This window comes from Gossypium hirsutum, chromosome D10 (genome assembly GCF_007990345.1).
Source record: "Gossypium hirsutum isolate 1008001.06 chromosome D10, Gossypium_hirsutum_v2.1, whole genome shotgun sequence".
NCBI classification, from domain to species: Eukaryota; Viridiplantae; Streptophyta; class Magnoliopsida; order Malvales; family Malvaceae; genus Gossypium; species Gossypium hirsutum.
The window spans coordinates 17361185-17433273 of NC_053446.1; the positions used below are offsets into that span (position 1 = coordinate 17361185).

At 33.5% G+C, this 72089-nt stretch overlaps 2 protein-coding genes and 1 non-coding gene across 4 annotated transcripts; 2 read left to right on the plus strand and 1 right to left on the minus strand.

Annotated features, from left to right (window-relative positions):
* Positions 1–1530: 1530 nt before the first annotated feature.
* On the minus strand, positions 1531–14100 carry LOC107914426 (callose synthase 5). Its single transcript, XM_016843339.2, has 43 exons — positions 14006–14100; positions 13510–13758; positions 13301–13401; positions 11694–11815; positions 11509–11605; positions 11299–11409; positions 10581–10709; positions 10379–10471; positions 10143–10234; positions 9923–10049; positions 9699–9836; positions 9533–9609; positions 9347–9419; positions 9146–9271; positions 8958–9072; positions 8459–8793; positions 8259–8311; positions 8104–8164; positions 7945–8026; positions 7812–7861; positions 7631–7717; positions 7435–7557; positions 7244–7338; positions 7061–7145; positions 6824–6984; positions 6616–6739; positions 6427–6521; positions 6208–6325; positions 5948–6099; positions 5710–5819; positions 5492–5614; positions 5345–5413; positions 5069–5258; positions 4866–4977; positions 4667–4786; positions 4463–4578; positions 4289–4372; positions 3935–4047; positions 3605–3834; positions 2559–3371; positions 2389–2439; positions 2101–2286; positions 1531–2016 (listed from the first exon to the last, which is right to left on the minus strand). Exons 2-43 carry the CDS (start codon positions 13706–13708, stop codon positions 1786–1788), a joined length of 5769 nt encoding a protein of 1922 aa, XP_016698828.1. The 5' UTR covers positions 13709–13758; positions 14006–14100; the 3' UTR covers positions 1531–1785.
* Positions 14101–24304: 10204 nt separating this feature from the next.
* Positions 24305–27883, plus strand: LOC107914425 (40S ribosomal protein S6-1-like). Of its 2 annotated transcripts, none has more exons than XM_016843337.2 (7): positions 24305–24883; positions 24981–25034; positions 25161–25274; positions 25354–25467; positions 25922–25979; positions 26062–26170; positions 27534–27883. In XM_016843337.2, exons 4-7 carry the CDS (start codon positions 25376–25378, stop codon positions 27545–27547), a joined length of 273 nt encoding a protein of 90 aa, XP_016698826.1. In that variant the 5' UTR covers positions 24305–24883; positions 24981–25034; positions 25161–25274; positions 25354–25375; the 3' UTR covers positions 27548–27883. The 2 variants fall into 2 exon arrangements, with proteins under 2 accessions (XP_016698826.1, XP_016698827.1); XM_016843338.2 differs by having other exon boundaries at positions 24309–24883; positions 25925–25979.
* A 36172-nt stretch (positions 27884–64055) lies between these two features.
* Positions 64056–64162, plus strand: LOC121222852 (small nucleolar RNA R71). Its single transcript, XR_005920222.1, has one exon. It is a non-coding gene; the product is annotated as a small nucleolar RNA R71 (small nucleolar RNA).
* The last annotated feature ends 7927 nt before the right edge of the window (positions 64163–72089 follow it).

Consider the following 72089-nt stretch of genomic DNA (forward strand, 5'->3'; position numbering starts at 1 on the left):
TTTTCCCGCAGCAACAGAGGGATGATGGACAACCAAATCTGGACCAGAAAGCTCCAAAACTCCACGGGCCTGACCAGCAGGTATGGTTCCAATGCCCAAACTACTATCACGCTTCTTTGTATTATGCAAATTTCCCTTCAGACTTGTGCTGGGCTTACTGGGCTTCGCATTTGTTCCATCGTTCCTTTTAGAAATTGGGCCACAATTTCCCATCTGATTCACCTCCTTTAAGTTATCTTTATTATTAATGTTTCTTTCACCAACTATTCGACCATTGTTAGGAATAGAAGAAATTTTCTCCATAGAATTACCATGTGAAATTTCCTTCCCTTTATGGCGCCTATTATCCGGCAAAAATCCCTCAAAATCCTCTTTGTACATGTCTTTATTATTAAGAGCTCTAAAGCGGGATCCTTCTTTCCCAATCTGTTGGTCATTTGAGGGATTTTGAGCATTATCTCTGATTTTCAGCCTTGATTTCTTCTCAACGATCATCCAAGGCCCGAAATTCCCGTGCTCCTTCTCCGCGTCATCCTTGGTCGTGTTTTGAAACTCTGATGCCATTTCCGACGGGGTATTCTCCCTTTCACTGGGGGTTTTAGAAATCTTAAAGGGACAAGAGTTTTCCACATGTCCATATCTCCCACAATGAAAACAGATTGTAGATAAAGATTCATACTCAACATTCTGCTTACGACCATTGATCAGAATATGGGACACCAACGGCTTTTCCAAGTCAACATAAACAGCCAATCTAGCGAATCTTCCCCTAGTCCTACTATCCGTGTTCATATCCAATTTAACCACTTTTCCAACCATTTCCCCTATCTCAGTGCTGATTTTATGATTATATAAATATCCAGGTAAACTGGGAAATCTAATACATGCCATCACAACGCTAGGATAAGCTTGCGTAGGATCAAAGGCTAGCGACCAAGGCTGAACCGTCAAATATTGATCAAAGATGATCCAAGGTCCTTCAGCAAGAGCCCTTTCACAGTCTAACTTATTCTGGAATTTAACCAAGAAATAACCATTTTCTATATCCATCATATGTAGAGGTGCTGAAGGTCTCCACAGGTTGAACAATTTATTCTACAAAACCGAAAAGCCAATGTTACGACCAAGAAGTTTTAAAATCACTGTGTTTTCCATACCTTGAATAAGGATTTTGTGAATCCTATCCAAGAAGGAAATGGAAGGTACGCCATCCACAAAGGTTTTTTGAATGTCCCCATCCAAAATACCCAGATCAGCTTTTCCTTCCAAATCAATGAGAGTCTCCTTTGACGATTGGCCTACAAGCATATCCCTCCACAGAGATAGATTTTTCTGGAGATGAATCGATCAACATATTATTGTTTGTATCAACATCTTCATTTCTGAAACGAACTTTCTTAGGGATCAACTCCTCAATAATGGATTTTTCAGATTCAGTATTTTTACAAAGAGAATTCATTTTTCATCTTTAATATATTTTAAACAATATATATGTGAAGAAGGAATATTTAAAGAGCTACTAGCATTGAATGACGCAATTGCTTTTAAAAAAGCATTGAAATTTATTAACTAAACAGCTGCTACATCAAAATACCCCACGCGGTGCGTAAGAGAATAAGAATAACAAATAAATACCATTCACTCATTCCATTAATTGATTTAACATGCCTTCTTCCCCCCCCCCCCTACAAAATTAGAAACCACTAAATTATTTCCTCCCATTCCTACACCCCTAGTGGCATCTGAGGAATACGTGGTTCGGTTTTTATTCTTTTTTCAATTTATTTAGGCTTGCTTCTTGCTGCCAGCCAGAATACGTTGGATTTGGAGGCCTCGGCTGAAAGCTTGGTTGAATAGCAGCCTGGTCTGGAATTCTGAGACGAAGGGGAACCATGCCAATATAGCTATTGGTGCAAACAGTAACACACCCATCATGTATTCATACCCTCTTGCTAGTGCCTTCACTGACCCCCACATTCCTATTCCCTTCACCAGTGCTCGGCATGCTTGTGATATCTGACCAATAATCATTTCAACACAAATAAATTAAACCCAATCATCAATAATCCGTTGACAAATAATTAAGGCCATGACATGTACCTGCAGAAGAGCCCACCCTGTCGGCATAAAGGCCAGTATGCTCTGAAAGATATCTCCAACTGTGAGATTAAGGAAATAAAACAACATTGCAATGGTGACAATACACCCAATAAACAGTAGTAGCTTAAGAAGTCTGAACATCAGCTGGAAATCCGCACTGAACTTCATTCTCCCCATCGACACTATCTGCAAATTTAAACAAGTGGGTATCGGTTTCTTTTAGAGCCAAGCCAACCAAGAGATGATTCTCACTTTTTATATATTATATGGACGGCGTTTGAGTCTCACCTTCAAAATAATCAACACCGCACCAATGACCAGCCAGGAAAGACCATAAACCTAAAACCAAGAACAAAAAGCAACATTATGAACATATTCTTGTTATTTGCAAAGATTAATCAAAAGAAGACCGAACATTTGAAAATGGCTTTTCATTAGAAACTGATACTAATACTCACCACAATGCTCAGCCGAATACCTTGTCTGCTACTGGTGGTCATGTTTAGATGATACACAATTCCATACTGGTAAATGAAGAAGCGTATTGAAAGTATAATCTCAAAGAGACGTCCTATAAATCCAGTGTGGCGCAGGTGCTCCTGTTCTTCCTCCCACCAAGATTCCCAGCTCTTAACGGAGGGAACTCCAATACCACCTCTGCAACTTATCCACTTTGACCAGTCTTCCCAATCTTCTACTATCTTTTGCCATTCAAATCCCGATGGATTCAGAAGGAAAGGAGCAAACAGCCAGGATAAAACTAAGAACCACATTGAAAATGAGAGGAGTGCGTAAGAGATACCATCATCTGCTGCAGAACCATACAGCCTGTAACATATAAGCAATACCATTAGCTCCAGCCCTTTTACAAAGTGGCTCCTTGAGTACAAGCGGTAGTTCTCTGCGAATTTCTCATGCCGCACCACAAAACCACGCCCTGTTGCTCTGTATTTAGCCCCACCATGCAAAATAGTGCGCCCAAAGTAATGGACTCTTGTTCCAAGGGAGAAAGTGAAGAACACGGATGCCAACTGAAGCTGCATGATTATGATGTCACCTAATGCAGTTCTAAATCCTCTCTCCAATCCAATCTCCATGACCATGGGTAGTACTGTTAAGATACCTAACTGAACTATAGACTGTGAAGCCATGGCTGCCCTTAGAGAATTATTTCCCCTAGCTGAAGCATACTTCAGTATTGCCTCCTCTAAACCACTCAATGACAAATAAAGTCTTCCATACAGGAAAAAGTAGACTGTAAAGACAACCAACTGCACAATAACAAGGAGGGATTCACATTAGCTCAACATAAAAGATTCAAAATAAACAACTAACTCCCCATTACTAACTTTCTAATTGATCTTAATCTCTCATTGTTGGGACTCTCCATGGGTTGGCATATTTACAAAGTTATGATGATTCAAATGACTAGCAATAGCAATCTACTATCCTGTTATTTAATTAGATTAATCATGAGTTGAAACTTGCAAGGATAAAGAATTACCATTGAGCTGAAATAAAATCCAACGGTGGTAAAGTAGCAGGACAACATGCGGAAAAAGTCAAAACGATGGCCTAATCTGTAGATGTCTCTGCTGAGTGTCTGCTCCCCGTTACCACAAGCCACTTTCGCTTCAAAAAGTGAGATTTGGTTTAACCCAACATCCCTACCTTTCCCAACCTGAATATATTCATGATGAGTAATGTTCCCTCGTCTCAGGGTTGAGTTAAAACCTGTTAAAAGTACAATAAATACTAGAGAGGAAAAAAGATATTTATATATAAATATAAATTCATTGAAGACACAGTAGTTTAACTGCTTTAAGATCATTACCAGCAAAGATGTCCTCGCTCAAGTTGATGCCACGAGAACCCTTGCTGATGCCTCCACGGGTTATGTGGAAGATTCTATCGAACACATCTGGATGACCATAATGGAAACGAACCCTAAAACCCAACAATAAATATCATCATATACCGGAACCAACATTGACATCACTTGCATTAAATGTGCAAGAAACTCAATATGGCTGATATTTATGTGCTAACTCAGATACAAGTATTACCTCTTATATATACTGCCATTCGTTTACAATAAAGTATTGTCTCATCGATATGGCTTGAAAAAATTTAATAGTTGATACAGTTAAAGGAATAGAAAGTAGAGTTTAAGAGGTGGAAAACATACTTGAGTGGTCTTGCAAGAACTCTTTGACCAATGGTGACAAAGCTTGTTTCTTGATTTGACATGAACCAAGCCAAAGAAGAAACACTGCAACATGGATATTCCAAAACATACAATTAAAACCGACAGATATTCGATAAATAATTAACAGCTATAAACAAACAAGTTCATTCAGACCTTCCCGTAAAGATGTGCTCACGAACTCCTAAAATCGTAGGTGGCCTTACTCCATGATCCTCATTAAATTCTTCCAAAAGATTACGCATTTTGAATGCTTCTTCCAAGTAATTGTCCTGGAAAATATTGCCACGAAATGTCATTGGATCTACTTAAAAAATGGGTACTACTTGAATGATTAAACAACTTTATATATGGCCTTACCTGATTCATATCAATGGTTTGAAGAGCTTCTCCCCGAGTGAAAACTAAAGCATGATTCTGATTTTCAGGTTTTCCTTCTCCTAACTTCGCATTTCCAGGCAACTTTATTCGATAGATTTCCTTCAAAGAAGATAAAAGAAGTAGTCAGCACCATACTGACACAGGTTGCTCTAATTTTTCAGTTTATAGGGACCACTACCTGGTCAAGATTATCAACACCTTTAACCAGTACAGAATAGTAAACTTTCTGAGCTTTTCCACCATCCCTTTCTTCAATTTCGTCAATGTATGCCACACGAAGAGAGGGATTACTGTATAAGAAAAAAGGAGTTAGAAAGGGAGAGGTCAAGATGTCAGAAAAAAAAAAGGACGTAAAGACATATTATCAGCCAAGGTACTCACTTAACCATCAAATTAAGGATGTCAGTTGCACGACGGTCTCCATTCCTTTTTTGATTTCCATAGTTTTGACAGGTAGCAACATAAGTAAATTTTAAGTCAGCCACTGCCTCCAACTGAGCATATAGGGATCTCTGGCTTTTCTTATCTTCATCTGATGGTGTTAAGATCGCTTTGTATCCTTCTAATATTTCTGCTCAGCCAACAAGAGAATAGTTCAAAGCTCAGACATCATATGTAACTCCACAAACTCTTTGCTCAGAAATATGATGCGCGTACCTTTTTCATCAGCCATGTCAAGGAAAGCCTGAACTTTCAAAGCTCGTCTGTAATACATCATCCCTCTAACTGCAGTTCCAACAATAAATTAGTCAAGGAAGAAAATAGTTCCTGAATATTAAAGGGAGAAACTAAAGCGTCGAGTACCTGTCCTGCACAGAGTTTGTCCTCTAAAGGAGACCCAATGACGAAGCTGCAAGATTTTTTCATCATTTTCCCAAATTTCATTCTCCTTACAATTGAGTCTCTCAATAAAGTTGTTCCACTCATCTAAACAAAGCCAATGACAGCAATGGAGTTGAAGTTATATAAAGGAAAAAAGAACCTCAAGAGATTATAGTATTGAAATTTACAATATTACAAACCTGGAAATATTTTCTGCAGATAGAAAATGATAGATACACCATCCTCGTTTTCCATCTCAAGTTCACTTTTGGAATAAACAGTCTCTTCACTATAGTACGGAGTCAGGACACTGACAACGGCAAGAAGGTGAATTCAATTATTAAGAAAAAAAGGCTAAGACACAGAAGTATACAATCACGTTTCAGAATTGCAATTCATATGGCAAGCAACCAGAACATATATTCAATGACTACATACCTGAATGAAAGCATGTTACGAACTCGAGGAGCACGTGGCATATCCATAAACAATGAGTTTGCAAAGAATGAAATCCTTCGACGCGCCTCAAGATTTGATGGTATATCAGTGCCAGATTCTTTGACTGTGAGAAGGATATGAAGGCGTCGTATCTAGAAGATGGGACCATGTTGTTAGAAGATGTAAAAGATTCCAATTAAATATATGTTCTTTGAACTATCATTTGTGCTTCGACTAATACAGGTGACTTTATGTTGTACCTGTTCTACCCAATGAGCAGTTAGCTCAGGAGGGAACGCTATAGCAGGTTTTTCATCAGTACCAGCAAAAAGTTGCCTTCCCGATTCCTTGTTACTGTGTCCTAGCTCTACTAATTCGCTGTACAATATGACAAGAAAAAAGGGAATTAAGCTTTTGTAGAAAAAGGCAGTCGATGTAGAACATTTTCTTCCATATAGTGGAAAACAGAGTTCACTAACCGTATCTCATTCACCATCATATCACGGGTAACTACTTCTAACATATCTTGCAGCAAGAAAACCACAGCATCCTTTTTGGAGGGATCACCATCTTTCTGCAATACAATGAAAATAAAAGTATCAACTACAAATGTATAAAAAGCAACATGAAGAGATAATTATATTGATTGTTTTTTATATCAAACTGACCAAGATCCCAACAAGCTCCACAAATTTCTTGCAAAGAACAGGTAAAGGAGCCATTCTGAAATTTGCAAGAAGAGTATCCTTCGAGATGTTATTCTCGATTTCTTTGATGATAATTCTAATGGTCCTGTTACATTATAAGTATGTACAATCAGAAATACTAGCATCCAGGCTAAAAACGCTTAAACAAATATCAACAACAAATACCAACCTTTTCTCGTTCTCTCCAACCACCAAAGTTTTTAGGACAAATTTGAAAGACTCATAGCATTCAATCACAGCACATTTCATGTATTCATCAGCACAGATGCGCTTCCAAAGGTCCGCGTCCTTGGAGCGGAATTGAACTGCCATATCCAATGCTATTGGGATCTATAGAAGAAGACAGATCGAATCAACATAAACTGAAGCAACTAAATCAAATAGGAGTCTGAGGGACTTTTCAAACCTTGCTTGCCAGCAAAAACGGTGGCCACTGAACCATTTTCAAGCTAGGATCCGATGTATAAGGAACTAGTAAAAGGTCCATCTCCCTGTTTTAAAGAAATACCCAGTTTAAGTTTAACTGTATGCCATGCAGAGTAAAACATAAACATTAAACGAGTAAAACATGAATGAAAGGAAACCTTACCTGTTACTAATTAGGTCTTCTTCACGAAAGCTACAAATGACTTCATTCCATAACTGAGCGAATTTTGCAGCTTCACTTCTTTTATTTGCAGTTACCTGTGCATGAATATGATTTACAATCATTAGAGTATATGTTATTCTGATCACCTGCATAACTCTACAACAATATAATGATTTAGGCAAGAGGTTAACCTCAGCAAATCGCTTTGATAAAGAGAATCCTCTACGCCGCGATTTTTCAGTAGGCACCAAGCATGCATTAAATGCACCAGGCAAGGACTGGAACCGTGATCTTAGCATGCCCAAAGTTCTTATCTGATGAAAAGAAGAGTGTAAGAAATAAAGAAAATGTACAAAATTAAAATAAAAAGAATCCCAAAAGGATTACCTCTCCAAGGCGATCAAAAGCACCACTGAAACCACCGGATATGGTTGAGAAAATAGAATACCAAATCTGAGTGTCCATAAAATAAACCTGCAAGATAGTAAAAAAATTATATGACATGTTCAGCAGATATGGTATAATAAGTTGATCAAAAGAACAGAAAAGGAACTAAATGGTAACGCACCAATACAACCGGTGCCCAAAGTGACACAATAGCTCCTAAGTTGTTTTGAGCTGTAATGACAAGATAGCCATTAAATAAAGCGGAAAACATAGAACTTTCTTGTAACAAATAGAGGAAGAAAAGAAACAAGTACCATTAGGGAAAATTTCATGCCATGCATATCTAACACGACGAATGCTCATTATGTCTTTTGTCGGCTGCACCAATGGTTTTATCTGGAGGAAAAGTGCGTAAGGGGTTAAAACAGAACTCAATGACTGAACTGTCTATTTTGAATTGCAACCAAGATCACCTGGACAAAGTAGCTGAATGCAAACTTGCCACACAAAAGTAATACCCAAAAGAGAGTATACCTGAAATAGGATGATCAAATGTCAACCAACTGAAAAATGGAATGCATAACTGGAGAGGCATAGGGCAGGCGTATGTGTTTATTTTCATACTTACTTTATAAGCGCAAACTGACTTTCATGCATTCCCCTCCCAACATAAACTCGCGGCTGCACACAGGGAAAGTCAGTCAAGAGATGACACAAACCAGTTGATGATGGTATAGCTTCATGATAATTCTAGTGGACTCTTATGTTTTGCTTCTCATATGATATACGAATGTAACAGTGAATATGGAAATGGAACATATTCAGTACCTGCGACCACCATAACAGTAACCTAATAATGTGCCAATCTGAGTTTTCAATCCAACGCCGGAACATTGGAAAAATGAACAGAAAAGCTGCCAGTAGATTTGGAAGCAAGTATAGCCCCACAGCCATGATATATAGAGGATTAATCCCCTTTACTTGATTAAGAAACGATAGCATATCCTTAACGTTCTGAGGGACAAAGGAGAATTCACGCACGTAGAAGAGAGGAAGAACGATGACCCAAGCAATACTGACTATTATCTTCAGAACGTTTCTCAATACGTCAGTGAACTTCCACCTATGATATCCAGGGAAGTTGAGAGAAAGGTCCAAAATACCTGAAACAAGTACGCCAAGGTTATAAAATAATTAGAAACTTTGTTAAAACATAGTGCTTAAAATACTTTCATGATTCCATGTTTTTTAGTTTATATAATAACACCAAATACATTCTATTGACTGTTAAGAAGCCAAAGGCAGAAAGCAAGTAAGAAAACCATACTCTGAACTAAACGCAGAATGGCTGCTGTGATGAAAATACTGGATATATCATACAATAAATCCTTTTTAAAGATTTCTGTTATCGGAGCTCCACTCCATGCAATAATGATCAATACCTGCACACAAAATATTGGAATATTAATATGTACAGGCCACCAAAACGAAGAGCGAAAGGTCACATTTTAATACCTGCAAACCTAGAATATAAAAAGTCCATAGTCGATCAAAACTTCGAAAGAGGTGCCAAAAAGTTCTAATCTCTACAAAATTTGATTTGCCCGTGCTTCCACATTTTCTTGCACCACTCTTCTTTCCCTGGCATATTAGTTGCAATTAAGTATAGAGTCACTAGCTTATTCAAGAAAAGTGATGACAAAGACTAAGGAATACCGTGTCATGGGTTGATTTGAAAAAGTCACCATCATCACGCATAGGCCATCCAAGAGAGAAGCAATCAGCAGACCTGAAAAAGATACAGCATAACTTAATTACAACTACAAAAAAAAAAAAAAAAGAAGAAGAAGAAGAAGAAACACCCAGAAACCAATTAAAATTTTATATTAAAACCGTACTAACCAGAAATACTCGTTCAGATCATCATAATTACACCAGTCTGCATGAGAAGCCGTTCCATTTTTGTTCTTTTCGGCTTCCTGCAATATTTGAACTCCCTTATTTGTATCTATCTAGAATACAATGTCTAAAGTCTAAGATCAATTGGTAAATTTGTTATCAAGCATACCTTTGCAACGACACAGTAAATGGGTGTTATAACCTTCCGCAAGAATGCCTCATCATCTCCACCGTAAGAAGGCTTGATATTTTCCCCCGTCACTATGCTAACATTTCCAGCCAACAGGCCATGGAGTTCATATGCCATCTGAGAAAATCGTGGGATATAATTCAAAGAAACATTAAGTGAAGAAAAGCAGAAGGGTAGCATTTAGATATTCGAAGAATACTCACATTATGAAAAATGTAACATAGACATTCTGGCATGTATCGAACATTAGCTGCTTCACCCCAGATAAGAAGATATAATCCCATATATAGTATCTTCCTTTGTTGTATTTCTTGAGAGCCTTGAGGCAGCCTATACATAAATAACTCGGAACAAATTAGCACACGGTAATGTATAGAAATATCCAGTAGTAATTAGATGTATAAGCTGTTAAATATTTTTTACCTTAAACTATGTTTACGTCCTAAAAATTTACACCATGTTTTGTAATTCTTAAAAAGCTTGCTCATAACAGCATCGACTGCTCGTTCATCAAGCTACACAAAAGAAATAAGTTTAATCAATATACAGGCATTTAGAATAAAGGAAATTCCTTATGAGACTATCACAAATGCACGCCAGACAGATATTCACTTCCATGCTCTTAAGAGGTTCAGGCTATCTCAAATACTAATGCATACCTTATTAAGAGGTTCAGGCTTGGGGTGGAGTCTTATATGATTATTGGCAAGCAGCAAAATCAAGTGCTCCCTCATGTTCCTGACATTGTCCCTCTGCAGTGAACAATGTAAGTCAAACTCATGATTATTGGAAAGAAGCTCAATTTTTTATTCAACAACAAGCCTTTATTTGCGTGTGGAAGTAGGGGTGTTCAAAACATACCTGGAACCCAAACATGGCTCTTAACCAATCCAAAAGGTCCAAGTCTCCGGTTTTTTGCCTTTGTGGCTCGAATCCCGAAGGCCAGTTCAATCCACGAACATTCCCTAGTGCAGCCACAGAAGCCTTAACCTGCATTATAGTAAAGTTTAAGACTTCTAGCTGCAGCCAAAAACAATGCACCAACAAGTAGATGCCGGAATGACACTGAGAAAAAGCTCTAAGGGATCATTCATTCATGGAACTTGTAAAGAAAAAGCTCAAGCTCATAGTTCTTTTCATATTATTCCCACTAGATATGAATAGGAACTCAAACACACGTCATCATAAATGAGATAAATGAACTATAAATTAATATTAAATATCTACTTTCAAAGAAGTTTATGTATCAATTTTTTTTTTAATTTTTATGCATGTATATTACCATTATATTTATTAAAAACATACGAATGTTTTATAAATGAAAATACTAGATGGTCGTGTATTGCAAATAATAATAATAATAATAATAATAATAATAATAATTGTAGTAGACACTTTTATAACAAAGCAATGTAACTATTCTTTTATTATGTTTTAAATGTTCTGAATTTTATGCCAATTTCTTCATAATTTAAGGTGTGCATATCTTTATTATATGATGCTAATTATGAACTCAGCGGCTAACTTTTAGATCTACCTCTTAATCAGAGGAATGATAGAGGACAATATGTATTATTACCTCCTCAAGCTGCATAATAGACTGAGAAGCTCCGGCAGCATCCAAAGGAAGAATGTTGTAAGGAGTGTAGATTTCCTTCTTTTCTTGGACATCTTTGGCCGCTGCCATAATCTGCCCAAGGAAGTACATTGAAAATGCATTTGCATGCTATCAGATTGACAATACTATAATCGGAAGAAACTTGAAGGAATCACTGCACGAAGGACTAACCTCGGGAGCAACTTCTTCAACTTTCTCAGTCTTATTAACGGCACAGAGCACTTCAAAAAGCACACCGGCTGTTTGGTAAGCTTTCCCAAGTTGAGCTCTGCCAAGAAATCCGAAAAAGAAATTTGTTGACATAGCAGACCAAGTTTAGTTCATACATTTAAGACAACTATTGCGTTATTAATTACCTGTCTGCCTGGTCTCCTTGGTCCAATGCTCTAACATAGTGTTCATAGTATTGCTGATAGTAGCTCCCAATTTCCTTAGCATCTGTCTTTTTAACCCGAGAGGCAAGACTGGATGCATTGTCCTGAGTCCAAAATATTTACCCTTTGTTCACCACATGCTAGTAATATTTATTTCTTAAACTTAAGCTGTAAGGTTGTAATTAATTGTAGCAGAAATTTTTATATACTGGGAATAAAATATAAAACATGGAAAGCAATGTAAAAGAAGCATATGTACGAACACGATGAAAACAGATGCATGCATGCAAACATACATCAAAATCAATCAGTGATGATGTAAACTCCCAACTCCAACTAAGATTTGCCTTTCATTAAATCCGACATTTTACCGTAGAAAATAAAGCACCGTCACTTTGGCATATCTTTTATTTAGTTTTAAAATAAGGATAAACTACACTCATGGTCACTTTTGTTTACCTTAGGTTACATTTTAGTCACTTATGTTTGAAATGTTATGTTTTCGTCACTTATGTTATCGTGTTGTAACATTTTAGTCACTGAGCTATTAATTGTCGCTAACCGTGTAACTGTAAGTTGACGTGGCACGTTAAACTATCATTTCAAACAAAAATTTTAGGGTAAATTATACAATCGATCCTCATATTTTTTTATTTTAAGCAATTTAATTTTTTTTATGTTCATATTTAATTTTTTAATTATTTCCCATTATTTTATGTTTCTCCTTATATTTTATTACATTCTCCATTTCTTTTAACATATCAAGAAGTCCAATTGGCAGTGAAGAAATAAGTAAGAAGTCGAAAACCATCACTGTCTATAACCAAAACCCATTAAACCCATACCATGCTTTTTTCTTCACTACCAATTCGACTTCCTGATATGTTGAAAGAAATGGAGAAGGTAGGAAAATAGAGGGAAAAGCAGAAGAGAATGGAAAATAATGAAAAAAAAGTTAAAAGAACATAAAAGAAAAAATTAAATTGCTCAAAAAGAAAAATATGGCGACCAATTATATAATTTAACCTAATTTTTTGTTTGAAATGATGATTTAATGCGCCACATTAGCTTATTGTTATATCGTTAACGACAATTAACGGCTCAATGACTAAAAGGTTACAACACGATAACATAAGTGACTAAAACGTAACATTTCAAACATAAGTGACTAAAACGTAACCTAAGATAAACAAAAGTGACCATGGGTGTAATTTACCCTTAAAATAATTAATAATTAATTATTGATAGAGTTGTTCAATTGTGAAAGAGATTAGAGAATTGTTATACGTCTGTGTTTAGATATATATATTTAATGAATTGATGTAATATATAAAATACTGATATTTATCTATATTTCATCAGAATCAGTAAATGAGATCATCCAAAATAAATAATAAGCAAAACAAACAGCCAAGGCATATACTCGACTTCATACGTGATTTATCACACGATATGTTCGTTCAAATTTTCTAGTTTTTATATTTTTTTTTCCTAGTAAATCACATGCATTACATATTATCTTATCTTATGTCAAAACAAAAGGGAAATTATGCGATTGAAATTTGGAAGGAATGCGTGTAAATTTATACCCTCTCTAATCTTTGCAGCAAACCAGTCTTGAATTGCCTTACTCCACGACCGGAGGAGTTGGGATCTAACCTGTGTGCTTTCTCAAAAGCATAGAAACGGCCTGTTTATTTTGCAAAAAAAAAAAAAAGAGTCAGTTCAGTTTAGAAAATTGAGAGCATGTAAATACAAGGAATAAAAGAAACGAGGAGGAAATAGGTATTAGACGCACAGAGATAGGCGACACGCGGGCGTTCAGTTTCGATCTCTTTGGCAATGCGGAGGATAGGAGCGATGGAACTAAGTGAGGAAGGTACGACCTCATTGTCGAACACCTCCGTTGAGAACGTTGTGGTTGCAGCGCTCCGCGACGGCCGCCTTGTCAGCCCTTGCGTTGATGATGCTCCCGCACCCGGTTCGGTATTCGTCATCCCGCACTGAGTTAACTCGTTATCTTCTCAACTCTCTACTGCTCAAAATCCTATATTATATGGTATATCATAAATAAAAATGCAACGAGACGTTAAAAATTGCCAGGATTATCAATTTTCACCAAAAATAAAATTAAAAAAGGATTATCAAATTTCTCATTAAATATAAAATACATTTTCCTGAAAACAAAGCATTTAGCATGCTGAAAATAAAATAAATGAAAAACTCGAAATGCTTATTATGGCTTAAACCAAACAAAGCAATAATGAAAAAAAAAAAGAAAGTTTGAAGCATACGTTTAATCCGAAAGGCAGAAAAAAAAAAGAGAGGGAAGGGAGTTGTCCCATGCAAAAGCGTTTTGAGAGAAGGGAAATTTATGGAGGAAATTAATATAAAAAGGAGACTTGGTTAGTTAGCGGTAAGAGAGGAGGTTAGGACAAGAGTACGAGAAGAGCTGAAGCAGAGGAGCTGGAAAGGGGAAGGGTGCATCCGAATTCCGTGCTGCTAACCACACGTGCCTTACAACGAGAGGTTTAGTATAGCGATTTTGGTGGGCGGGGGGCTTTCTTGTGGGAGTTCTTTTTATTGGAGCGATTCTTCATCAGCTAAATTGACTGATGATTGGTTTCTAGCTTTCGATTGTCTGTTGGTCTGTTGCTTCAGCTCTATGTTAGTTTTGTTCTGTTTTATTGCTTTTCTTTTTCTTTCTTGGTTTTTAATTTTTATATTATTATGTATACCCGCTTTTGTGAGACAACCGTCCGGTCCACAATTTTGTAGGGCTTGTTACAACCATCTCATATCGCTAGATTTCGTGGGTACTTATTTTGCATTTCCAAATTCAGTTGGTTAAATATTGGTATTGTTCGTTCGTATTTGAGCTGGTTTTTAATGTTGATTTTCTTATTATATATTTTGTAATTTTCAATAAAAATTTTATTTACTTAATAAATTGAAGGATTAAATATAAAATTGGTACTCGAACTTGTCCACTTCTTTCAGATTGGTACTTATGGTTTTTTTTTCCAGATTAATACCCGGACTTTTTTGGCCAACTATATTGGTATCTGAGCCTAATGATGTTACATTTTTGCTAATGTGGCAGCGCTGGCCACTCGCGCAGCTCCACGTGTCATCCTGTTTGTACCTCTTTTTCTTTTTATTTTCTTTTTCATTTTCCTTCCTTTTTTCTTTTTCCTACCCTAGCCGTCACATTGTGTAACACCTGTAACTCATCACTGTTTTCGGATTAAGGTTACGAGATATTACGATAATTAACAAGATCGATAATACAATAACACAATTCAAAAATTAATTTAAACATAATGAATTAATAAACAATCATCATTCATAGCATATATTCAAAAACGAGACTTTAATCGAGCATTTAGAACCCTAAAATCAGTTTAGAAACAAATGTGGACTAATTTGAAAAAAAATAGAAAAATATGACAAAAATTGAAAACAAGGGTCACATGGCCATGTGACATAGCCCAAATCGTGTGGCTTAAAAACATGAACCGTGTAATAACTTGAATCTGTGTAACTTAGGGTTGCATGGTCGTGTCACCAGGCCGTGTAACTCTTTGAGACCGTGAGGACAAACCTATACCAAAAATCATTAAGACACACGGCCATGTGAAGTGATCGTGTGTGACACACGACTGTGTGGTAAACCGTGTCCTAGGCCATGTGCACCTAAAATAACTTAAAAAATAAGCCATTTTAACAACCATTTTTTAGGTCTCAAGCCAAACCATTTCCAACCATTTTTACCTATTCAAAACACATTTAAACATACCAAAAACATTTAACCTAAGTGCCTAATCAATATACCCTCATTGACACCAAAATCAAATGTTTAAACAAAGATTGTTCAAACATCAACCATTAGTTAACCATACCTTCCATTCCATGAATTCAATACCCAATTACACACATAACACCATTACCCAAATTGCTAGCATAACATCATTCAAAGTTCACCAAGTTACCTAAAACAAAATGACCATTTCATCACTAAAGCACAAGGCAAGCATACAAATTAAAAATTCATTACTTATTCAACTATCAAAATTATTGTCATAATATCATGTTCACATTCATAAACTAAGTTCACCAAAAAACCAAAAATTATACACATTTCTTTACCTAAATAGCACAAACAACACCAAATAGATTTACACCATTACATTCATCAACACAACCATTAAAACTTACCATCTTTACAGTGGTTCATATACCAGAAGGCTCAAAACATAACGAAATACTCATAGCATATATATACAACAAAACCCTATTTACATGCCACTTATAACCGGACCAAAGTGAATAATTAATTATTAAACAAGTTGCTAGATAGTGTCATCTCCAAAAGCAATCCAATCGACAGCTTGAAATTGATGATCTACAAGGAAAAAAATCAAAACAAGGTAAGCTTGTGTAAAGCTTAGTAAGTTCATATTGAATGTAAATTGTAACTTACCAGAAAAGACTTAACCTAAACCTTTCATAATAAAAATCATAATCAAGATCATGAGTTCATTTAATTGTCTATATATATCACAAGTCTCATAAGGTTAGTAAATTCACATATACGAAAACGTGTAACTTTTTCATGTCATAGAACATATACAAGTAAACACATTCAAAGCTTAATTTAATAATCTCATATTCACTTAACATTTCACATTTTCATTCCAAGTATTCATTTCAAATGTCCCTTTTTACATATATATCCATATAAACATTTCATATACATAATTCACATAACTATTTCCATATAACCAATTCATATAATCATTTTATATAATCATTTTCCATATAATTGATTCATATAATCATTTTATATATTCATTTTCCACTCGATTAACCATAATAAAATAACATTGGATACATGGGAATAATGCTCACAAAAGCTGTAAGTGTAATTGCTCATACGAGCTATGAAATGGGTCTGCTCACATGAGCTGTAGGTTGAGATGTTAGGCTACTCGATGCTGCTCACACGAGCTGTGGAGAATTCACAACAAATGCTGGACCTTAGCCATCGGTAGGACATCCAAGAACAGCACTCGAATCGGTAAATAACCTTAATGACATGTCATTTGTATCCTTAGCATTCATGAGGTTCATACAGGCCGTGTTACACATCTATATCATTTAGTCATATACACATTATTTCATCACAAGAATTCATCCATTTAGTTTCCCATTTTCAAACATAACCTTTAATTTAATTAACATTACAACTTAGTCCATTCCATCCCTTACCATTTAACAAGTAAATGAACTCAATCACAACATATATAGATAGATATTATATCACAAAAACAACAACTAATTAGTTTAACTAATTTACGAACTTACCTAATCACAATAGCTACGAACACTTCAACAACGACTACTTGACGACTTTTTCTTTCCCCAAATTATCAACCAACTGATTGATTCTAGATCTAAATATAATATTTCCATTCAATTAATCAATTCAAATAATTTAAAACACTTAAATTCACATATATAACTCTTTATCAATATTTTACACTTTTACCCTAAACTTTTACCTTTTATTCAATTTAGTCCTTAAAATCAAAAATTTTATAATTATCACAATTAGGCCTAAAACCAAGCTAGCTGAATTTTTAATTAAACATATACAACCCAAAATTGTTGAAATTTCACAATAATTTCAGGCTAAATTTATTATTTTCTCAATGTAGTATTTAAACTTAAAACTAACCAAAATCGCTTTACAAAATAGTTCTATTTAACAACCAAGATTATAAGTCTATTATTAAAATTAAAAAAAATCATAAAATCATCAATGACATAATTCAAAACATTTAACAATTTTATGAATTAGTCATTGGGTTATCTAGATTAAAAGACACAAATATCAAATACATAAAAATAACTAAAAATAGACTCAAAACACATACCATGCAAGAGATTTGAAGTATGGACCAAATCTTCCTTCCAAAAAAATGGAGAATTCAATTTTTAAGAGGAAGATGCCAAAAAAATGGTAATGTTTTTCGTTTCTTTTGTTTTATTATAAATTAATTAACATTTTAATATAAAAAATAACATATATATTATTATTATTATTATTTCATTCATAACCGTCCACTATCTAGTAATAATGTTTATTTATGATTTAAAACCATCAAATTATGTTTTTATAATCAATTAACCCTTTTAAACTAATAACGATTGACTTTTGTAACTTTTATGGTTGAGTCATTTTTCTTTAATTAACTATCAAATCACCAAAATTTTTGGACCAGATTTCAATTTACCTATATAAAAACTCCATAAAATGAATGCATATGTTTGTTTACTGAGAGGTTTCACAAAGATAATTAATAAATCAAACGGAAAATACTAAATGTGTGCATTCATTTTGAAACCTTTTTTTAGATAATTGTGTTTATTTTCTTTAAATTAAGAGTTGTTTTTTAACTTCAAGAATTATTTATTTATTTTATTATTTTTCATATGTAATTATTTTATTGGGTTATTTAAGTAATAAATTACATCACATTAAAAATATTTCACAAATTAAATTACACATCACCCCGTTAACTTTTTAAATTGTACTTTCATCAAATCTGTTAAAAAAGCAATTTGAAGAAAATAATAAAAGGTTGATGGCCAAAAAAGCTCAAAATTACAATTAGGGTCATTTTGATAAAACATGTAAACGCTAGTGACCAAATTTGTCATTAATCAAAAAAAAGAAAAACAAAGTAGAAACCAATTAAAATTTTATATTAAAACCGTACTTACCAGAAATACTCGTTGAGATCATCATAATTACACCAGTCTGCATGAGAAGCCGTTCCATTTTTATTCTTTTTGGCTTCCTGCAATATTTGAACTCCCTATTTGTATCTATCTAGAATACAATGTCTAAAGTCTAAGATCAATTGGTAAATTTGTTATCAAGCATACCTTTGCAACGACACATTAAATGGATGTTATAATTGATAACTCTTGAAAATAGTTATAATTCATGCCTTTAGACCTAGTTAAATGTTTGTACTTAGGTACACTTAGTGGCATTTTAGGACATCTTATTAGTATTTTTATCATTTGCATTAGGAGCATGGACTGTGTTTACATATTAGATACTTTTAATTACGTGTGGAAGGGTTGTGTTTGGTGGTTTGGCATGTGCAGGCTGGGGAGAAAGAAATAAAGGAGTAAAGGTTTGTCGAGGCAAAATGTTGGACAGTTTGCCACCTTGAATGCCATGACAATTTAGAAGGATGAGCGAGTCAACATTCAGCGTATACCAGTTTCTTCCCAACTCTACTTGTACCAAAAAAATCTACCTAAAAAAGAGGAAAGGATATCATGGGTTGTTGGAGTTACCTTAGGACGAAATGCTTATAAAAACCCAAATGAGGAAGCCCTAAAAAAGGGGAAAGAGAGTCGAAAGCAACAATAGAGGGTAGTGGCTGAGTAGAGATGGGAAAGAGGAACCCAAAGGCAGTCCTTGTTAGCCACCATAGGACACTGTGCTACTGGATTGCAGATTGACTTGGCAACAATCATTTTTCTAAGTTCTTACTTTATTTCTTAATCTGTTCTTCCTTGAATTAATTTGTTCAAAACGATGTTGGATGTTATTTCAAACTTGAATTTTAACCACCAATCTATGAGTTAAATCTTATAGGGTTGTGATTACACAATGAAAACTTTTATTTTCTATAATGGTTGAAGCATATAATTTATTTAATCTACTATTTCATTTAATTGTTTTTTTCTAAATGTATGCGTATATTCTCTAGACATAAATGATTGTGCAACATGCCCATAAACTGAATCGAATTCTGAAAAGGTTGGATTAGTTGGACCAAAATTGAATGATACAAGTGCGTATTCAACCTAATACTCACAGTAGACTCTAGGCATAGAGCAACATTTGTATAGAATGAAGACAAAATAGTGCAGGGTATCGTGATAAGGCCAATAGACACATGCCAGGTAACTTGAGACCTTACTCTCAAAAGAAGCAGGTCACTTTAGGTCTATTTTGAGCAATAGATTAAGTACAATTATGCCGAGGCATTACTAAAAGTAAGGGTAGATTCTTAGTAGTCCCAACCTTCCAAATCAACGTCGCAGGCTTTCAATCCATTGCTGCAGTATCTTTGCCAAAACATTGTTAGTTATTTATTTATTCACTCGCATTTTATTCACGTAATTATTCTCATAATTGCCATTGTATTTTTATTCTTGTTTTACCTTAGCATTTTTCAATAAAGTCAGTATACGTTTCTCACTCATCCTTATTAATTTAATTTATTATTGCGTACGTAACTCGATTTTGCCATAACATTAATCATTATCATAACTTGAACATTTCCATACCTAATTCGATCCCTATGGAAACGATCTCACTTATCACTTTATTACTAGATTTGACGTGTATACTTGCATAATTTTCATGTCATATTCATACGCGACAAGTTTATGGTGCCATTGCCGGGGATCGACAATTTGGTATAATTTGGTTTGGTTATTTTAATTAATTCCATTAGTTTTATTTAACTTAGTTATTTTTAATTTCTACAGGTTCGCCATTAGTGCATGAGAAAAGACATTCCTATTAACAAAGAATATCCTTTTGACCTAGAGATCAAAAGAACTTTACGAAGAAGGTGGAAAGAATTACAAAAAATGGCTAGGAATGAGAATGATCTTGGTCTCAATGATAATTCGAATGGCAAGATACTAATCCTCCTATTCGTAGGGTGATACCTGGTATGAATGATAATTTGAATGGTCAGGGCGCTAATCCTCATGTTCGTGGGGTGATAGATGACCGAGATAGGCTAATTTGATAGCATGTTGTGCCAATTTTGGATGACTTGAATCCAGGGATAGTCAGACCACAAATACAAACACAATAAATTAAGCTGAAACTGATAATGTTTTAGATGTTAAAAATAGTAAGACAGTTTGGTGGACTACCCACTGAAGATCCAAGACTATATTTATGAATTTTTCTAGAGGTTTGTGACTCGTTTAGGTAGCAAGGTGTGCTTGAAGATGCTCTGTGACTTAAAATGTTTCTATATTCTTTAAGAAATCGAGCGACAGCATGGCTGAAATCTTTTGTAACAACCTGGTTTTAGTGATATCAAAACAATGGTTTTGGGACCATAATTTTGATGAGTTAGTCATTGTTTTATTATTAATTTAATGTCTTCAGGACTATATTAAGGTCATATTAGAGTTTCGGTAAGAAATTTTGATGTTTAATTGGTTAATTAAGTGAAAAGGACTAAATCATAAAAGGTGAAAAGTTGAGTTCTATTATTTAAAAGGGTCAAATAGCTATGAAACCTTAAACTAAAGGACTTGAAGGGTAAATAACTATTTAATGAATTAGTGGATGTGCATGGCATGGTTTTATTAAATTTTTTTAGTTTTAAAGTTTTAAAATGGTAATTGAGTAATTAAAACCTAAAACAAAAGAATGGAAAAATATGTATCATCTTTATTTCTTCTTCTTCAACCGATTTTCAAAAGGAGAGAAAACCATTGATGAGCACAAGTTTCGACAAGCATATAGTCTAGTGCATGGTATGATTTTGAACTCTATTTTTAATTATTTTTATGTTTTTAAGTTCGTTTTAGCTTAATCTAGCTAGCCTGGGGGGTCAATTTGTAAAAATGTTAAAGGTTGAAGGTTATGCCATGGATTTTTTGAGTGAGTAGTGAGGTTAGATGATAGATTATGAGTCATTTTTGAGAAATAAACAAGTTTTGTTAAGTGATTTTTTGATGAATTTTGGAATTAGGGACTAAATAATTAAAGGTATAAATTTTAGGGTTTTATTGTGAAATGTTGGTTTAAATGAGTTGGTATAGGTCCCTATGAAATTTGGCTAGCTTGAGTGGAGGGTTAAAATGGTTAGATTTCAAATTACGTGCTTAAACACTAAATTGTGAAAAATTAAAATGTTAGGGGCAAATTGGTAATTTTGTATAAATGTGAGTTATGGATTGAAATGGATGTTTGAGGTTAATTGAAGAACTTAATTGAATATAATTATCTATTTAGATCAAGATAAACCTTAACCAGACCTAAATTAAGGAAAGGCGAAAGCTTCATATTAGTTCGACCTAACTTCTACGCCCCTAGTCATCTAGGTAAGTTCGTATGAAAGGTTATCGTGTTTGTGTGATTTAAATTGAATGTTATTATGTTATTTTTAATATAAATGGATCGATATATAAATAAACATATCAATACGATGAGGAATTGACAAATATTGAGTCCCGATTGAACCTTAGGAATTCTTAATATACAAATGGCATGTCATTAGGGATTTCATATTTTGGATGTTGGTCTTGAATGTCCTACCGATGGCTGAGGTCCTGCATTTGTTGTGGATTCTCCACAGCTCGTGTGAGCAGCATCGTGTAGCTTACATTCTGACCCATAGCTCGTGCGAGTAGGCCCATTTCACAGCTCGTGTGAGAAATGATGTAAAGGAAAGGTTACGATTATATGTAAAGGTACACTTCGTGTGAGCTTTCCCAAGTATCGGATGTAATTCTAGATGGTTCAATGGGAAATAAAAGGGAAATGAAACGGTAAGTATGTAAATACAATGAATCATGACATTATGGAACATTGAAGGTGAAAAATGTTATGTTTATACATGATGAATCACATATCCTATGGATGATTTCATATATACATGAACAAATGTACTAACTTGTGAACTTGATGTTGTTGTTAGGCTTATGTCAAGCTTATGGTTATGGTTGATTTTGTGCTTATGATTTATATTATGCAAATGATATGGTAAGTTAAGTTTGGTTTATATGAGCTTACTAAGCATTCATTGCTTATGCAGTTGTTTTTCTTTTGTTTTCTAGATTATCAGAAGCTCGATCGGTTTGGAAGCTCGTCGGAGATCTATCACACTATCTAGAAGTCTTTTCGGTAGTTTTTAAGAATTTTGGACAAGGTTTATAATGGCATGTATAGGGTGGTATAATGGTGATTTTGATAAATATGTAAATGGTAACTTGGTTTATTTGTGCTTTGATGTTTTTGTATGGTTGATGAACTTATAATGTTTGTTTAGGTAAGTCCTTTTGGTCACATTGTTATGCATGTTTATAAGGTCCTTTATGGCATGTTTTGAATGGATTGAGAATGGTCAATATGTGGTATGTTTTAGTAAGTGTTGAGCTAGGATGTGATGCTTGAAATGTGGTAATTTTGACATGTTTAGGATGGTGTTGTGTAACACCCTAACCCGTATTCGTTGTTGGAATAAGGTTACGGAGCATTACCCATGTTTACATTTCAAAACAAACAAAAATTTTAAACATTTTAATTCATACCGCTAATCATAGCAAAACCAAACAATAACATGCATATGTTCCTTATATGAGCCCTTGAGGCCCCAAAAACACATTGGAAACAAGTCGGGACTAAATAAAAAACATTTAGAATTTTTAGAAAAAGATGAAAATCTTCAAATTGTAGGGGTCACACGGCTGTGTGACCAGGTCGTGTGATTGAAACGGTTGAGAGACATGCTCGTTTCTTAGGCCGTGTGGATATTTGAAATAGGGACACACTACCGTGTCCTAGCCCGTGTGCCAGGCCTTGTAACTCTTGAAATGTAACCTTTAAAAACCTACAGGGGACACACGCCTGTGTCTCTGACCATGTGGACGAAAAATAGGCCATTTCCAAGCCATTTTTCTCACCCATTCTTGCACACACCTATAACCAATTTACCATATGTAATCAAGCACTCCAAAGTGCACCAAACCATGCTATAACAAGCTATCCAGATAAGGTACATAAGCATACAACCAATGTGTCCAAAAAGTGCCTCAATCAAAATCATTAAACATGTATATCCATAACATAAATTGGACAAAAGTTCAACTAACTTATAACTAAACTTATGTCATAACTTACCACTTTGTTTACCTATCAAATTTCACACTAAAAGTACCAAACATGCCATTTTATATCTAGCACCAATAGCCATTCATGTCATCTATAATAATTATACCAATTCACCACATTCAAACATATCAAAAGACCATTTATAATATACGTTTTTATTTACCATTTCACTACACAAAAACAGGCTTTTAACGGCGTTTTTAGTGGCGTTTGGATAAAAAAACGCAGCTAAAAATCAAGCACTAGCGGCGCTTTTAAAAAAACGCCACTAAAGATTGAGTATTAGCGACGCTTTTTGGAAAACGCCGCTAAAAATTAGCATTAGCGGCATTTTTCAAAAAGCGCCGCAAAAAACCTAAGCCCAATGACGTCGTTTTTTTAAATTTAGTGGCATTTTTGAAAAAGCGTCACTAATGCTCAGGGTTTTAGCAGCACTTTTTAAAAAGCGCCGTTAAGGATTGGGTCTTTAGCGGCGTTTCTGAGAAAATGCCGCTAATACTCAGAGCTTTAGCGGCGTTTTTAAAGAAGCGCTACTAATGATCAGGTTAATAGTGGCATTTTTGCTTCAAACGGCACAAATTCTTTTTGCAAAATGGCGTCGTTTTTTAATTATATTTTTTACCGCACAATTTCAAATGAAAATCGATCCCCCTCACCCTAGAAATCTCTTCTTCTTTTTTCCCCATTTTATTTTTCCCAAACCATTTCTCCCCTACCTCGATTCCCTTTATTTTCCCCCCAATTTCCCCAAATCGACAGCCCTCACCCTAGAAATCTCTTCTTCTTCTTCCTAATTTTTTATTTCCTCAAGTCACTGTATTGAAGAAGTGCCCCAAAGGAAAATTTATTTGGGTTTTTATTTTTCGAAGTCACTGTATTGACGAAGTCCCCCTCACCCTAGAAATGCCGTTAATTTTCTTTTTGTTTCGCATTTTCCTGCTGACCAAACAAAGGGTTAAGATAGAATGTTATTTTACAGTATCTATGAGGATTTGCATATACAATTTATAGAAGTATTAGGGTTTATGACATTCATCGGTAACCCCTTTTTTATTTTTTGAAGTGCTGCTTTCTTTAAGGATCAGCATTTCAGTGAACTCTGTTGGACTTGAATTTGAGATGTGTAAACTGTTTGAGTGTTTGGAAAGATAGCAACATGCACTTAAGTTTCTACTCTTTATTGTAGGAAGATGAGTCTCTTTCAGACAGAGATCAGGTTGATATAATTTGTTTTTAATCATTTTTAGTTTTCCGTAATGTATTCACCATCAGCATTTTGCTGAATGTGGTTCTCTCTAATATTTTCCCTTCAGGACCTAAAACCTCGATTTCATACGTCACGATTTCATGGTTCTGCGGAAGATGATGTAAGTATTTTTTTCCTCCTTTTGTGCCAGTCAATCAGATATTGTAAATAAGTTCTATAGCCCTTTTTGTTTTAGAAAGATCTATTTTCCGGTGGAACTTTTTCTTAAGTGATCATTTTGGTATAGGATGATGACTCATTCAATGTATGGAACTTAAGGAAATGCAGTGCAGTAGCTCTTGATGTTCTATCAAATGTGTTCGGGAATGAAATTCTTCCAACTTTGATGCCTATTATTCAGGTAACTTACCTGTTGGGGATGTTAAAGTTAGAGCATGGAAATTGTATCTATATCTAATATTTATGTTGATTTTTTTCAGGCCAAGTTAGCTGCTACTGGTGATGAAGCCTGGAAAGATACGGAAGCTGCTATTTTGGCTCTTGGCGCAGTTGGTGAAGGTTGCATTAATGGTCTTTATCCTCATTTGTCTGAGGTAATTCTTCTTGTTCTGTATTGATGAACAAAATTCTGAGGCAGATTATGAGGTGAATAATAAATTGTGAATATATAATATGCATTTGTTTTACTTAAATCAAGTTATGCTCCATAGTTTATCGTTGTATCTTTTGCTTTGCTCTTTCTTTATTTTCTTTTCCATGCTGTTGAACTAATAGAAAAACATATTTATGTCTGCAGATTGTGGCATTTTTAATACGTGGAGTTATGATTTCTTTAAAATCTTATGAATATGATTTTGTTTTAATTACTTGTATTTGCTATAGTAGATTTTTTACAATATGTTAGAATCTCTTCTCTTCTTTTTTTTCTTTAAAAAATCAATATATTTTTATGTTTCAAAAGAAATGTTTCAAAAAAATCAGTATAACTCATTTGGTTACTTATGCCTCGTTTGTTCGCCATGGATTTCTTGTTTTTATATTGTACAGCAGAGCATTTTTTGACAAGAGAATCTCACAAGAGGTCAGCGGAGATGCTCTTGGAGAGGTATGCTTTTTCCAAAATTGGATTCAATGGAGTATTATTGTTTGTTCTTAGTTTCACAAAAGACGTTTTACTTTTTTGGCAGGAATTCAAGGGCTATGTTTTCAAAATCAAGGGAGGATGTGATAAGCAGGGATTCCCAATGAAACAGGGAGTGTTAATTCCTGGTTGTATCTGTCTCTTGCTCCACAGAGGTTGGTTTGATTATATGAGTTAAATTATGTGAATTATGTGAGTTAAATTATGTGAATGGTGTTTGATTATATGAGTTATAAATTATGTGAATTGAATGCTCCATGATGATTAGTTTTTGCTAAATCGGTTGGGATACTTTTTTCTGCTCAGAGGATATAACCAGGCATTTCTGAATAGTTTTGCCATTATTTTCTGAATCTTCTAAGCGAGTTTGTGACGTTCATATGGATGATACCCATAGGCCTTCGCATGGACAGTTTTTTAGGCCTTCGAATGGCTCTTTCTTTTTATTTTTTTCTATGATTTTTTTGTGTTTTTTGTTTAGAAGGAAAAACTTAGTTTGTCCCTTATTTGCATTGTAGGTATGTGCACCTGTATAGTAAAAATATGTAAAAAAATATAATTAGATTTGTAAAAATATATAAATATAAAAAATACATTAAAGTTGAATTATAAAATTATAAAAAATTTGAAGGTAATCCATTGAAAGGGGTGGAGTCCCTGTATTTTGTGAAATACAAATTGGGCATCCATGTATGTATTGGTGTGTATTACTTGAAAAGCAAGGAGTTTAGAAGGGTTGGTTTATTTATTAATACAAATTTATTCAATTACAGGATGGTACTGAAGGAATAAATCTAAGAATTTGTGCTGCTAATGCTATATATTTTCTTAATAATATTTCAGGAATAAAAAAATATGCTGATTAATTGTGTTCATAATATTTGGAATAAAAAAGGTAATCTGCATTGCTACAGCATGCAATGGTAAGTAGAGTGTCTGTCGAAGTATAGACCAGTAATAGAAATCACCTTGGGGTAATCTAACTTCCTGAAATCTGAAGTTCAACTGAAGCATGTCATGACACGATAACAAACAATTTTCTTATACATATTTTTTTTCTTGATTTATTTATGTGTTCTTGTTACTGTAAAATTACATATACAGCATGAATTAGTGTAAAAAGAAAAAAATGGTTGAAGTTGAGTAGGTGTAGACAATATTTCATTCTTTATACATCTCTCTTTCTTACTCTCTAGTGCCCTTCTGTCTTTCAGCTGGTGTTCCATGCACCACAGTTCCTTTTGAAGAAAGAAAATTGAAGCTTTTTCTTTCCATATTCACAGATTATGGAAAATTCTTTATACATTATCATCACTGATGGTAGTTACAGAGGGTTCTGTTTCCCCACTGCTTTAAATATTTTGCTTGTTCTTCAAGCATTTGGATCTGATAATTTCAATGATATTGCAAATTTCCATCCTAAGTTTGAAATTTAAGTGTCAACTTGTAATATACTCGATAACATTTTGATGGTACTTAGAATAATAGTGCATAATGGTTATGTTCTGTCTTTTGTAGGTTACTTGTGTTGAAGAAGAAGCTGTGCTGTCCCAGGAAGCCTACATTTTGCTCAATGCTAAACAAGGTATACCTTGGTTTTCAACAACAATAGAAGTGCAAAAGCCTTGTGCAGACCCTGGAATTTCTGATTCTTCACCAAAGTCCTAGATGACATAGACTTTGCCTCCAATAATGAGGTGGAAAAGAGTGCCAATTGCAGCGCCAATGAAACTAAAGATGTTGCTGATAGAGCTTGAACTCAATTCTCTTGCGATGTGTATAGTCATAGGCAGGTTCAACTAGTCAGTCTGTTTCTCATATGTATTATTTATTTTAGTTTTGATTCTAAATTTTTATTTTTACTTTAATATTTACGACAACTTGAGTTCTAACTTTTGGATTTTAATTGTGTTATTAATTTATTATTTTAAATTCTAAAACTAAATTCATTAATTTTTATATTTAGTTTTAAAGTTTAAGTTTTCATAGAAATTTTAATTTAAATAATATTTTTATTTATCCTTAAAAGTATATTTAAAGTTCAAATTTAAAAAATAAAACATAATATAATATTTATCATAAAAATAAATATTATTTGATTAAAATAATTTTTTTAAAAGGTTATGTTTTTAACGTTTTTGCGAGAAGCGCCGCTAAAGGTTTGATCTATAACAGTGTTTGTGATAAAAAGCGCCGCTAAAGGTCATGCTTGTGAGAAAAGCGTTGCTAAAGGTCATGGTCTTTAGCGGCGTTTGTGAGAAAAGCGCCGCTAAAGGTCATGGTCTTTAGCGGCGTTTGTGGGAAAAGTGCTGCTAAAGGTCTTGATCTTTAGCGGCGTTTGTGGGAAAAGCGCCACTAAAGGTCTTGTTCTTTAGCGGCGTTTATTTCTAAAAATGTCATTAGCGGCATTTTTTGCGGCGCTTTTACTTTTAGCGGCGCTTAAAAAAGCACCGCTAAAAGCCTGATTTGGTGTAGTGTTTGAACTTTTATCGTATAGTTATTATGCATCTCAAATATACATATATCTAACTTATACATAATTAACCATAACTAATCCATATATATATAGTTTAGTTCTATACCAAGTTATACAATAATTGGCCACATGCCAAAATTACATTCAAACATACCAATTTGGTTATTCAAAACACCATTTCAAATTACCATATCAACTCCAAACATCAAGGCCATTTAAATGACACAAATCTAACCATATCTAGATGGTTCCAACAATCAACATGTATACAAACCATATATCAACCACGCACATCTATTCAAAACCTTTCCAAGGCATACCATATCTTGACCATGTGGAGGTCAATTCATCATATATCACTTTGGGCGTTCAAACATGCTTTAACACATTATCTAATTAACACATATCAACACAACACCAAATGTACCAACACTACATCACCTAAAATGACATATACATGGCAAACACATCAATTAACATTCAACTAATCATCAACCATAAGTTCACCTATACATGCCATTATAACCCTAACCAGAGTATCGAAATATACCGATATAATTGCTGGATAGTGTGATAGATCTCCGATGAACTTCCAACCTGATCGAGCTTTCGATAATATAAAAAGTAACAGAAAAACAACTACGTAGGAAATGAATTCTTAGTAAGCTCGTATAGATTTTAGTCATATCAATCCATTTGAAATATGAAATATGAAATTTATACATATCAAGAATAATCATATAACAATATTGCAAGGTTCATGAAACCATATCCAACAACTCACAAAGTGAATAAATCCACAGCATCACATATACATATCATCCCTAGCATAGTAGAACTTTATAAAACTTTAAACTCTTTCAAATTTTCTTATTTTCATTTTCATTTCATTACTTTCTATTGCATTTACTCTCATTAGCTCAATTAACAACATCAATTCAATTCATCATTCCCTTTTTCATCATTCTACACTTCAGGTATGAACTTACTATTTCATTACCTTTCCACACCCGTTTCATATGCATAACACACAAGACATAAGCACATCATTCAATCATAGCCACAAGCTAGTGCATTAAAACATAGGTCCTTTTGGAATTAGTCACATGATAAACCATTTCACAAGAAATTACATAATTTAAACCTTACCACTCTTGCATGAAAACAAGCATATTTCCATTAGAGCACTTACCATTTCAATGCAACTTATAAGTAAACATAGTACCATTCAATCAATAGCTTGGCACATGCCTAAGCATCAAACAACATCACATGTTAGCCATGTAAATACATATATAAACCAATAATCATGGATGAGCACAACAATTGATTTATTTTCATATACATGTATCATCCAATTCAATTTTCCATATACCATGTAACAACATTTCCATGTAATTCATATGTGTCCTTGTAATAGTCCGTATTGAACTCTTACCATGTTGAATGTTGTGAATGATTTAATAATGTTTAAGTATATAGTTGTATTAGTTGAAATATTTAATTTGTTTGAGATTGCGTCTTGAAAATTTGTAGGAGGGATTAGACATTTGTAAAAGGGATTATGTCAAAAATTTTATAAAAAAACTCCGATTGTATGAAAATATGTATTTTATGTTTGATAGTACTTTTTACCCTGTTTTGGCGATAAACACGGGTAAGAGGTGTTACACCCCGTTTGAACCTTAGGAATTCGTAGGATACAAATGATATGTCATTAGGGTTTAGATGATTCGAGTGATGGTGCTGAATGTCCTACCAATGGCTGAGGTCCGACATGTGTTGCGGATACTCCACAGCTCGTGTGAGCAGCATCTTGTAGCTACGTTCTGACCCACAACTCGTGTGAGCAGGCCCATTTTCACAGCTCGTGTGAGCATTCTCATTCACAGCTTGTGTGAGCATACATGTGTAGGAATTGACGGATTACAATTATATGAGTTAGCACACTATGTGTGAGCTATCTCGGGCATCCAACGGTATTCTAAATGGTTCAACAGGCATTATTCAGATAAGAAACTGTAAGGGAATAATATGTTTTATGACATGTACATATATGAACATCCTTGTAATCCGAATAATATCTTGTATGCTAACATGATTGGTGTAAATGCTAAATGGCTATTTATCCGAATAATGGCTAACGGTACTTATGAGATACATGTTGTGGGTAAATGGCTATTTTTGTTAATGTGCCTACGATTTATATCTTGTATGCTAACATGGTTGGTGTAAATACTTAGGCTTTGGCCAAGTTGTGGTTGGATTATGCAATGTTAAACTTATAATTTATGCATTGATATGGTAAGTGCCTAAATGGAAATATGTTAGTGATCATGAAAGAGTGGTAAAGTTTAAATTATGTAATTTCTATTAAAATGGTTATCATGTGGTTAATTCCAAAAGAACTATGTTTAAATACACTAGCTTATAGTTATGGTTGAATGATATGCTTATGTCTTGTGTGATACACATATGAAACGAGTGTGGAGAGGTAATGAAATAGCAAATCATACCTGAAGTGTAAAATGATGAAAAAGGGAATGAACAATTGAATATGTTGTTATTTAAGCTAAAGATAGTAAATGCAATGGAAAGTAATGAAATGCAAATAAAAATAAGAAAATTTGAAAGGGGTTAAAGTTTTATAAAATCCTACTATGCTAGGGATGATATGTATATGTGATACTATGGATTTATCCACGTTGTGATTTGTTGAATATGGTTTCAGGAATCCTGCAATATTGGTATAAGATTATTCTTGATATGTATAAATTTCATATTTGAAATGTATTGATATGACTAAAGTTTATACGAGCTTACTAAGCATTCATTACTTATGTATAATTGTTTTTCCCTTTCTTTTTAGATTATCAAAAGCTCGATAGGGCTGGAAGCTCGTCGGAGATCTATCACACTATCCAACGATTATATCGGTAGATTTTGATGTCTTGGTTAAGGTTATAATGGCATGCATAGGTGAACTTATGATTGACGATTGGTTGAATGTTAGTTGATGTGTTTGGCACGTATATGTCATTTTGGGTGATATAGCCTTGGTACATTTGGTGTCTTGTTGATATGTGTTAATTTGATAATATGTTAAAGCATGTTTGAATGGACAAAGTGATATATGTTGAATTGACCTCAACATGGTCAAGATATGGTATGCTTTGGAAAGGTTTTGAACTACATATGGCATGAAACTAATATGGTGTGGTGATTTGGTACATTTGTTATAAATGACCTATATGGCTATTGGTGCTAGTTGTTCAATGGCATATTTGGTACCATTTGGTGTGTTATTGATAGGTAAATCAAATGGTATGTTTTGATGTAAACTTAGTTTGAAGTTAGTGAACATTTTTGGCAAATTGGAGTATATGGTTATAGATGTTTAGGTTTTGAGATTGAGGTCCCCTTTGGGCATATTGGTCGTATGCAAAAGTGATTGTAGGTACATGCATGAATGGGTGACAAAAATGGCTTGGAAATGACCTATTTTTCATCCACACGAGCAGTGACAGGGGTTTGTGTCTGAACCGTGTGTGACACACGGCCTGGCGACACGGCCGTGTATCCCCTGTAGCTTTTAAAGGGTTTCAAGTCAAGCTGTTACACAGCCTAGTACACTGCCTGGAAGATGGGGGTGTGAGGTCATTTCGTAGGGTACATACCTCGCACACGGGCGTGTGGCTTGGCCGTGTGGCTTGGCTGTGTGACCCCTACAGTTTGAAAATTTTCACCTTTTCTTGAAAAAGTCTAAATGTTTTCGAGTTAGTCCTGATTTATTTCTAATGTGTTTTTAGGGCCTCGAGGGCTCGTATAAGGGACAATATGTATGTTATTGATGGAATTTGCTATGATTGAAGTTGTGAAGTAAATGATTTATATTTTTGATAGTTTTGAAATGTAAACTCTAGTAATGCTCTATAACCCTATTCTGGTGACGGATATGGGTTAGGGGTGTTATAGATCATATCTTCCCAACTATATGGCAATGGCATGTGTTGAGACTTTAGTTTCGATTGCATGTGGACTTATACTCAGATTTCTCGTCCACAGGCCTAAATCAACCTTCTATCCATATTTGGGAGAGGTTTAGCAAACTCACTTTAAGAAAGTAAACAAAGAAGAGAGCTTAGAAATATGGAAGAGAGTTGGAAGAACGTGGAACTATCTCTATTACTAAAGCTAGCTTGGATACAAATGAAATAGGGGAGCCTCTCCTTATATAGACAAGCTCCTTTCAATATAACGATTACTATTAATCTCAATGGACAACCAAGATATAATTTTAGAACCTTCCTACTTAACTCATTAAATTCTATACAATGGTGGCATATTCTAGAACTACCGAAACATTATACAAGGATCTAGTCCTTTATTCAGACTTCTAGAGTCTTTTAGGGCACTCTGAGAATCTTGTGGCTCGATTCTCTCGTGTTTGCTTAGTTTTGAGCTTGTTGATGCCTTGCCCACTCCCGTGCCAAATCTTTTACCCTCGTCTTTGCATGACCATCGCTACTCTAGGAACCTCCGTTCTCGGTTCCTTCACTTTCATGTTGTCGATGCTCTCTCCACTCCTTGCGTTACACCTCTACAAGAGTAGGGTTAGACTTATTCTCATTCAGTTTCACATTCTCCCTTGGTGCCTGATTGGCCTCTACTATGGGACACCTTTGGATGGCACCCAACCTTAACACCCATAGCTCCATGCCATGCACATCCTTTACCACTCAAATGCCACCAAGCCTATTTACTTGAAGTTCTCGGTCACTTCCACTACCATCAACTTCAGACTCCTCCAAGGGCATCCCAATCATGGACAAGTTGGCCTTGGTCGAGCAATCTTGCACGTTATAGGGACCCTCATGTAAGAGGCAATTGAGGAGCTTTCTTTCTCCCACCTCCTTCATAATTGCATCGGGGCACCCTTTGTCTAATCGGGGTTTGGCTCGCCTTATGTCCTCATTTAATGAATCATCGCTATCAGCTCCCTCACTTTTTTTCTTGCCATAGTTCTTGTGGGACTTGGTTCATTCATAGTTTGTGAGGTCTAAGGGTCATCTAAGAAATATAAAAAATTCTGAAACCATATATCTTTGGTATTAAAAAAATTGAAAACCATAAATTCTTACCTGGGATTCTTACAGCCTTACTAACTAATTTGTCTGATTATCATAACTATATATGGATAAGGAAGGGATATGGATGTCCTGTATAAAGAAAACAATACTAGCACAATTCTATTGTTTTAAAAAGGACAAGGCTGGGGATAATTTTTGGTCATCAAGAAATTATAACGTTGTTTTACACTGCGTATATATATTTATATATATGGGGAAGCTTTGTACAACTTTTTCGAATTCCTTATTAATAACCATGGAATTAAATAGTGGACTAAGTAATGGGAGAGAGGTATCATATTATTTTCATTTATCAATACATGACTTGCAAATGAATAGGCTGCTTTGCCTACTCCTTCTACCGTGTTGTATTAATTGCAAAGATATAAACCCTAAGGAATCATCCTATCAAGGGCACGTGAGTCTATTGTGTAATCAAGTCGAGTCAAGCTTGAATAATGGTCAGTTCGGGATCGAACTTGACTTGAAAATCGGGACTAGATACTTTAGCTTGAGCATCAAGTTTTAAATTTGAGCTTGGCTTGAGACATACTAATCAAGTTATGCAAGCTTGATTAATCTAGTTAATTAAATTTCCTACTTTAGCTTGAACTCAAGCTCGATTAGATTAGTTTGTAATTAAGCTCTTTTTATATAACAAGGGTAAAAATGTAATTTTATAATATGAAATTATATTAACAAAAGCTCGATTAAGCTTGCGAACCATTGAAATCAAGTATTATGATGGTTGAATTTAGCTCGATTGACAGCCCGAGCTATTTGAGCTCAAGCTTAATTTGATAATTACCAAATCAAATTGAAATTTTTTTGAATTGAACTCGACTAGCTTGCAAGCACTAACGTCTCATTTACACCGTTAATGAATCTATCAACAATAATTATATGTATTTGTCGATGCAAGATACGATAGTGAAGAGAGATTCAAAGTGGTTAACATTTAACACTATGAATATATTATTTGATTATTATATGGTTAGGGTTTTGTTTAGAGTTTAGGATTTAACATTTCACACTATTGAAAGCCACTATTGTAGAGACATGGCATGATGGAACCTTGTGTGCTTTTTCTAAGGCTCAGGGGGCTGGTCCTTAGAGTTTTGAGAAATTCTGAGACTAGACATGGACATGTTCTAAATTGAACGAGGTTGTAGAATGCAAAGCCCTCTTTCAATTCACCATATCAATTCTTTTATGAACATTTTCACTTAATAAATTAGATTTGTTGACCAATATGTCTTTTTTTCTTAATATAAAAATTACTACATAATGGGAGCATTACAAATACCAAATTCCAACCGCCATTCCCAACCACCGATGGTTTCTTTCTTTGTTTACTCAATTAATACTTTAAATATTATTATAATTAATACTTAAAACACAGGTCATTGAATTAAGTGTGTTGACTTGATGGTTAAGTTGTTCACCATTCCGGATGTGGCCTAAATTTAGATTGAACTAGTTGTGTTGTTGTTAGGGCTTTACCCTCATCTCATAATTCACACACACACACACACACACACACACACAAAACAGTTCACCAATCTACTAGTTTTAGTAGATTTGTTAAGAGTATAATATTCTAAGTGAAATTATATATATGAAAAACAATTCATAAACTTAAAGAAAAACATAACACTCTATTTATAGAAATAATTATTTATTTTCCAAAACCCCACCATTTTTTTAAATTACAAATTATTTAATGATTTGTCAGCATTTCCTTAACAATCATTCTATGAATGAACCTTATGACTAGGACTCCACTATGAAACAACCAACTGACCAATCCAAATAGTACAACTCTAAAATAAAATTATTTAATTTATCAAGGTCAATTTTTGTTTTTTTGTCCACTGATATTTAGAATTTAATTATTATATTTAACTTAGCATAATTTGGTCTTTCTATTTCTTTTTGTATTTTTCAAGGTCAAGAGGGACATTGCCGGTAGGACTAGTAGAGGTAGCCTGAGAAGGACGGGAGGAACTAGTAGCACTACCATCTCTAGAAGCTCCAGTTCGTGCACTTGGAGGGCTTCCACCGGGGGATGAGGCGGCGACAGAAACCACGCCAGCAATCGCAATCAAAACCAATGCAAGAACAACAAGTTGGCGTGCCATTTTTGTTTCGTAATGTGGTCTGTGTTTATTAAGCAAGAAAATTAAGAAAAGAAAGAAAAAATGTGATTAGGACGGGAGAGATGCAATATATTTGTAATCATGATTAGTGTATTAATACTAGTAAATTACCGTATCGTGCGGCAATTAATTCTCTTTTAATTTTAAACTTAACCACTAATCATACGATTTTTAAGTTCGGCAATCATATAGTTATTGAAAATCAGAATGGTGAATGTTAATTATTAGAATGGCCAAAAATAGATAAAATTAATTTCATTTTATATCATTACTAATGGTATAAATATAAAAGTTATACATGAATTTTGATCTAATATGTAATGCTATACATTAACTTTAATTTTGTGTGATTCTATACATGAAATTTTTGTTTGATTCAATCTTCACAAATCACTAACAACATGATCGAATTAGCATAATTTTACGTTGATATATTGCATACACAAACAATTATATTAATCCAAAATGAAAATAAATGTATGTATTCATTTTTTAAATGTGTATAATTGAATCAAAATAAAAGTTTCTTGTATATATATGAACCAAAATTCAAGTTTCATGTGTATAATTAAAGTTCATATATCAAATTACACATTGAACCAACGTTCATGTATAAATTTGATATTTATCCCTTTCCTAAATTATTCGTAAAATTTTTAGTTAATTGCACCAGACATACTCGAACTGTGTCTCTCATTTTAAATTGGTCCACAAATTTCAAAACATTCTAATTACATTTCCAAGCTATCGATGTTAAATCAATCAGGCATTGTCATTATTGAAACTGTTAATGTAACTGTTAAATGGCCTGTAAAAGCTTATGTGACATTTTGAAGAAAAGTAAATGTTGTTGTATAAGTTTTAAAATTAAAAACTAAAAATAAAGTAAAACCGAAAAAAGAGAGAGTAAATAATAATTTCTCTAAAAGATACACTAATGAGGTATTGAACCCCTTCTAGATGCTATACTTGTAACACTCCCAACCTGTCTTCATTACCTGATTAAGGGTACGGAGTATTACAACACACTTTCAATCAAATGACATCACAAAACCATTCAAATATTAATTTCAATATCAATATTCAATCCACACATTAAGCATATCATATATTCATTTATAGGCCTTAGATCGAGCTTACGAGACCTTAAAAATTGTTTGGAAACAATCAAGGACTAATTTGAAAAAAATAGAAAAACATGGAAAATTATGAAAATTTTGGAAACAGGGGTCACACGACCATGTAGCAGAGTCCAGGTCGTGAGTCCTAGAAACATGGTTGTGTGGCCAAACCATGTAAAATTCAAAATTTTGGTCACACGAATGTGTGCCCTGTAACACCCTAACTCGTAACCGTCACCAGAACAAAGTTACGAGTATTACTGAATTTTTTAAACTAAATGAACATAAATCTCAAACATTTCACATCACATCAATAATTATATTAAATTCAATTCAAAACATACATATTGTCCCTTAAACGAGCCTTCGAGGCCTTAAATATATGTTACAAAGAAGCCGAGAATAAATCAGAAACTTAGAAAATTTTTCAAGAAATAAAGAAAATTTTTGAAGCTACAGGGGTCACACGGCCTTGTGGCCATTCGAAGTAGGGACACACAATCGTTTCTCAACCTGTGTCTGTGCCCGTGTAACTCACTGACTTGGGTCACACGACCAAGCCATACGCCTATGTGTCAGGCCATGTACCCTTCGAAATAACCCCACACGCCCGTGTGCTAGGCCGTGTAACAGCCTAACTTGCAACCCTTTGAAAGATACAGGGGACACACTGCTGTGTCATCTGGCCGTGTGTCACACACGACTGAGACACACGCCTATGTGGATGAAAATAGGCCATTATACAAGCCATTTATCTTACCCAACATGCCATGAACTTACAACAAAATTTCAACTATAAGCAAGCCAAAACAAGGCACCAAATTCAAGCATAATCAACCTATAAATTTAAGGTATACAATCGTACAACCAATATTCCCATAGGGCACCTCAACTTAACATTTAATCTTGTAAAAAATAAAATCTCAATTTGACTAAAATGTTCAACTAAACTTGAACTAATCTTACATCAATAACCAAACCATTGAATTCACCTACTAAAACATACCAATTGGTACAAAAATTCCCATTCAACAACCAGTACCAAAATGTACATATATTTCATATAAAACAAGGTACCAATACATCACATTTCCAACACATCACAAGACACTCATAGTTTCCATTTTAGATTAGCATTTCATCCTTAATCATCCAAGCATCAAGATCAAAGGTAACAAACACTTAAAAACTAAATATTTACATATCAAACTAATTTCACATTAACACACAAAATCCTAAATACAAGCCAAGTAAATGGCAACTTCAACAACCCAAAAGCCTATACATGCCATTATAACCAAACTTAAAAACATCCATAGGTACCGATAAAGCCGATGGATAGTGTGATAGATCTTTGATGACTTTCCAACCTGATCGAGCTTTTGATAACTACAAACAGAAAAAAAAACACAAAGTAAGCATCCCTAGCTTATTAATTTTGTCAATACATTAAACAACCACATATCATGTATATCCAAATTCAACATGAGAACAACTATTTCAAAAACTAATATATATACATTCATGCTCTTAATTTCCACAAAGGTACACATTACCTACCTTTCATCATAATAATGAAATTTACATTGAAAGCTCCTACGGAAGTTCACACGAGGAAATAATACGCTGGTTAATACATCCCTTTTCATAATTCGATAACTAAAGTTATCCCTTTTCATAGTTCGATAGCTAAAGCTATCCCTTTTCATAATTTGATGGTCGTCACCATCCCTTTTCATTGTTCGATGGTCGTCACCATCCCTTTTCATAATTTGATAGCCGAAGCTATCCCTTTTCATAGATTGATAGCCAAAGCCATCCCTTTTCATAGATTGATAGCCGAAGTCATCCCTTTTCATAAGTTGATGGTCGTCACCATCCCTTTTCATAATTTGATGGTCGTCACCATCCTTTTTCATAATTTGATGGTCGTCACCATCCATTTTCATAATTTGATAGTCAAACCTATCCCTTTTCATTCGTCGATGATCGTCGTTATGTCGTTGAATTTTTTCGTCAACACACAATTTAATATTATGCAATAATAACATTTAAATCATAATTGAAAACACTATTTAAATGTACGAACTTACCTCAATGATAAACGTAGAAAATGAAGTCGACTAATCCGAAGCTTTTTCCTTGCCTCGATCTAAAGCCGTACGTGGATTATCTTGATATGCAAGGGGTTTAATGCTAACCTAAAGTTGAAGCTTGGTTATGGCTTCCTTATGCCCTAGTTTTGTTTAATGAAGCAGAAAAGAAAGATGATATCATTCTTTACTTTAGTTTATTTTAAGTTATTTTATTAATTTACAATTTTAACCTTTATAATTAACATTTAAATCACTTAATTTGATGCCCATATTTTTCCATTTAAAAAATGGCCTAATTACTACTTAAGGACTCAAACTTTAGGGTTCTATAGCCATTTAATACATTTAGCTACTAAAACTCAACTTTTGCACTTTACTTTATTTAGTCATTTTTATCAAATTGAGCATGTAAATGGTAAAATTTCTTAATGAAATTTTTATATGGTACTACTACAATGCTGTAGATAATAAAATAATAATAAAATAAATTTTTTGACTTCAGATTTGTGGTCCCAAAACTACTGTTCTGATTTCATAGAAAACGAGCTGTTACATGCCCACCGTGTGCTAATTAAAATAGGGTTATATAGACGTGTCGCACGCCGTGTGTAATTCAAAATAGGGTCACACAGTCGTGTCTTTAGACCGTGTAACAACTTGTGACTGTGTGTGATAAACCTATACCAAAATTAAATAGTCCACAAGGCTGTGTGGTGTGATTGTGTGTGACACACGACCGTGTGACAGCCTGTGTCTGAAGTCATGTACAACGAAAATGGCTTCCAAAACAAGGGAAAACAATACCAATTTCTTAGGTACCAAGCCAAACCAAAATCAACCATCAATATTCCTTCAAAAACACATCCAAAAAAGCATAAAACATACCAAAACAGACTACCTAAGTGCCTAACCAATTTGCCCTCAAGGAACCACATTTCGTACATCAACCAACTCACATTCAAAGTTCCCAAGTTCTTCCATAAACACATACCAAACTTACCATTTCATCCATTCTATTCATGTCCAATTCCACCATAATCTATTCATTTACAAATAGCATAAACAAAATGACTAACATATATATATATAAACCTTTACAAGCCAAAACCAAATATATATACAAGTAAGCTAAAAACAAGTTTAAACAATATCTTCCAAGTATAAGATATATCACTAAAAGTAAGTATCCTAGATATATATATGCCATATAACCCAAAAGAAACCATGTCAAAATCTACCAAAAGATATCTAGATAGTGTGATCTTCAAGTTGATCCGATTGGCCTATTCCACAAAATGATATCTACAAAGAAACGAGAAAATGACACAAGTAAGTTTCAATAGAGGTTAGCAAGTTCAATAGTTGAAAAGATAAAACTTACTGTATAAACATAGCAATCATACATTGAAAAGTTTAATAAACAATAATCCTGTCAACCACTATCATTCAATAGGTGAGTTTATATGAATATATACAAGTTACATATTCTATTCAATCTTACGAGATCATTCAATATCAAGTCATGATAATATCAAAAAATCATGCAAACATTTATACAATTCAATAACAAGTCACCTAACCATTAGAAATTTGCCCGATGAACAATATAATAGATACGGATACGCAGTTATCCACCCAAAACAACAAAAAAGCTCAAACAAGCCAAACCACCTGAGAACACGCCTAGGCACCAAATCCTTATCTCGGAGGTAAACATCCCTCTAGAAACACACCTGGGAAACAAGTGCCAAGCTCGTAGGCTTTACATCCACCCCCGGTAACACGTCAGAATCACTGTAAATATATCACTATGGTTCACAACAAATGCTAAGCTCCGGTATATTTAGTGAATAATAACAAGTCGAGAATTATCATCTCATCACAAGTCAATCCCACAGAATGAGCAATATAACCTATTGGCATGCCAATTGTATCTTATCCTATGTTCATCTGGGCTCAATACACATAACCGTATAACAATTTACATTTCAATCCATTTTCTTACCTTTTCAATCGTAACATTTCAGTTTAAAACCATTATCAACAAATCATATAATTTTAATATTAAAAATACTAAAATACACAAAATAATACCTTATGAACTTACTAAGGCTAAACAACAAAGATTATAATGTCAGGGACTAATCAGTAATTTTTCCTTTTCCACGATTATTTGTCGGTTCTTGATATGCAATGGCCGAACCTCAAGCTTTGAAAACAATGGCTTCTCTTGATGTTAGGTTGAAGAAACGGTGAAAACACTTGAAAAGATGATAACTTGTTTTGTTTTCATTTAATCATTTAAGACATTTTCATAATTGCCATTTTAACCTTAACATACAAATAATTTTAACCAAAAGTTACATGTAATCCATCCATATAAATAATTATGGCATAATTGCTACTTAAAACCTTTAAATTATGTCATTGCATTAAATTAGTCCTATTAAACTAACAATGAATAACTTTTGCAATTATAACAATTTTGTACTTTTTCTTTAATTAACTAACCAAAAATTATAATTACTAGACCAAAAATTAATTTGAAACTATAATGACCTCGTAAATATTAAATATATAATATTTAGGGACTCACATGTCAGAATTGTGGTCTTAAAACCACTATTTTCGACACCACTAAAAAACAAGTTGTAACAACTCTCCCCTCTTAGGAAATTTGTCCTTGAAATTTTACCTGAGAATAAGTTTGGGTATTGCAATTTCATTGATTCCTTAGTTCCCCTAGTAGCTTTATCAATATCGTGTCGATACCATAAAACTTTTAGTAAAATTTTCCAGAGCTCTTTTACCTCGCGAGCTAAAATCCATAATGTCTCTTCAAAATACGCCAGATCAGACAATAATTCAATCTCACTGGAATTAATCACATGTGAAGGATTTGAACCATACTGTATCAGCATTGAAACATGAAAAACATTGTGAATCTTTTCAACTTCAGGAGGTAAAGCTAATCTGTATGCTACAAGACTAATTTTTCAATAATCTCATACGGCCTGATAAATCGCGGACTCAATTTTCCTTTTTTGTCGAATCATAGAACCTTTTTCCACGATGAAACTTTTAAAAACACTCACTTGCCAATGAAAAATTCGGTATCCTTTCTTTTCAAGTTTGCATACAATTTCTAACGATCAGTATAAAAGTATAACTCTAACCAGTATAATGGTGTTCTACTTATGCTTCCGTAAAAAGCTTCAAACAGTGCTATTTTAATACTGGATTGATTACTATTATTATAAGATAAAAGCCAACGATAAATATTTTTCCCAGCTACCCTCAAACTCGAAGATGCTACACCATAACATGTTTTCGGAATTTGTATTACCCGTTCTGACTGTCCATCTGTCTATGGATGAAATGTTTTAGTAAAGTTGACTTTAGTATCCAGAGCCTCATGAATTTTACCCCAAAGTTTAGAGGTGAAACTTGGGTCTCGATCAGAGATAATAGATATCGATAGCCTATGCAATCTAATGATCTTAGACACATGCAACTCGGCTAACCTTTCGAGTGAATAATCAGTTTTGACTGAAATAAAATGAGTCAATTTCATCAATCTGTCAACAACAACCCATATCAAGTCTTTCTTTCTTATTGTTATAGGCAACCCCGATTGAAATCCATCATAACTCACTCCCATTTCCTCTTGGGAATCATAATAGGCTGTAATAACCCAGATAAAACTTGATGCTCGACTATCGCCTGTTGGAAAACTAGACATTTAGCCAAAATTTTTGAAATTTTATGTTTCACACCCTGCCACCAATATATTTGTTTCAAATCACCAAATATTTCAGTACTACTCGTATGAATAGAGTACGTACTACTGTGAGCCTCAGATAAAATGTCTCATTTTAAAATTAGATTATTTGAAACACACAATCTGTTACAAAAGTACAACATATCATTAGTGTCAACTCTAAATTTCATAGATTGATCATTCTAAATTTGTTCTCATTTAGATAACAATTTTGGGTCATCATTTTGTAACTCCCGTGTTCATTGGAGAAACAATGGTCTAGCTTTCAATTTAGCTAAAACAGAACCATCACCATTCAAAGTCAAATGAGCATATAATGCTATGAAGGCAAACAATGATTTTTAACGTAATATGTCAACAACCACGTTAGCTTTTCCTCGGTGATATTCAACCTATACATAAATATGTTAATAAAAGAATAGAAAAAGCTTTTATTGTGTCGCGTCGCCAAATCTTCAAAGCGAAAACAATCACAGCCAGTTCTAGGTCGTGAGTCGGGTAATTTCTCTCGTGTGAGCGAAAACAATAATTGTTGAGTAGCGTATGATATAAATTTTCCCGCTTGCATCAATACACTGCCTAGCCCACTCTGTGGCGCATCACTGTAAACAACATACTCTTTCCCTAATTTAGGCTAAGTCAATACAAGAGCTTCCTTCAATAAAGATTTCAGCTGATCAAAACTTTGTTGGCACTTATCTAACCAAACAAACCCAATATTTTTCTGTAATAACTTGGTCATTGGTAAATCAATTATCGAGAAATTTTTAACAAATCGACAATAATAACCAGCTAAGCCCAAAAAACTATGTACCTCTGAAACATTCTTTGGGGCTTTCTAGTTAATAATTGCAGAAATTTTTCTCAGATGAACACGAATCTCGTCCGTAGAAATTATGTGACCAATAAATCCAACATCTCTAAGCTAGAACTCACATTTACTAAATTTTGCGTACAATTGCTTATTGCGCAAAATCTGTAAAGTAATTCTTAAATGCTAAGCATGCTCGAATTTTGTTTTAGAATAGATCAGTATATCATCAATAAATACAACCACAAATCTATCCAGATAAGGTTGAAAACCCCGGTTCATCAGATCTATAAAAGTAGTAGGGACATTGGTTAATCCAAATGGCATCACCAGAAATTCATAATAACCATAATGAGTTTGGAAAGTATTTTTCGGAACGTCGACATCTTTAACTCGCAACTGATAATAACCAAATCTGATATCTATTTTTGAAAACACTATCGTACCTTTCAACTGATCAAACAAATCATAAACATAAAATACATATTTTCATACAATCGAATTTTTTTTATAAAATTTTTGGCATAATCCCTTTTACAAATGTCTAATCCCTCCTGCAAATTTTCAAAACGCAATCTCAAACCAATTCAATATTTCAACTAATACAGCTATATACTTAAACATAATTAAATCATTCACGACATTCAAAGTAATCTCGCTAGCATTTAAAAAAAAACAACCTATCAATTAATATACATTAACATCTTAAGCTAAGTAGTAATTAGTGTATAAATACATCACATTAACATTAAGTCTTCTATACATGCCATAATTTAGAAATATTGGTTTCAAAATACAAAAAGATGTAGATAGTGTGGATGATCCCCAACTCTGTCCAAATTCCGAGATGATTTATAACACTATAAAACAAGAAAAAAAAAGAGAGAAGTAAGCATATAGCTTAGTAAGTATGTATGTAATTGATAAACAAATTTAAAACATGTTTCCATAGATAACATAATTTTAATCAACCATAAATTTGATATTTATTCAAATTCTAGCAAACTGTTTTTCTGCATCGCAGTCACTAAATTATTTTTATCCAGAGCTACAGAACTCCAAATTATGTTTCGAAAATTTTCCTTGAAACTAGACTCATATATCGTCTTATCATAAAATTTTCAGAATTTTTGACTTGGCCAATTAGTAAGTTTATTCTCTAAAGTAACCCCTGTTTCACTGCTCAACATCTCTAACCTCTCTTCACTAAAAATGAATTATCTCATTGTACAGAATTTGAATGATATTTTGTTTGTTTCTTTTGAACATAGACTCATTAAGGATTCTAAGCATGTAAATTATATCTCATAATTATTGTTTTACAATTTTTAATGATTTTTCCAAGTCAGAACAGGGGATTTCGAAATCAATCCGACTCTGCCTCACTAAAGTTCAAATATCTCAAAATATACAACTCTTTTGCCTAATCTGCTTCTTTTTATATGAAAGTAAACTCATTAAGCTTTAATTCCATATCTCATTCAACCAATAACTCAATTTCTAAAATTTTTGGTGATTTTTCAAACTAACATCACTTCCACTGTTCGAATCTATTATGTTTCAATTTCACTCATTTACATAACATTACAACAATTTATTTTGTAAGCACAGTACGAAACTTCATCACTCCATTTACTCTTTAGCAAATTTTCACACTTAAATCACATAATCATATTTGTTTATCAATACTCATATCCCGTTGAACACGTCGGTATAATAGCGAATATTCAGTGGTTTGCACATAGTACCACCTGTGTAATTATTATCATTCGATACACGTAGTAGCCTTCACATAGTACTACACACGTGATCAAACTTTCCGGTTCACGTAGTAGCCTGCACATAGTACTACACACGTGACCAAAGCCTTCGGGTACACATAGTAGCCTGCACATAGTACTACACATGTGACCATCTATCGATACACGTAGTAACCTGCACATAGTACTACACATGTGACCATCTATCGATACACGTAGTAGCCTGCACTTAGTACTACACACGTGTTTATAGGCACTTTATTCAAGCCTTTCTTATTCCGACAGTTCCACAGAGATTCTTACTTTTCAAGGATTTACAATTTATCCGTACACAAATCACAATTTCAATATTTCAGTCCAATCCCATAACAAATTTAATAATTCAATTCGACTACTTCACTTATTACTTGTCAATGATATATCCACAATTCAAGCAGATTTTAGTCGATTCAACTATCAATTCAAAATTTCTAATTGTTATATAACTATTTTATATTCAACCATTTCTCATATATTATAAAAAAATATTAGAAATAGTTATAAATAGTGTATTAATTACATACTACTTACCTCGGTGCAAAATATAGGAATTTTACAATTCAATCCACAATCTTTTCCTTTCCCTTATTGGGGTTGATTCCATGTCTTTCTTGATCTATAATAGCAAATTTAGCTTGTTTAATATTCACATTTATCAAAATAATCCTCGACTCAACTTTTGACTAAATTACAATTTTGTCCCTAAACTTTTGCATATTTAGATTTTTGCCCCAAAGTTTGGAAATTAAATTTTATTCCTTATTCTTATGTTTTATAACATGCTGAACACTTTTCCCTTCTATGGCAACATCAAATTCTCACTCTAACTCTTACTTATGAACATTAAATATTTTTACCGATTATGTTATTTTGCTCGGTTTCACTTAAAATCGACTAGCAAAAGTTGTTTAACATAAATTATAGCTTCATATTATTCCATAAAACATTAAAATACATACATTTCACACATGGGTAATTTTTCAAATTTCAACCCTAGCTCAAAATAATAGTAGAAATAGATAAACCGAGATACGGGAATCTTAAAAATGCAAAGAACATTAAAAACGGGGCTAAAATGCACTTACAATCAAACTTGAAAGTGGCCAAAACCATAGCTATGGAGTCCTTCAAGTTTCGGCAGCAAGCAAATATGATAACACCATTTTTTTTACATCTTTTTCCCATTTTAATTCTATTTATTTACTAAATGACCAAAATGCCCTTACTTAAAAAAATCCTATTTCACTTATTTCTTGTCCATTTTTTTCCATCACTAACTAATGGTCTAATTACCACAAAAGGACCCCTAATTTATAATTCCATAACAATTAAATACCTTTAACAAATAAAACTCAACTTTTGCACTTTTTACAATTTAGTCATTTTGACTAAATTGGGTGCCCAAACGTCAAAATTTTCGAACGAAATTTTCACGAAATCTTTCCGTGAAATTGTAGACCATAAAAATATTGTAAAAATAAAATTTTCCTCTTCGAATTTATGGTCTCAAAACCACTGTTCCGACTAGGCCTTAAATCAGGCTGTTACACGAGGCTCGATAATCGTAGTACGTCGTTGGATTTATGTCGTTTCATAACACGATAAATTGCATACTAACATATATATATTGATTTAATCACATATTAAAATTCAATTTAATCAAAATTATTCAGAATACAATTCATACCAAAGTTTAGGGGCATTTTGGTAATTTTCCATTTTCCTCGATTTTTCACCCGATCTTGATCGAAATTAACAATTTCATTCAATATTAATTTAGACAATAAAAAATTCATTTCATGCAATTTGGTCATTTTTGAAATTTTTACAAAATAGCCCCTAAATTTTTACTTTTATTTAATTTAGTCCCTGAGCCCAAAACATGCAAATTAACCATTTTTACCCAAAATTGAGCTTATCCAAGTGTTCATGGTATCCAAAACAGCCCATTCATGCAACAATTTCACATTTAATCCTTGTATTTTTACTATTTTAACAATTTAGTCCCTAATCAAAAAATTCATCAAAAATCACTTAATAAAATACTTTTAAATAATAAGTAATGTTTCAAATTTATAATTTAACATCTAAAATCAAAATTGTCATCAATGAAAACATTCAAAATCTTTAACAATTTCAAAATCGAAGGTACGGGATAGCTGGACCTAGTTGCAACAATCTTAAAACCATAAAAATTATTAGAAACGGGGCTAAAACTTACTTACATGCATCAAATGAAACATGGTTGAAAGATTCATATCAAAATCCATGGTGTTGTCAGTTGTTGAAGAAGAAACCAAAAAGATGATATCAAATTAACCTTTTGTTTTTATTTTATTTTAATTTAATTTAACTTATCAAATTACCATTATAAACTTGGTTAATAAACAAATAAAACACCAATTTCATGACCATAATTGTCCATCACATAAATATTTGACATAATTACCATAAAAGGAAGGTTTAATTTCACAATTGGTCTTTCAATTAAATTAAATTCTAACTAAATAAACTTATTTACAATTTAATCATAAACTAATTAGGACTAAAAGAACAATTAATCCAAAAGCTAGTGGATTCAATCATAACACCACAGCTTGGAAACTTTGACCATGGTTTAATTACCATTTAAGTCCCTTTTCCTTTATTCAATTAACCATTTAATCACTTAAATCAAATGTGATCAAATTTTACATTTTTTATAATTTAGTCCTTTTTAATTAATTAACCATCGAAACGTTAAATTTTCCAAAGAAACTTCAATATCACCTTATTGACACTCTGTAAATATTTATAAAAATATTTACGACTCGGTTTAAGGAAACGAGGTCCTGATACCTCATTTTCTAAAACCATTTGACCTTAGGGTCTTACCACTTGAACTTGATAAATTGCTTATATAACAAAAACCACTATCTCAAAAACCTCTATAAAACCATTTTTGACTCGTAAATATTAAATAATAATATTTACGAACTTACCCATCAGATTTGGTGACCCTGAAACCACTGTTTCTGATACCACTGAAAAATATGTTGTTACATGGTTCGTCCTTATCAATGTCCATAATACCTATTTATTATTAAATCTTTGCTTATTCTTACAGAGGTTGTTGGATCTGAGCTTTTTTGCTTTTCAGATTAAAAAATGATAATTAAGTTTTATAAGAATTGCGTAACCAATCATGCTAGTTAGATATATGTATCATAACTTAAATTGGAATTTTGGTTCTTTTTTATTTATTACGATATCCATTTTTGTGAAATTTTGAGCTATACAATTTGTTCATTTCTCAACATGGTTTTGCACTAAATTGTTACTTCAATAATTTCAAGGAAATGATGTATACCTTAATACTATATGTTAGAGCCTTCCTTATTTGACAAGTGTTCTTGTTTTTCTTTTTCATTATTAACAATAATGGTTAAATTTCAATTTTGATATCTCTATTTATTTAAATTATATAAAAATTTTCAAATTTCAATTTCAAACCCTATATTTCACTCAAATTTAAAATTTAATCTTTATACTTTAATTTTTGACATAATTTGGTACCTTAACATTTACAATGTCATTAGTTAACCTAAATATTTTATTCTAACTAAAAAGTTGACATGAGAATTTTAAGAATTGTTACAATTGTTAAAATTGTTTTTTAAAAATTTAGGTCCATTAGAATGCCATTTTTTGTCACATGATTATCGAATACTTTTTAAGTATAAATATGTTAAACGACTATGTGATTTTAGGAAATAGATTATTGATGGACTTCACAAAGTGTAAGGGGAGGAGACAGATATGGAAAAAAACTTTAATGGAAGGAAATGCATAATAGAGGCAAAATGAAAAAAACAAAAGGGAGGAGAACTGAAAGTCGCAAGAAATTAGTAGAATGGAAGTAAGAGAAAACTCTTTGAGAACTAACAACAATCTGAATAAGATAGAAAGGGAGGATTGCAAGGCGAAGAATACTAGTATAATGGTTTAGGGACATGTCGAAGAGGAGCAACTTTGGAAGCTTCAAAGATGCTTGGTAGGAACAATAGCAACATGTTGTGATACAAAGAGCTTATTTGAAAGAATAGTTAGGAATGGATTAGAGGAAATTAAAATCAGAAGAATTCAAGGAAGGTACTTTTTTTTATTGAAATACCAGATGTGGAACTGTTCGATGTATTGAAGCAGAACGATTGAACGCACTTTAGAGAGCTTTTTTTTATCAAAATCAAACTTTGGTCAAAGAAAAAAATGGTCGAGGAAAGAGTGTCATAGATTGAAGCGTAAGACATCTCCCTGCACTGTTGGAACTATACTTCCTTCAAAGGATAGCTGGTGTATGGGGTGAGTTAATCCCCCTTGGAGAGAATCCGACAATCGTTAATAGTTTCGATAAAATGTCAATGTAACACCCCTAACCCGAATCTATCACCGAATTAAGGTTATGAGGCATTACTGAATAAAACCCAACCATTTAAAAATCAAAGCATATACATGGTGTATAAATAAATATTTAAAATTTAAAAAACTTAATTTAATAATATATATAACATACTATAAGCTTTACTTAGATCATTCAAAACAAAATAAAGAATTACAATCCAACAAATCCATAAGGAAATAAACCATTTTCGTATGGCTATTAAATTCATATACAAAAATAACAAAGTACGACCTTCAAAGCATTTATCTAGTCTATACATGCCATAGTTAAAATTTAAACACTTAAAAATACCAAGACAATAGATAGGGTGATGAACTTGCTGACTATCCCTGAGCTTGAAGCTTGATCTTTAAAACTATAAAACAGAAAGAAATAAACAAACCAAGTAAGCTTTTATAGCTTAGTAAGGCTATAGCATAACAAAAATATATATATATAAAAAAATTATAAAACTTCTTGGTACACTTAGTGAATTCGTAAACACCATATATATTAACAAATACTTATAGAAAAATGCATACATAAATCAACAATTAAAACCGAATGTATATACACATTTGTCCCATGCATACATCCGAATGCACATATGTACTTAAAATGTGCATAAAATCGATCATGTTATATATTTCAAACACAATTCAAATCCGTTTATATACATTTATAAATGAATACATTTATATTTAACTCTGAATTTCATACATAATAATTCTTAAACACATAGGCTCACTGTATGTATATTTAACAACCACATATTACCATATGCATTTTATAAATTCAACAATCGCATATACCGTATTTATATATATATGACTTTGTTAAATGCATATACCGAATGCATACAACTATATTTAACCAATGCAAAACCTGAATGTTTGTATATATTCACCAAACACGTAAGAACTGAATAATTATGTTTCATCAATTTCCTATAATTAAAAAAAATCATAGACATATCAAGTGCATGTACGCACATAATCTAATAGATTCACCGGCACTTAGCCTGCTAGGTTAAAAATTGATTCAGTACACAGACTTTAAGCCTGCTAGACTTATAGTCTGAATTGTTTCACCAGCATTTAGCCTGCTAGACGTAAAGTCTGAATGGTTTCACCGGCAATAAGTCTGCTAGGCACTGAGCCTGAATAATCAACTTACATAAGATATAGTTCATTTTTCAAACTATATATGCATACAAAATCCCTGCATAAAGATTCAGCTTAAAATTCATAACTCATATTCTTTGATACACATGGATATATAATAAGCTCGATCATCAATTCCAACTTACTATTTCAATGATTCAACCAAAAACATATATTTATATATCTTTATAATATTGATTTCTAATATTACTATCATAATATTCAACTTATATTATACTTAAATAATATACATTTAACATTTGAATATATTATAATAAATTAAGCTAACCATTTCATACGTTTGATTCAATGCAAATCTTACACATATATATACATATACATTCGACCTCATATGTACATATATAATTCCAACCTAACTTCGACACAATAAATTATACCTGTACATATATATATATACATATTCGAGTTTATAAAAATACATAAATAAATCCATACTTAATTCAAATCAAGATCTTATATATATACATATATATAATTTCGAATCTAACAAATATATATATATAATTCTATACTTAATTTCGAAACAAAGACTTATACCTTTATACATTATACACATACATATTCGAAATTAATACACATATATATATAAATATAATTGCATATTTATACTCAATATAAGTATTTATTCATATATATATACATGCTTATTCCATCCAACTTATACAAATATTTGATACTCATATATATATATATATCTTTATATATTCATTCGAACATCATGTAAACATATATAACAAACAACATTAACTGACTTCAAACTTTATTCACATATTTACGTACCTAGGTTCGAATATACCACATACCTGTATAGTTCCTTACCTAAATTATTTACAAGGTCATTGATGTATAAATATATATATATGTATTTTCATACTCATTCGAACCTAACACATATATTTACATAATTTTCATACTTTCCATTCAATTTATATACTTTTAATTTTAACTCAACATAATTATAATTGAAACTCATACATATAAACTGTTTTAATAAAATTAAATAACTAATAGACTTACCTCAGACGGTGAAAAGTCAACCAAACGATTAATCGACAACTTTAGCTTTTCCCGGATCCAACTCCGATTTCTTCAGTTCTTGATCTAAAAATATTCAAAATGAGCTAGTTTAAATATAATTACATTCAGTTTAGTCCAAAAACACATAAATATGAAAATTACCATTTTTCCCTTGACATTTACACTTTTTGCAATTTAGTCCCTATTGTATAAAACACAAAATACACAAAATTTGCCCACACTATATAAGGTCCGGATATTCCTAGTACTCATACAAGTCCACACATTTCATTTATTTCACATTTTAGTCCCCCAAAAATTGAATTTCTTAATTTAACCCTAATTACTCAATTTCACCAAAAATTCAAAGACAAAACATGTTAATCTTTCACCTATCTTTCATATTTCATCATCAACTAACAAAAAGCTCAAGCATTCATCAATGGCATATCTCAAAATCACCATTAAATTCTAAAATTATAGCATGGGCTAGATAGAACACGAAACAACGATCACAAAAACGTAAAAATCATCAAAAATCGAGACCAAAACATACCTTAATCCAGCTAAACAATTGTTGAAACCCTAAAAGCAATAGTTGAGTTCTTCCTAGCTAATATTAGGCTTGGGAAAGATGAATGAATAGGAAATTTTAACTTAATTTTAATTATAAAGTTTAATTTACCAAATGACCAAATTAACCTTATTAATATAAATTTATAAAACAGATATACTAAGGTCACTAATGTAATATGCCACCCACTATCTAATTTATGGGCTAATTGCTTCTTAAATCCTCCCACTTTAAAAGACAAGAACAATTGGGTGCTTTTAAATTTGACCCCTAATTTTTTTTATTTTACGCGATTAAGCCCTTTTTTATCAAATTGATCACTCAAACGATCAAATTTTCTTACGAAATTTTCACACATAATAATTCACATATTGTAAATGCCAAAAATAATTTTAAAATATTTTTTTGACTCAAATTTTTTGTCTCGAAACCACTTTGTCCGATTAGGGTTAAAATTGGGCTGTTACAGTCAATGCTGGTATCAATAAATCTGTCAGAAAGAATATGTGATCTAATCTATTTAGAGGTGGGGAAGGTTAAATTTCCTATAAGAGTTGTTGAAATAGGATTATTGGAAGCTTTAAGTGATAACAGGAAGGTCCATAGCATGAAGGGAAGAGAAGATTGGGAATTAATACAGGAGAGGGACAACATATTCGTATCAAAATCTAAATCGATGATGAGACCAAGATTGGAACAGGATCCAGAGGAGACATAATGCTGGGAGGACGAAGCAATTAATGTGATTACCCTTGAAAAATCAAATGATAACGAAAAATGTTAGAACACATTGAAAAATGCGTTAAGGTCGGAAGAGGAACAATTGAGTGGAATTAGGGCTGAAAGTAGGTTAGGGGAAAAGGATAAAAATGGGTACAAGAATCGGGCCAGGGAAGTGTTACGTGTAAAATACTAATGCAATTATGTAAGTGTACACATCATTGAGAAATAAAGTGATAAGTAAGTATCATCTCCACATGGATCGATATTTTGGTAAGAAATTGATTAAGTTATTATAATCTTATTAACTATACTAAATTGCATGAAATAATTTTAAACTGAATAAGAATTTGGCATAATGCATGAATGTAATTTAATGCTAAAAATAGAAAAATTGATATGGCAAATAAAATGTAGTGGCAAATTACAGAGAAAAGCAAGAGTAATTCTATTGTTGAATGGACAGGGCTAGAATTATTCATGTGAAATGTTCATATCAAAATAATGTCATGACAAAATATTGTCTAATCAACTGCTTAGAGAATTAATACTATAACCTACCTCTTTTGATAGCTAGATTTAAGCTAGAAATCTGAGTTACTATATGTCTACAGAACTCTGGATTAATAACTGCAATGAACGATCTTCTCTGCACAATTCGCAACATCTATGTCTAGAGTGCTACAAGTATTCTGTCAAATATTCACTTGCATCACATGATTTTAGATCCAATATATTTAACCTTTTTAGAATTAACAATACATCTATGAACACAACATACAATCAACTATGTTTAGAGCTTGCATGCATGTATTTAAAATAAGCATAAATCGAATGAAACAATGATATAGGAAAATTCAAATCATGAACATTAAAAATGATCAACATCCACCTAAATAACTCTAACCCGAAGAAGATTTAGTTCATGGGTGGAAAAGTAAACACCGAATTTAAATTATTCATTAATATTTTAAAGAAGTTTGAATCACAGAAATCAAGAAAACTAAAGGCAGAACTGTAGGATTTCTCACCACACTCCAGCTTCTCTTTTATCTTCCGATCGTTCGCGAATCCAGAATAGAGGTCTCTTCCCCTTCTTCACGTCTGCATTCTGCTATCTGATGCTGCTAACCTTTCTTTCTCTAAAACTCTCTAATGGAGTTTTTTTTCTGTATAGAGAGGTTGTTGTCACCAGTCTCTTTCTCACATAAATTCTCCTCATCTTTTTCTTCTTCTCTCTCCTTTTATTGGGTAGATCCATCCCAACTCAACACACATTTTTCATTCCTCCTTTTAGGTTGGTTTTTCTGGTACACGTCTAGTTGGCTGAGAGTGACGTGGATAGAATGCTGAGTCATTTTCTTGGAATTGCCATGGCAACTCTACTGGCAATCAATCTTGCCAATTTCCATATCAATGTTTCACTTCCCTTAGTTTCCCTCTTCGTCTTCTTGCTCTTCTTACACCTGTATTCACACAAAACCACACATTTCCTCCTCGAGTAATAAAAGTAACAAACAATGGCCAGTGTAGCGCAATCCAAGCTTTTTTATGCAATGTTCTAAAATTATCCTAAAAATGTAGATGTATTCACTTAATTTCAAACAATTAATTCCATCTAGAGCCTTAAATATAAATCGTTTAAAGAGTTATAACACCCCAAACCTGAATTATTGCTTGTCCTCAAGTAAATGATTTATGAATAGGCATGAATGCATAGAATGGCCAAAAAAATTAGTCAACAAATGTACATCCAAATCGTAATGAGCATACTATGTATCTCTATTCTTAGCAATATTCTATTGAAACACAGAAAAAAATGCTTCCAATTGTTGTAAACCTATTTAGCAATTGCAATGCAAAAAATGGTTCCTTCAAGTAAAATTTTCTAAATACTCTAGCAATTAAAACTATAGCAGATCTCTCTAAATATATTTAAGTTATTTATCCCTAAACTCAGTTTTTTAGGCAATTATTCAATTTTCAACACAAAATTTCCTAGGGAATTCATATTGTCATATGATTATATACTTGACAACCTCAATGGAGCATACACTAGACTACCACGTATTATATGATGTCACAATTTGAATATAAATCACTCATGAAACAAAAGTCTTTAACTAAAATGATGGATGAAACAAACAACTACCATCTTAGCAATTTAGCCTCAAGATTCAGTGGAGTGTCCCTAGAGTATGTGCCTATATATATATTTTAGACAAACACTTATATTTGAACTCAATTTTTTGGTCAACAATATAATGGAGCATACAAAATATTACTAACCTACTCAACAGGTTCAAACATTGGAGTATTCATATTATTATCATAAAAAAATTATACCGTATTACTGTACGAAAATTAAGTTAAAAAATCCTAATTTTATTCAAAGAATGCTACTATAGCCTAATTACATTTATATTTCAATTATTCTACTTTTAGAAAGTCATTTTCAACAATTGTCCTAAACTAAATGTGCCTAAACAACTATCACCATATTTTCTAAGTTTACAAATAAGAGTTATTATCCTCAATGAACATCATTGATATCCATATACTCACCTATTCCATAAGTTAAATGGCACTTGAATGCTATGGCAAATAGACTGTATGAGCAATTAATAATGCAGTCTATATCACAACACACTACCAAACCTAAGGGATGCATTGCCCTCAATGCATGGACATTACAAATTAAAATGAATAAAAACTACATGAATGCATGAACAGATAAAAACTAAAATGATGGTTCATGAAAATATAAAAATCAAAGCTTGGAGGAGAAAGAAATTAGTTCACTTGGGTTGGTTGGATTTCCTAGCAGCTCCCTTGTAACACTGTTTCTTTTCTATTAAAACATCTTCTTGGACTATTTTTCCAACAGCTTTCTTGAATCTTTTCCTTTGAAGTTGGTTTATGGGCACCTCATCAGCATCGTCAGTATCTAACGTTGTGAGTTCACGTTCTTGGTTAGTCATTGGTACCTTGGACTATGGTTTAGGTACGGTAGTGGTTGGTGTAAAAGTGTTATGTCGGTCATTGTCCTCCTTGTCAGAGTCAAGGTGTGAAAACTCTTTCGGTTCTTCATCTCTCGTGGGTTCACTAGTATGCTTATTTGTAGTGGAAATTTCTTCATCTTCTTTTTCATCATTAGATAAAAGTTCTTCAAGAAACAAAGGCGTTGCCATTATTATTTCAATTTATTTTCTGTGTGTATATATAAACTGTTTTATAATAATTTCTTGAGAATAATATGATTATTCTTAAAAGATCCTTAGTCAAGTATTATTGTTGACTAGGACAATAATAATGCATTAAGACTAACATGTAGTTGATTGATGATAAAGAGTTGTTATTGATATGGAGTGTCAAAATCAATGCATGAATATGTGTGTTCAAGAACAACATATTGGACTGACCCGCTATAAGTATGTTTCTTGGATTATTATGTAATTGTATTATGTAATTGTCACAACATTACTCGTAGTGATTAATATGTATATGATCCTCAGATTTGAAATCATCATTATCCTAACATCGTGAGTTGTATATTTTGATACATTCAAACGTACACCGTAAGTGGTTGTTCTATAAAGGTTGATTTTGTATATACCACAACCTATGTAGAGGGATATGGTTGATCAATATAGGATAAGTCCCTCCTACATAATGGGAGTAATATCTTAGGACACTTGATTGAGTGAGACTAGAAATGCATGACCATGCTCAAATAAGTTGATATGAGATGTCATACTTATTTATATATCATAATCTACTCAAGATATCAAGGAACATGGGATGGACTATGCAAGTGTGACTATCCCATGACTTGTGTCCATTCCAGAGATAAAAGACTTAAGGATTAATGCATGAAAGGTTAATCACAAAAAAGTTATGTCGAATCATGACTTCTTGTAACTTAGGTAGCAATGATGCATTGCTAGATGCCACTCATTGTTTGTAACATTAGAATCGTTCTAGTATTACTACTAACATTATAAGAACCTACAGGGTCACACCCTATGGTTGAAATGAACGGAATAAAACATAGTTGGTATTGTGTTTGGTTGTCACATGAATTAAATTAATTATAGAATTAATATTAATTTAATTGGGCAATCAAATATCAAACAGATTATATGTACAAGGCTGTTGTACACATAATAAGAACATAGTTCTATTAATATATGAATTTGGTTCGTATATAAATTTAAATAAATATAGTTTACCGAAATCCTTGTTATAATTAATGTAATTATAATTTTTTATTAAAAACATTATTATATTTATTTATTTTTAATTATGATTATTATGTCCGATAAAAATTTTATGAATTATGATTCATGATATATATACCAATTATAAAAGGGTGAGATATAGTTTTTAACAAAAATCTTTAAAAAAAAAAGAAAACTTTGCTTGTGAGGTCTAGCAGCCGTCAAGCAAAGAATTCTCCAAAAACAGTTTTGGAGATTTCTTTTGGAGAATTCTTCCGTTCATTGTCAAACTAGGTGGATTACGTAGAGGTCGGAATCATAAAAGGTTGCGGCTTGGTTCGATAGTAGATAAGAATTCTCGTTGCCGAGGCGTCGCTGTCTACTCAGATTGAAATTTCGATAATTTCAAAACCATTATTTCACCCCGATTCGTTCCTCACATATGGATCCATGGGTTGAATCACCGGAATTATATTTTTTATTAATTTTTGCTGCACCATGGGGGTATCGACGTTCCAACAAGATAGGCATAAAATCCCATACTTTCTTATAATCCATTGGGATCCCGGATTTGTCAAAACATCAATCACTTGTTGAAGAAAATCCCAATTGATATTTTTTTTCATAGGGTAGTACTTATCTTCTTCAACATCAGGTAAATTAAACAAATCGTTGATGGACTTAGAAGTAAGAGGTACCTTTTTATTTCAAACGATGACTTCAGTCACATCTTGTATAATTAAACTAGCATAGAATTCTCGAACTAGTTCATCATCAGGAAGTGACCGAGCATCACAGAATCATTCCCATTTGAGAGCATTGATTATCTTTCTAATTGGCACAGGAACAACCATCACATCATTTCTCTTCAGGTTAAAAAAATTTTCTTATCTTTCTAATTGGCACAGGAACAACCATCAAATCATTTCTCTTCAGGTTAAAAAAATTTTCTGGCATCATAGGTTGATGCTTGAAAATTGAATCAAATCACTCTTTCACTTCTTCATCAACCACAATCGGGTTTTCAGGAGTAGTCTTTGACGATCTAGTTATTTTGCGAGACATGGTATTTTCCCAAAAATTCGGTGAACTTTCTACACAAGAGAGAAAAGAGAAATCGGAAAAGTAGGTAGAACTTGCTACGGTAAAAATCTTGCGACAGCAAGGATGGTACGTCGGCAATCTCTTTAAGGTGGTAGTAAGGAAGTTTAGAAAAATGAAGAAAAGAACTAGGGTTTCTTTTGGGATTTGAGGTTGACGGCACAAAAGAGAGATTTAGAGATTTTTAAGGTGTAAGAAAATTTCTTTGAGGGATATGAAAATTAGTAGAATGGAGAGGGGTTCATATAGGGAAAAGTTAGGGCAACATGTAGCAAAAATTTAGCTACATTAAAGTTGGGCGGCAAGTAATGGGTGTGACGGCAAGGCATAGTTTTTTCCCTCTTTTTTGCTGTCTTGGGCCTCAAAATCAGACTGTATCTTAAGAAAATTGATTAGTACTTGGGCCAAATTTGACCCCCTTTATTAACATAAAAATTTGAAATTTAAACTCAACAAAATGAAACTTAAAAATTTTTAATTAGAAAATTTCTTCTTAACAAATTACATTAAATTAATTCCTAGTAAAGGTTGGAGGGGTCACAGTGGTCCCGCTTAAGTTCCAATCTCCTTAGACAGAATTAATTAAATGTAATAAATTAAGAAAATAAGTTCTAATTATTTATTTATTTACACAATGAGTTCATGAATAATTAAGGGTCTGTTAAGATGAGCGAGGATTCAATTCACTCAACTTCACCATCCCAGTAGTGTTTGAGACGTTGACCATTAACTTTAAATGTACCTCCATAATTGTCGTATAATTCAATAACTCCGTAAGAATAAACTCGGTAGATGGTATAGGGTCCTTTCCATCGGGATTTCAGCTTCCCAGGAAATAACTTCAGCCTTGAATTAAACAACAACACCTTCTGACCTTCTTTAAACTCGCGAAGTTGTATATAAGTATCATGCCATCTCTTTGATCTTTCTTTACACATTTTAGCATTCTCATAGGAAAACAGCCTCAGCTCTTCCAACTTATCCAGTTGTAACATCCTTCTCTTACCAGCTTACTTAAGATCAAAATTTAACTGCTTCAAAGCCCAGTGAGCTTTATTCTCCAATTCTAATGGCAAATGACATGCCTTTCCAAAGACTAATCGATAAGGAGTCCTTCCTAACGGAGTCTTAAATGTTGTTTGATAGGCCCATAATACATTATCGAGCCTTCGAGACCAATCTTTTCTGCTAGGGCGTACTACCTTTTCAAGGATACCTTTGATTTCACAGTTCACTCTTTCAACTTGCCCATTGGACTGGGGGTGATAGACAGTAGCAATCTTGTGCTTCACATCATATTTTTCAAGCAACCACTTAAGCCATTTGTTCACAAAGTGAGAACCTTCATCACTAATAATAGCTCTTGGTGTCCCAAATCGTGTAAACACATGCTTATGTAGAAATCACGTGACTACCTTAGCATCATTTGTAGGGTATGCTTTAGCTTCAACCCACTTGGATACATAATCCATAGCAACTAAGATGTATTTGTTCCCATACGAAGTAGGAAACGGGCCTAAAAAGTCAATGCCCCATACGTCGAATAATTCAATCTCCAAAATATTTGTTAAAGGCATTTCATTCCTCCTTGATATATTTCCGGTTCTTTGGCACTTATCGTAGTTCTTTACATAAGCGTAAGCATCTTTAAATAATGTAGGCCAAAAGAAACCTACTTGCAAAATCTTTGCTGCAGTACGTGAACCACCAAAGTTTCCCCCACTTGGAGATGAATGGCAATGGTATAAGATCTCAGTAATCTCACTTTCAGCTACACACTTTTGGATTATATTATCTGCACACTGTTTAAACAAAAATGGATCCTCCCAAAGATAATACCGACTATCATGAAGGAATTTATTCCTTTGTTGGTATGTCATTTCTCGAGGAATTATTCCACATACAAGATAATTGGAAAAATCAGCAAACCAAGGTGTTTCATGAATTCGACTCGCCTCAAATAAGTGCTCATCTGGGAAATTCTCGTTGATAGGCACACGTGATCGAGTTACCTTATCTTGCTCTAACTTCGACAGATGATCAATTACTTGATTTTCAACACATTTTTTGTCATGGATCTCAAGGTCGAATTCTTGGAGTAAAAGTATCCAACGAATTAGCCTCGGTTTCGCATCTTTCTTTGTGAGCAAGTATTTAATGGCCACATGGTCAGTAAATACTGTAACTTTGGTACCTATAAAATATGAGTGGAATTTGTCTAAAGCAAAAACTATAGCAAATATTTCCTTTTCAGTTACCGCATAATTGAGTTGGGCTCCCGTCAAAGTTTCTAATTGCATAGTAAATAGGGTGGAACACTTTATTTTTTCTTTGACCCATCACAGCTCCAGCAGCCACTTGCATCGCACATCAACTCAAAAGGTGAGTTCCAATCAGGTGTAATGATTATTGGGGCTGAGATTAACCATTTCTTTAGATCTTCAAAAGCTTCCAAACATGCTCTTTTGAAATCGAACACTGTATCTTTCTCTAACAACAAACACAGCGGCTTAGAAATTTTTGAAAAATTCTTGATAAACCATCGATAAAAACCGGCATGGCTTAAGAAACTTCTGAATCCTTTCACATTAATTGGGGCCGTTAATCTTTCAATTACGTCCACCTTTGCTTTGTCAACTTCAAATCCTTTCTTTAAAATTCTATGGCCTAAGACAATCTCTTCCTTAACTATAAAATGGCATTTCTCCCAATTAAGGATAAGATTCGTCTCTTCGCATCTCTTCAGTACCTTAGCCAAATTACTCAAACAGATATCATAAGTGTTACGAAAAACAGAAAAATATCCATGAAACCCTCAACAAAATTTTCAACTATATCAGTAAATATTGCCATCATGCATCGTTGAAAAGTTGCAGGTGCATTGCATAAACCAAAAGGCATTCGTCTAAAAGCAAACGTACCGTACGAACAAGTAAAGATTGTTTTATGTTGGTCCTCTGGGGCTACAACTATTTGGTTATATCCCAAATAGCCATCTAAAAAACAAAAGAATTCATTACCTGCCAGACAATCTAACATCTAATCCATAAAAGGTAATGAAAAATGATCCTTCCAAGTGGCTTTATTCAGCATTTTGTAGTCAATACAGATTCTCCAACCGGTAACAGTTCTTGTTGGAATTAACTCGTTACACTCATTTTCAACAATAGTGATTCCACCTTTCTTCAGCACACACTGCACTGGGCTTACCCACGAACTATCTGAAATAGGATAGATGATTCTTGCATCTAACCATTTGATCACTTCGTTTCGTGCAACTTCTTTCATAATAAGATTGAGCCTCATTTGCCCATCAATTCGAGCTCTTTCACCTTCTTCTAAAATGATTTTATCCATGAAAAAAAAAGGTATTGTACCTCGAATATCATCTATGGTCCAACCAATTGCTTTCTTAAATTTCTGTAGAACAGCAATTAGTTGCTCCTCCTGATCTTTCATTAGTTCTGCTGAAATAATCACAGGCAAAATTGAACAATCACCTAAATAAACGTATTTCAAATGGGAAGGAAGTACCTTTAGTTCGAGTTTAGGTGGTTCTTTAATTGACAACTTAGGTTGCACAAATTCTTTAACTTCTAACTCCAACGGTCCAAACCGTGTGGATTGAATAAAATTTCTTGGATTGGCTTCCATCTAACCCATGTTTTCTTCACCTTCTTAATCCTTCAAAGGGTCAAACTCTAAGGCTTTCTCCAATAGATCTTCCACAAAATTACTTTAACATAGGAACCAAGGTTTCTATCTCTTTCATAACTGAACACTCCTCTGCCGGATCGGGAAATTTCATCGATTTAAAAATGTTAAAAGATACCTAGTCGTCTTGAACTCGCATGGTGAGTTTTTCTTTCTGCACATCACTTAACGTTCTCTCTATGGCTAGGAAAGGTCTCCCAAGGATAATTGGCACTTCCTCATGTGCTACAAAATCTAAAATGATGAAATCAGCAGGAAAAATAAATTTATCGACTCTTACCAAAACATCATCGATCTTTCCTTCTAGATATGATAACGATCAATCCGCTAGCTGAAGCGTCACAGTTGTAGGTCTTACTTCACCTATCCTTAACATCTTGAAAATAGACTTAGGCATCAAGTTGATACTTGCTCCTAAGTCACACAAAGCTTTACCATAGTAAGATTCGCCAATGTTACAGGGTATAGTAAAGCTTACTAGGTCTTTCAATTTCGGTGGCAATTTGTTCTGCAAGAACTCACTCAATCGTTTCTTCTTGATGTGTAACTGCTTCAGAACATCCAAAAACTTCACATAATTTGGCATTTGTTCTAAAGCTTCCACCAACGGAATATTGATGTGTAACTGCTTCAGAACATCCAAAAACTTCTTGAATTGCACCTCCTATTTTTGCTTATGTTGCTGCAATCTTTGCAGATATGGAGGTGATGGAAATTTTGGTTGAACCGGACAACTTTTCTGAGTAGGTAAATCTGCATCCAAATAAGATGTTAAAATATCTGAATTCATTAAGTCAGGGTTTACCTTGTCAGACTTTGCAGATTCTAATTCCTTTGGTGTAGGAACTTCAACATCTGGTTGACCTTCCTCCTTTTCAACATGCTCATCTTCGACATCAATCAATCAGGGTTCCAGAGTCGTACCACTTCACAATGCCACTACCTTGACATGTTCTTTACCCAAATTCATTGGGTTCTTAGTATTGCTCGGCAAGGTTCCTTGCGGTCTATTACGAAGCTCCATAGCCAACTGACCCATTTGGTTTTCCAAATTTTTCAGTGTTGCTGCTTGGCTTTGGATCAAAGCGTCATTTTTTTCCATGTACGCTTTCAACAAGTTTTCCAAACTGTTTGATGCTTTAGCTTGAGGTGGTTTTGGAGCTCGCTGATTAAACCCTTAAGATTGGTTGGGTCTTTGCTGCAATAAGTTGTTGTTTGGTCCATTTCCTTGGTTGATCTAAGAAAAGTTAGGATGATTACGCCATGAAGGATTGTAGAAGTTGGACTGGGGTCCTTGTCCACTCCTATTTTGATATTGGTTCCCCACATAGTAAACTGATTCGGGATTTGATAGACAATTCTCAAAAGAATTACCTTCCCCGCAGTACACACAGGAAACTACTTCAAACGAACTTGGTAACTGAGCTACAAAATTATTAGTACTATTAGCGATTAACTATTTTAACATAGAAGAAATAGACGATACCTGAGCTGATAACGAAATGAAAGAGTCAACTTCATGAACTTCGACTACACATCTTCCTGAAGCTGTTCGATTTGTTGATCATTGATAGTTATTACTTGCAATCCTCTCGATGATCTCATAAGCCTCATTACAAGACTTAGACAAAATTGTACCATTCGCGGAAGCATCTACCATCAATCTTGTATGTGCATTGAGACCATTATAGAATGTCTCTAACTAGATACAATGAGGAATCCCATGATGAGAACACTTACGAAGTAACTCCTTGAATCGCTCCCAAGCCACATACAAAGACTGGCCATCCAATTGTGGGAAAGTTGTGATCTCGTTCCTCAACTTAGCGTTTTTGCTAGGTGGGAAATACTTTCCAAAAATTTCTCTGCTAATTCTTACCATGTAGATATGGAACTTGGTGGCAATGAATTGAGTCATGCTAGTGCTCCATCTCGCAACAAGTACGAAAACAACTTCAACCTCTGTGTGTCTTTAGTCACACCAGCTATCTTGAATGAATCACTCACCTCCATAAACAATCGAAGGGGGAGATGTGGATCTTCCGTGGGCATACCACTAAATCGGCCCACTGTTTGTAGCAGTTGAAACATCACTGGTTTTAATTCAAACTGGGTTTCCACAATATCTGACCTTCTAATTCCTGGGTTTAAATCACTGAAAAGTGGCACATCATATTATTTGATCCATCGATCCCTATCGTCGGTAATGAGGATGGGATTTTGTACATGATCGGCTTCATTACCTTGGTCTTGATTCTGATTTCCAAGGTCCATCTCGACTTGTCTTTGAGCTATTCATTCACATCTTATTTGTCTGAAAGTTCGCTCAATTTCAGGGTCTATAAGGAGTAAATCGATAATTCGATCTATACTCATAAACACCTGAAAAAAATCACAACTATTAAAAAGAATAAGTTAATAATGTTAGAAATAAATCAAATTGAAAATAAATAATTTAAAAAAAAATGACCATGGCAACAGTTGACAATCCCTGGCAACGGCGCCAAAAACTTGTAACGCGTAGGTTTGTTCAAGTGTACACATTCGTTATCAAGTAATAAGTAAGTATCGAGTTATTGTCTCCACAGGGATTGTATTTGTGCTATGTCACTTAATTTGTAAAATTATATTAAAAATTTGGTAAATAAAAAACACAATATAGTTGAGAAGTGATGATTAAAATATATTAAACTAAATGCAATGATCCCTAATGCAAATTATCCTAAGTATGCAAACTATATGAATGAAATAGATTTTAGTAAAATTAAACAATATTTGCAACAATTATAACATAAATAAAATAGGACAATTATTTTAATTAAACTCAATTTATTATCAACATGCTTAATACCATTCGGAAAAAAATTTCATGGCAACTCGATCTTTCATGAGTTTGGAAACCACATTAGGTCATTCCGGAATCCTTTACTTAGTAAATACGCATTTTACTGATCCTTATTTACTAAGGGTTTCTTAGCATTCGTGTGGGGTAACAGGAACGTGTTAGGTTTGAAACAATTTAGTCACACAAATCCAAAAACTATGCAGATAGTAGAGCTTGGTTAGAGTTGTTATGCAACCTTCAATTCAATCGGGTTAGGATCTAAATTGATCATGCACATTTCAATTATGCGTCCATTAGCCATCGTCTGGTTAGGATCGCTCAGCTAATTCAGGTGCATTTCAATCACGTATGAATGAAATACAGACTTGATTTTAATTGAAAACATGATGGATTAGGGCATAAACATTATAAGCATGAATCAAATAAATATTATTTAATCAAAATAATCATCCTAGCTTAAATAAATTTAATTTATCATTGTTGCAAACAAGAACAAAGAACACATAGCAAACATCTTTAAATTAAATTTAAATAAAAGAAATATTAAACCCAATTCAGAGTGGTTGTCACCCAAGACTCTGACTGACGAGGCTCCTTCGCTTCTTTGCATTGCTCCTTTGCTGATGGCTCTCCAAGGTGGACGAAAAAAGGGTTCTTTAAGAGGCTTAATTGCTAAAATCCTTATGCAAGGAAGATTAAGGGGAAAGATAGATAAAAGAGTTGAGATAATGATGAATGAGTGAGAGATAATGGGATGAGGGATGATTGAAAAGGTGAGAAATGAGCTCTTATTTATAGGTGAGGCAAGGGAGCTAGTTTACTAAAAATAGGAGTGTCCATCCTTTGAAACTTCCTCCAAGAATGGCTGGACATGAATTGAGGAAAGGTGGCTGATTTTTCCTTGGTTTTTGGTCAATTTAAATGCCACAACAACTCAAGACTAAGACTCGGTCACCAGCAAATATTCGGGAAAATCTCTGATTTCTTTAACTCTTCAAGGACTTTGTGTATTTAAACCAAAAAATGGTTTATGACATCCATGTGAAGCCGAATTTTGGTTTGACTTGGTCCCCGATTTGGACGATTTTGCAATTAGAAGAAAACTCTCAGACCTGTCCAAAAATAGTAGATTGTTTAGAGGACCAAATAATATAATTTAACCACTTTAATTAATCAATTTACTTTATTAATTAAAAGCCAATTTATTAGTGAAATATTAAAAATAAATTATTAAATATAAATTTATATTTTATTATTTAATTTCATCACGCATGACCCAGTTTATAGCTTAAAAATATAATATGCTCAAATTAATATAAAATAAGCTATTTTATGCATGAAAACTATATAATACAGTATAAAATCACATTTTAATAATTTTATTTCCTAATCTCATATTTTCGCATATTTCATTAATTTATTAAACATTTCCTTGGTTTTAACAACAAATTTAAGTAAAAAGGTGATGAATTATATAGGAAAAATCTTATATATTTTTCAGTTTACAGTAAGTATGTTCATAAGTTAGCAAATTACCGAGTTTCCGTGAACTTATTCGTAACAATATAAACATGAGTTTAATAATTCTAAGTTAAAAAATGTAATTAATCTAACACAATTATGTCATCTTGATTAAAATCATATTTTGAAATCGTGCATTTGAGATTTATTTATTTAGTTTACTTAGTTTAAAATCTTAGTTTTGAATCACCCTCTTCAAACAAAATATTTTTCTTCCCCAAAGTGTTTTAAATAGCATTCATAAATAGTTCTTTTTACAGTTCCTCTGGGTACGATAACTCGACATTTACTTGTCACTTTATTACTTGTTGCGATTGTGTACACGTGCAGATTTCCATCGTTCCACAAATTATTGTTGTGACGATTACAACCGATCAAGTTTTTGGCGCCGTTACCGGGAATGAGACTTTTTTAATGTTTATTTTTGCTTTTGTGTGTTTTTTGCATTTTGTTTTCTTCATATAATATTTAGTACTCACTAACTGGTTTTTCTTTATTGTTAATTCTTCAACTTAATTGTAGGTGTTTTATAACTCGAGGCAACTCAGATTTTCTTACCGACTTTGATCCAAAAATTGAAAGAACTGTTCGAATAAGACTTCGAGATCAAATAAATATGGATTTACTAGGGGACGATGCAGCCATACCCCTGATGCAACAGCAAAATGTTCATAGCCCATTTTTGCCACATAATGCTCACATCTAAAATAGAACAATATGAGACTTTGTAGTACCTGTCCTAGATGATTTACAACAGAGAGTTGTCAGGCCAGCAATACAAGCTGGGAATTTTGAACTCAAGCCAATGATGTTTCAAATGCTGAACTCCAATGGCCAATATGCTGGACTACCACATGAAGATGTGAGAGAACATCTTAAAACCTTTTTATTGATATGTACTTCCTTTAGCCAACAAGGCGTTCTTGATGATGCCTTAAAGATGCAATTATTTCCTTATTCCTTGCAGGGAAGAGTTAGCCTTGGGCTACCTGCTGGATCAATTACTTCTTGGAATGCTTTAGCCACGCAGTTTATTTTGTGCTTTAACCCACCGACAATGAATGCTCACCTTCGAAATGATATTACTACTTATCATTAGCTGGATGATAAAAATTTTCACACAATATAGGAAAATTATAACTCTTTGCTTTGACGTTGTCCCATGGAAAGCATTCAACCAGAAACACAAATTGAAATGTTCTATAATGGTCTGAATTCTTATTCAAGAAATCTTGTCGACGCATCAGCTAATGGACCTCTGCTGGATTGTACTTCTAATGAGCTTGTGAGAATTCTTGAGAGAATTTCTTAGAATGATTATCAATATCCCATCTCTAGAGCTACGCCAGTAAAAACTACTCCAAGAGTTATTGAACTAGATGCAATATCTGTGCTAAGTGCCCAAGTCTCTTTGCTTACAAACATGATTAAAAATATGCAAGGGGTGAGTGACGTTGCGCCTATACAGATGGCTCAATAGTTGGATGTTTCTATCTTCAGCTGTGAAATTTGTGGTGACAATCATAGTTATAGAGATTGTCCGCAACATGCAGAAAATGCATGTTATGTCAATAATATTTGCAACAATTCTCATGGAAATTCTTACAACTTTGCACGCCACCAATAGTTTTAGAAAACTCAAAATCTTGGACAAAATGCTGCGACATTCAGATATGCGAATTCATCTACTTAGGGCAATTATAATACACGACAAGGGAATTACAATTAACAACAGAACTACAATTAGCATCCTAAGTTGTATCCACAACAAGGTAAGATACAATCACATCAAACTCAGATACAACCACAAATGATGAAACTGGATGATCATGGACAGCGACAACAACAGTATACTCAAGCTTCTACTTTTGACCCATTAACTGCTCTTGAGGCGTTAATGCGGGAGCATATTACTCGCACAGAAGTTGTTGTTCAAGGAAATTCATCTTTCATTCGAGCATTAGAGGCATAATCGGGACAGCTTGCTTCAAATCTGAATACTTGATCACAAGGTTCATTACCTAGCGACACCGAAAATCCCAATCCATGAAGAAAAGAGCACTATAAAGCCATCACTCTTAAGAGTGGTAAACAAGCTAGTGAGCCGATTATAGATTCTACTGTAGCATCCCTAGACGTTGATGACGTAAGCCCTGATGGGAAGGATGCGGCTGAAGAGCTTGTCAATGTATCTGACAATGAAGTACCACAAACTGTCAGTCATATGCCTTATATTCGACCCTCAAAATTGTGGACGCAACTAAAAGTGTCGCCGCAACTGGATGTACTGCCACCTGTACATTTTCCACAAAGATTCAAGAGGAATGAAAATGATAAACAGTATCAGTAGTTTTTGGATACACTGAAACAACTGCGAATCAACATTCCTTTAGTGGATGCTCTGGTACAAATTCCGAGTTATGGGAAATTTATGAAAGACTTCTTGTCCAAGAAGAAAAATCTCACTAATATTGAAACTATTGCACTCACAGAAGGCTGTAGTGTTGTTTTGACAAACAAGTTACCCCCTAAATTTAAAGATCCCGGAAGCTTTACCTTTCCATGTTTGATTGGCAACCATTATTTGGGCAAGCCTTTATGTGATTTGGGAGCTAGCATCAACCTCATGTCACTATCTACTTTAAAAAAATTGGGAATTGCTCACATGAAACCTACTGCAATGACATTGCAATTGACAGATTGTCTATTTTGGGATGACTATTTTTAGCCACCGGTAGAACTCTCATTAATGTTTATAAAGGAGAACTAACCATGTGACTTAACGATGATCAAGTTATCTTCAGTGTTCTTGAGTCTATTCATCACAAGGATAAAGCGGAGTGCCATACTATCGATGTGCTAGATGATTTAATTGAGGAAAATTCAACAACCAAAGCACGGTCCTTGCTGAAGTTTATAGTGACATCTGAGGCTGAATCTTTAGACAATTATGGCAGCACGATTGAACCTAATATTGTTGAAATCAAGCACGGATGGCAAATTGAATCCTTAGACTTAACCAGTAAAACAAATCTAATTTTCAAACCATCGATTGAAGAAGCTCCTACTCCGGAATTGAAACCACTACCTCCTCATCTTAAATACATTTTTTAAGTGATTACAATACTCTTCCAATTATTGTCTCCGCAACACTGGATGAAACACAAGAAAAAAATTGACTCACATTCTCAAGCAATACAAACGAGCTATTGCCTGGAATATTATGGATATTCAAGGTATTAGTCCTTCTTTTTGCATGCACTAAATCAAGTTAGAAGATAAAGGCAAGCAATCGATTGAATCACAACGAAGGTTAAACGAGAAGATGAAAGAAGTTGTCAAGAAGGAAATCATAAAATCACTTGATGTAAGAATTATTTACCCAATTTTTTATAGCAAGTGGGTAGTCCAGTGCAATACGTCCCAAAAAAAGTGGCATCACAGTGGTTTGCAATGATAATAATGAATTAATACCTACACGCATCCCCACGGGATGGCGAGTTTGTATAGATTATCGCAAATTGAGTGCGGCCATAAAGAAGGATCATTTCCCACTTCCCTTCATTGACCAAATGTTAGATCAGCTTGTTGTAAAAGCTTATTATTGCTTCCTAGAAGGCTATTCTGGGTACAACCAAAATACTATTGCACCGGAGGATCAGGAAAAAATAACTTTAACATGCCCCTTTGGTACTTTTGCTTTTCTTCGTATGCCTTTCGGTCTTTGCAATGCACCAACCACATTTCAAAGGTGTCTAATGGCCATATTCTCAGATACGATCAAAAACTCTTTAAAAGTTTTTATGGATAACTTTTCAGTTTATGGGAATGATTTTGGTCATTGTGCTGACAATTCGGATAAAGTACTGAAGCGATGTGAGGACACTCATCTTGTTTTGAATTGGGAAAAATGTCATTTTATGGCAACTGAAGGCATTGTGTTGGGCATCGCATCTTTAATCAGGGTATTCAAGTAGATAAAGCTATGGTAAAAATCATTGAGAAATTACCCCCACTGAAAAATGTGAAAGGTATTCGTAGCTTCCTTGGACATACGGGATTTTACCGGCGATTTATTAGGGATTTTAAAAAAAAATTGCAAAACCATTGTGCTCATTGTTGGAACAGAATAAAAAATTCCTCTTTGACGAGGCATGTCTTTATTTAGTAGTTGGTCAATACACCTATTGTCATTGCATAGGATTGGTCTCAACCTTTCGAAGTTATGTGCGATTCAAGTGACTTCGCCATGAGTGCAGTGCTAAGACAACGCAATGGAAAAATATTTCACGCCATTTATTATGCTAGTAGAACTCTTACAGAGACTCAATTCAATTATACCATCATAGAGAAATAATTGCTGGGAGTAGTCTTTGCTTTCGACAAGTTTAGCTCTTAACTTATCGGCACAAAAGTTACGGTGTTTGCTGATCACTCTGTGTTGCGATATCTCTTTGTGAAAAAAGATGCCAAACCAAAACTGATACGATGGATATTATTGTTGCAAGAATTTGACATGGAGATAAAAGACCGAAAGGGGTCAGAGAATCAAGTTGCTGATTATTTGTCCATATTGGAAATTGGCAGTGAAGACGGGAAAATACTTCAAATTGTCGACACATTCCCAAATGAGATGTTATTCGCTGTCGATGCAACTCCTAGGTATGCAAATTTGGTTAATTACTTGGTGTGTGGAAAGCTCCCATTTAATATCAAGGGCCATAAAAAAGAAAGATTTCTTTGTGATGTAGTGAAATACCATTGGAACGAACCGTATTTATTCAAGGCATGCAATGACAACATTATTCGACGTTGTGTTCCAGAAGAGGAGATGCTCTCAATTTTGAATCACTGTCACGATGCTTCTTATGGAGGTCATTTTGGTGGTATAAGAACTGCTGCTAAGGTTCTCTAATCAGGATTTCACTGGCCATCATTTTTCATGGATGCTCATAACTTTGTGAATCAATGCGATAAATGTCAGTGCACTGATTCTATTTCCTAATGCAATGAAATGTTGCAAGAGCCAATTATAGAAGTTGAATTGTTCGATCTTTGGGGAATGGATTTTATGGGATCATTGCCAAATTCATTTTGAAATCTTTATATATTAGTTACTGTTGACTATGTCTCGAAGTGGGTAGAGGCTGTTACTGTCCCAAAGGATGATACAAGGACAGTGCTTAAATTTTTTCACAAGCATATACTCACCCGTTTCGGTACACCAAGGGCATTGATTAGTGATTAGGGTACACATTTTCATTGCAACCAAGTGGCAGGCGCAATAAAGAGATATGGAGTTAAACATAGAATGCCTACTACCTATCATCTACAAACCAATAGACAAGCAGAAGTATCAAATCGAAAAATTTAGAACATTCTTGTG

Excerpts from the sequence above, each read along its gene's own strand:
- LOC107914425 (XM_016843337.2), top strand. The coding sequence starts at position 25,376 with ATGAAGCCTGGAAAGATACGGAAGCTGCTATTTTGGCTCTTGGCGCAG. Across the intron at positions 25,468-25,921 it reads TTTATCCTCATTTGTCTGAG|CAGAGCATTTTTTGACAAGA; the intron begins GTAATTCTTCTT and ends TATATTGTACAG. Across the intron at positions 25,980-26,061 it reads GCGGAGATGCTCTTGGAGAG|GAATTCAAGGGCTATGTTTT; the intron begins GTATGCTTTTTC and ends CTTTTTTGGCAG.
- LOC107914426 (XM_016843339.2), bottom strand. The coding sequence starts at position 13,708 with ATGACGAATACCGAACCGGGTGCGGGAGCATCATCAACGCAAGGGCTG. Across the intron at positions 4,787-4,865 it reads GTGTTGATAATCTTGACCAG|GAAATCTATCGAATAAAGTT; the intron begins GTAGTGGTCCCT and ends TCTTCTTTGAAG. Across the intron at positions 2,017-2,100 it reads CAGGGTGGGCTCTTCTGCAG|ATATCACAAGCATGCCGAGC; the intron begins GTACATGTCATG and ends ATTATTGGTCAG.